The sequence below is a fragment of the Rutilus rutilus genome (genome assembly GCF_951802725.1).
Source record: "Rutilus rutilus genome assembly, chromosome: 3".
NCBI lineage: Eukaryota > Metazoa > Chordata > Actinopteri > Cypriniformes > Leuciscidae > Rutilus > Rutilus rutilus.
Window position 1 is genome coordinate 5,359,854 of NC_140211.1, and position 72,089 is coordinate 5,431,942.

General features: G+C 38.8%; 6 protein-coding genes across 7 annotated transcripts in view; all 6 read right to left on the bottom strand.

The window, feature by feature from the left end:
- Nucleotides 1–7,232: 7,232 nt before the first annotated feature.
- LOC311288458 (GTPase IMAP family member 7-like) lies at nt 7,233–8,472 on the bottom strand (the record flags this gene model as incomplete). Its single annotated transcript, XM_084405877.1, has 2 exons — nt 7,480–8,472; nt 7,233–7,394 (listed from the first exon to the last, which is right to left on the bottom strand). Exons 1-2 carry the CDS (start codon nt 8,260–8,262, stop codon nt 7,233–7,235), a joined length of 945 nt encoding a protein of 314 aa, XP_084262003.1. The 5' UTR covers nt 8,263–8,472.
- Nucleotides 8,473–19,056: 10,584 nt separating this feature from the next.
- Nucleotides 19,057–21,277, bottom strand: LOC311288459 (GTPase IMAP family member 7-like; the record flags this gene model as incomplete). Its single annotated transcript, XM_084405878.1, has 2 exons — nt 19,057–20,237; nt 21,271–21,277. 2 exons carry the CDS (start codon nt 21,275–21,277, stop codon nt 19,057–19,059), a joined length of 1,188 nt encoding a protein of 395 aa, XP_084262004.1.
- Nucleotides 21,278–35,689: 14,412 nt separating this feature from the next.
- On the bottom strand, nt 35,690–37,900 carry LOC311288460 (GTPase IMAP family member 7-like; the record flags this gene model as incomplete). Its single annotated transcript, XM_084405879.1, has 2 exons — nt 35,690–36,870; nt 37,894–37,900. The coding sequence occupies 2 exons, from the start codon at nt 37,898–37,900 to the stop codon at nt 35,690–35,692; spliced, it is 1,188 nt and encodes a 395-aa protein (XP_084262005.1).
- Nucleotides 37,901–44,998: 7,098 nt separating this feature from the next.
- Nucleotides 44,999–51,501, bottom strand: LOC311287708 (C-type mannose receptor 2-like; the record flags this gene model as incomplete). The annotated part of the gene is made up of 4 exons (XM_084404723.1): nt 44,999–45,481; nt 45,646–45,990; nt 51,010–51,372; nt 51,465–51,501. The coding sequence occupies 4 exons, from the start codon at nt 51,499–51,501 to the stop codon at nt 45,114–45,116; spliced, it is 1,113 nt and encodes a 370-aa protein (XP_084260849.1). The 3' UTR covers nt 44,999–45,113.
- Nucleotides 51,502–63,006: 11,505 nt separating this feature from the next.
- On the bottom strand, nt 63,007–65,729 carry LOC311287714 (uncharacterized protein). Of its 2 annotated transcripts, XM_084404747.1 has the most exons (4): nt 65,349–65,729; nt 64,752–64,904; nt 64,281–64,464; nt 63,007–63,960 (listed from the first exon to the last, which is right to left on the bottom strand). In XM_084404747.1, the coding sequence occupies exons 3-4, from the start codon at nt 64,311–64,313 to the stop codon at nt 63,475–63,477; spliced, it is 519 nt and encodes a 172-aa protein (XP_084260873.1). In that variant the 5' UTR covers nt 64,314–64,464; nt 64,752–64,904; nt 65,349–65,729; the 3' UTR covers nt 63,007–63,474. The 2 variants fall into 2 exon arrangements, with proteins under 2 accessions (XP_084260873.1, XP_084260872.1); XM_084404746.1 differs by lacking the exon at nt 65,349–65,729 and having other exon boundaries at nt 64,752–65,012.
- A 3,209-nt stretch (nt 65,730–68,938) lies between these two features.
- The window catches only part of LOC311288461 (C-type mannose receptor 2-like), a gene marked incomplete at both ends in the record, with an annotated part of 8,637 nt that continues 5,486 nt past the window's right edge, over nt 68,939–72,089 (bottom strand). The window contains 2 exons of the mRNA XM_084405880.1: nt 68,939–69,294; nt 69,459–69,809. Coding sequence (XP_084262006.1) covers nt 68,939–69,294; nt 69,459–69,809 — 707 coding nt within the window. The remainder of the gene's footprint in view (nt 69,295–69,458; nt 69,810–72,089) is intronic.

Below are 72,089 nucleotides of genomic sequence, written 5' to 3' on the forward strand. Positions count from 1 at the left end.
GAGTTTTGGGTTTTTGCCACTGTCGCCGCTTTGGCTTGCTTAGTTGGGGACGTTTAATATTCATCAATATTATTGATCTGCCTGTATTGACACCATATGAGAACTGAACTGAGCTGGACGATGACATCACGGTTTTCTCCAGAGCGGCTGTATATATAAATGAACTAAATTGATAACTTTTATGAAATGAAACATCACTGAACTTAGTGCCCTGCATTTAAGCCCGAGCCCTACGGGCCCGACTTGGGCCTGCAATTTTCACATCATCGCTCACACGCGGGCCGGGCTTCGGGCCTGTTTTAGGCTTCTTCTTTTTATATTTTATATATATATAAAAAAGACTTACCAGTGCTTACCCCACTCTTTCTCATATTGCTGTCCTTGATCTCAAAATTAGCTGATGATAAAATGCAGCTTGCCTCATATCTGTTGCTACCGTTGATGTCGATGTACCGTGTCAATAAAGGCGTTGATGTGCGTCGTTGATGTGCGTGTCAATTAAGGCGGGCATACACTGCGCCATGTCTGTGCGATTTCAGCAAGGTACCTACTCACACTGAACGAGTAGATCGCATGCGATGTAAAGCCAAAGCTCAGGATTTATGTGCTCACACTAGGCCCTATGCGGTCCGAACGTCGAGCTGCAACTTCACTGCTCACACTATAAGTGTGAAATATGCGCGAATCAGCGCGATAAACCCTCGTGCCGGGTTGCGCATATAGATGATATCATATATCCATATTGTCAAAACAAGCATCAGCTATCAATATCTAGCATTTCCAATTTATGTATTCAATTATTATTATTATTATTATTATTAGTTGAGGCCTAGGCTACTTTTATTATTAAATTGATAGGCTATTATAATTTAATTGCCACGCAATAATTTCATAGCGCATCACCGCAAAACCAACGAACTGTGAGGATAATAAAATATTACATTGAAGCTTACTCCTCCTCATTGGAAATTGTCTAAAACATTTAGGTCGATTACAAAGAATTATAGGCATATAATTAATTATTAACAGTCTATAATATGTCCGAACACTGCAATAATTCATCAATGAAAATTAAAAACAGCTTTATTTCAAAAACATTGTTTAACAAATTAATAAAAGAGGCAAAGTGTGCATCGCAGGTGGCTTGGAAGATGTGGGTAATAGTTAATCCATTTTGCAACACGAACTGGAGGTAAGCAACAGTAATTTATAGCTAGTTTGAAATACAGAACTTAAACTTTTTTTTTTTTGCTGCAGATGAAATGGTTAAACTTCTGTTTTCGCGCAGGCGCAGTGAGGGAAAAAACACTGAGTTTAGGGCAGTCGGTTCGTAGCTCGGCTTCACCTGTGCGAAATAGTCAGGAGGAGCGACCAAAATTTCTGACATGCCAGAAATTCATCCGACCACCCGATTGCCGGTCGGGAGAGGTTAATCGCCTCTCGTTTCCCCCTGTACACTGCACGAACACTGCACAACAAACGACGCACGACAAAGCTGAAAATCGGCCCGACCCGAAAAAGAGTCGCACGAGTCAGAATTCGGCTCAAAATCGGACGAAAATCGCACAGTGTATGCCCGCCTTAAAACCTTTTATGATAAGTGATAATAGACTAAACATTGAAACTATCCTTGAAGTGTATCTATGGATTATTTTGTAGGCAAGTCAAGTAATGATTTGAGAGGCTAAACTGATCAAACATGTGGTTAACTCACTGTTGGTCGCTAGCCGCTTGGTCGTCACTTTAAAAAACGAAAACTTTAATTTAACAAACAAAAAATGCTCCAAATATTTTTCCTAAATTATCTTAAAGGTGCTGTAAGCGATGTTGGGTGACGTCACTTCTTGTTGACGTTCGAAGTATTGTCAAACAAAACGGATGAGGCTAGCTCGACCCTCCATCCTCCTCATCCCGTCCCTCCCCTTCCGTGCTTCCTGAAACAGGCTTTTCCGATGTAAATTCGTGACTTCGCGCGTTCCTTCTCCTTTTCCCTCTTTTTTGCTATTTGTTCATCGGAACGTCGTCTCTTTGGTCGTGTGTCAGCCATATCAAAATTCAAGAGAATATAATTCTAACGTTAGTCGTTGTCGTTGTCTAGGACATCTCTCCTCTAGCTAACTTCCCTCTTCATGCTTCTCTCTCCTCCACCCCCCACACCCCCCTTCATGTGCACCCACACTTACCTCCCCACCCCCACCCCCAAATCATTATTGTCGGTTATTGGCTGGAACACTGTTTGTTATGTTTCGTGGTGCGGGTGAGCCCAGTTTGTTTTTGTTGCCGTTTGTGGAGCCTGGGCTTTTTTACAGTGTGTTCAGGGGACAGGCAGCTAGCGGATAGTGAGGAGATGTTTGCTGTATTTGACAAAAAAATGTTTCAGCCTAAAAAATGCATGACATCGCTTAGAGCACCTTTAATAAAGAAACTAAATACAAATAACGACTTGCCATTTAAAACAAAACTGAACTTTTAATTGCTGCAGTAGTAGTGTAGTAATTGGGAGGATAAAAAAAAAAAAAAAAGGCTTGAATTGGACTCAAGGCGAAAAGTCTGATAAGCTGTCGGACACGGGCCGGTCTAGGCCCTAGATTTGAGGCCCATGCAGGTCTCTATCTGAACTTACTAAAGCTGGACTATGACGCTATTTCCTTCTAGATCTGCTGTACAGACGAAACAAACTATGTTGCATTATTTTCCTGTTATCCTGTTTTCCTGAAACAATTTGTATTATAAAAAGCACTATATAAATAAAGGTGACTTGACTTGACTTAATGTGACAGGTGTGTTTGATGAGCCTTGCACGATGGTCTCCAGCAGATTTTTCACCTGAACTCTGCTGCTCTTGTTTCCTCGTTTACGTTTATTCCAGTATTTGTTGTCGATGATGTGACAGCGTCCTCCACATTTACCGACAAGCTCCTGCAGTTTGGAATTGGTCTTTACAAATTCTTCAATGGTCTTGCCTTCTAGTTGATCATGAGTGAATAAGATTACTGTGTGTTTCAGGACATGTTCCTCATTGAATGTGTTCAGGAGATTTTGTACCGCCTCATTTTCATGTCCATGTGAATCTTCCGACCTTCAGGACAATGATGAAGGCATCGATGCCTGGAGCGCCATCAACCAGACATGCATGTGATGATCTCAGATTTGATTTGCTTCGGGGCAATTTTCACGTCACAGCTCACACGCGAACCGGGCTTCGGATGATCTCAGATTTGATCTGCTCATCATCACAATCTGCAGATGTGTCAATCACAGTGATCTTTCTTTGGTCAAAGGCTTTGACAAACAGGTTAAGGTGCGATCACATTTACCATTGCGACATTTCCCAGGCGAATTACATTAATTTCAATAGGAATCCTTGCGATTGGGAATTTCACACGTGTTGATCAAGCAAATTGCCAACAGAAAACTGCTTGGTTTGAAAGTGACTTCTGTGTGAGCTGTGTTTCATACATCTCTACACTATTTACAATGGAAGATGGACCATTTTTACCAAGAAAATGTTTCAATTCAGTCTGATTCGATTCGTGACTCATGAAAACGGTGCATTACGAATGGAATGAATGGGAAAGTAGCCAGAGATTTATGAATGTGCACCAAATATAAATGCATTTTATGCAATTATATGCCATGTGGACAAATAGACCGTCCTTAACCCTCCTATTACCTTTGGGGTCAATTTGACCCCATTCAGTGTTTAACGTCTCTAAATACATACTTAAAAAAAAAAAATTTGCTTCATATTTAAAGACTTTTCCTAATTTAATGGGGACAACTGGGTAAACATAAAATTAACATGATGATAGGTTTTCAATGTTCTGTACGTACTTTTGTAGCATCGGTGTTCTTTGGGGTCAATTTGACCCCAGGCTCATTTTGCTGTATAAAACATATAAGAAATATCAATTTTTTTGTTGTTCACATTGGTGATTAGGCACAAATCCCACATTTATTTTGGATGATATTGAGATCATTATAAGTTGAGATTTTATGATCTTCAAAAACCTTCACTCTGCTTTAGGGCCCTAACCTGACATTACCATATAGGCCTACTTGAAGTATTGCGAGAACCACTGATAGTTCACACGATATAGTGGAGGGGGGAATCATAATTTTCACAAGAAATTAGATATTTCCAGTGCCAATTATATATTTCCAGGGAAGGGAAAACATAATTCTTGCAAGAACTTTGATATTTTGTGCCGTGGGGGAGGGGAAAACATAATATAGGGGATGAGCAAATGTATGAAAGCTTCCACAGAAGCCTTATAAACCATTTCTCTTTGTGCTTTGTGAGCTCTCTCTTTATGCTCTTTCTCAATTGAAAATGACCTCTTAGCAAAGTTTTTTGGGGGGGGGTTTGGGTTCTATACGGACCTGTTCGCCAGCAAGACACCAGTCGACCCGCCCGAAATGCAGGACGATGCCATACCAGCCATCCCGTCAGTGTTGACCAGTGAGGTCAGGCATGCGATCCAGAACATCCAGAAAGACCGGGCGCCAGGGCTGGACGGAATCGAGGCCGAGCTGCTCAAAGAGGGTGGACCGATGCTTTGGGCAGCATTGGCCAGCCGTTTCAGCCGCTACATGGCGCAGAGAAGAACACCGGATCAATGGAAGACGGCCAAGACAGTGCTGTTGTACAAGAAGGGTGACCGCGAACAGCTGAGGAATTATCAGCCAATCTGGCTCCTGCCGACCGTATACAAGGTTTTCACCAAGGTGCTGTACAACCGACTAGCCAGGCAGTTGGACTAACAACAGCCACCCGAACAGGCTGGCTTCCGGTCTGGCTACAGCACAATGGACCACATCCACGTGCTGAACCAACAGCTCGAATGCTGCCGGAAGTACAAGATGCCCTTGGTACTGGCCTTCGTAGACTACGAGAAAGCCTTCGACAGCATAGAGATCAATGCCGTACTGCTCGCCCTACAACAACAGGGCATCTCCTACGAGTACGTGGACCTTTTGCGGGAGCTGAACAGCGGATGCGCCACCAACATCACCTTGTTCGACCGGATACTTCCCACTTGAATGACAGGGTACAGCTGTGGCCAAATTAGAAATTTTTGCTGCTTCAGTTGTTATGATGTTGATTCACATTTTTCTAGATTATTGTGCAGAGTGATCAGAGGCATTTTACATCATTTCAAAAAGCTTTATCACAAAACCTCAAATTTCACTGTTTTTGTCCTTGGCACCAAATTACCAGCTAACATAATTTTACTAATCATATCGTCAGCACATAATTGCTATAAGGAAGGAAGAAGTGCTTCCAATCATTGTGTTCTTCTGTTAGCAATGGTTTCCTCCAAAGAAAGATGGAGGATCATCTTTGCATCAAAATGGCCTCCATTTACCAGATCATCAAGAGCTTCAAGAATAGAGGTTCGGCTGCAGTGAAGAAGGCTTTAGGATGTCCCAGAGTGTCCAGCAAGTACCAGGAACTTCTCCTCCTGAGGAATCAGCTAGGGAATCGTGTCACCACCAGTGCAGAACTGCTCAATATTGGCAGCAGGTGGGTGGGTGGGAGAGCATCTGCACACACAGCGAGGCCAAGACTTTTGGACAACAACCTGGTGTCAAGAAGGGCAGCAAAGAAGCCACTTCTCTCCAATAAAAACATCAAATATTGGCTGAAATTCTGCAGGAAGTACAAGAATTGGACAGCAGAAGACTGGTGCAAAGTTAATGTATCTGATTAGAACATCTGGAAAATCGATTGTCCAGAGAAGAAAAGGTGAACGCTACCATGAGTCCTGTGTCGTGCCAACAGTGAGGCATCCTGAGACTATCAATGGGAGTGTCATATTGACCCCAAACCCATCCTTGATAAAATATATTGTGTAATATAATAAATAAAAAGCTATTAAAACACCAACAAATATATATAATTTTAGAATTTTAGATAAATCAGTGACATTTTATAGTGATTTGCTAATTTGTCCATAGTCGTGCAATAGGTATTCTGGATGTATAAGGGGTGGGGGTGGGGGGTTGCTGGTGTTTTATTTAAAGGGCTATTTAAGTAGTCAACAAAGAAACATAAAGTACCTGACTTAAACCTTTGGGGAAAAAATCAAATTGTGGGGGTTTAAATTGCTGGGGTCAAATTGACCCCAGTGGGTAAAAGATGTTGGTAGATTTGAGGGTAACAGGAGGGTTAAATTAAGTTTATTCACATATGCAATGTTTTAAACTTCACATTGTTGGCAAACAGCCTAATTACATTTACAACTAACTATAAAAGTAATCAAACAGTCATTATGACCATAAAGCAAGACCGTTGAACTCCAGTCCAGAAGGTTTACGATGCATATGCTATCTCAGAAGAGATTCATGCACACTGCAGCTAAACACGGCTTCACTTCAACAAAGAGTTCAGTAATTTGTGTATTAGGAATGACTCCTGTTGTCTGTACTCATGGCTTTACTCCTATGCCAATGACAGTTGTATAGACATGAACCTAGAACTCATGTAACACATCCCTCAAATGCAATAAGCTATGTTTTAAATTCCTGAAACTATACAGTAAATGTACAGACTGCAGAGTATCATTTTAAAGGCATTTTTATTCTCAGTTATCATGTGCATTGTTTATGATCACAAGAAATTCAGCTCATATCTGCATTCTTACCAGGAAACTATTCATATTCAAATGAGCATTACAAGAAGAATTTAGAATTTCGTTTAACAAATAATGATACAGCTCATATAATGTGAGGTGAAACTGTATGAAAAGAAAATCTCTTTTTTTGGTCACGAAAAATAATAACAAGCTTAGAATAAAGAATCAAACATTTCATGATTTCAAATAGAAGTTAAAATGAAGCAGAATCTTTTTTTATTTATTTACACGAAGCAGTTTTTCACACCTGTTAATGTGGCTAATCATAAATACAACTGAAGATTTGGTTCTGATCAGGTCACCGAATACCCATGAGTTCAAAATATTATTTTTTATTTTCTTCTGTTTGTGTTTTACTGAAAGCATTAGCAAAAATATTGTGTATGTTCTCAACCACAACTATTGCATTCTCGTAGTTCAGCTTTGCAGCTTTGGTCATTGCGTCATACAGTGAATCCGCTTCTTCTGCAGCTTTCCATCCAGTGACTCCTCCACCAACGGCTCCTACAAGAGCTGCAACTCCGACAGCACCGGCAGCGACAGGTGACCCTGCTCCTCCTGGCACTAAAGCTCCTGCCACTGCTCCTCCTGGCACTAAAGCTCCTGCCACTGCTCCTCCTGCTTCAACTGTTGCTCCTCCTGCTTTTTCTCCTGTTTCCACTTCCGGTTCTCCTGCTTTTTCTCCTGTTTTCTCAGCTTCTCCTCCAGGAACTGTTGCTTTTGTTTCTTCTGTCGCTGCTCCTCTTGCTCCTCCTCCTGCAGCCTCGACAACAACCAATGCCACATTCAGCAATGCTCTTATGGGGAAGGTCGTTTGCAAGAAACTCAGAATGAAAGTCACTGCAACACCTGCGCCAAGAAAAGCACCAATCAGCGCCCCTGTCGTTGCTCCTGCAATCTGCTCCAGCAGTTTATCCTGAACATTTTTCTTCGCTTTTTCTCGTTTTTCTTCTGGAGGCAAAGGTTCCTCATCCACATTATTTTCAATCTCCTCTTGAATATCTTTCTCCACCTTTTGAAGCAGCTCATTGGTGTAGCAGCCGTTCTTATTCGTCATCTTGTCGATGGTCTCCAGCAGATTTTTCACCTGAACTCTGTTGTTCTTGTACCCTTGTTTACGTCTTTTCCAGTATTTGTTGTCGATGACGTGACAGCGTCCTCCACATTTATCAACCAGCTCCTGCAGTTGTGGATTGGCCTTCAGAAATTCTTCAATGGTCTGGCCTTCTAGTTGTTCACCAAAAGTGAACAATATCACTGTGTGTTCAAAGACAACCTCTTCCAGTGTGTTCAGACGTTGCTGTAGCGCCTCCATTTCTTGTGTTGTGTACTTTTCCACCTTTAGAACAATCACAAAGGCGTCGACACCTGGAGCGCATTCAATCAGAAAATTAACAATCTCAGGTTTCATCTTCTCATCATTACCATCTGTGTCAAAGAATGCAGGCGTTTCAAAGACTGTGATCTTTCTTCCATATCTCCTCGTCTTTTTTCTTTCACATTGTGCTTTTACAGAATTATCTGAAGCTCTAGGGGTGAATACTTTTTCTCCAAGAATTGTGTTCCCAGCACAGCTTTTGCCATCTCCTGTTCTTCCCAAAAGCACAATTCTTCTCTCTGGCATAGACACACAAGCTGTGGGGAACAAAAAAAAACAAACAAAAAAAAACCTTAATGTATGTAATATGAGTCTATTTAAACAGTTAATGAAAGAAAAATGTTGTCAATGTGACCACTCTTAAAAAAATTGGTTATTTATTGGCATTGATGGTTCCATGAAGAACCTTTAAACATAGGAAGTGTTCGGCTAAATTATTTTATTTTATTTTATTTTATTTTATTTTATTTTATTTTATTTTATTATTTTTTTAAGTAAAAAGTCCAAACAGCTGATAAAACACCATCCCAATCCGTAAGCTGTCCACATGACTCCAGTCCATCGATTCAGATCTTGTGAAGTGAAAAGCTTAGAAACAAATCCATCATTAAGGCATTTTAAAAAACTCGTAACATGTTGGATGGCATTTTTTTTAAATATTTTTGGTGAACTACTTCTTTAAAGGTTAATCATGGATCCATCAATGCCAATAAAGAACCTTTATTTTTAAGAGTGTTTGATAATGATATGACTTACATCCCATTATCCTTGTCTGTTGATGACGCCAGTGTCTGAAAGTGAAATATGAAGGTTGTTCTTGACTTTGAGGCCTATATTTTGAACATGTAGGCTGAATACAATTAAAAAAAGAAATAAAAAATCAGAGGAGAAAAACAAACAAACATATAAACAACTAAATAAACTCCATACTTTCCAGTACTTAAAAATAAACCTCTATTTACATGTACAAAAAGGAGTAGGAAGAAGTAAAACGTATGTACTCCTACCCCTTTATACCCCTACTACTATATTTAAGATACAAAATAATAAATCTACAGAGATAATACATCTACAATCAATGAAAATATATATTCAAAAGTTCTATTCATATACATATACAGTATTACACCTACACAGCAATATTTATACACATATTATAAATTATTCAATATAAGCTCAGGTTATTGTTAGCACTGTATTTCTTTGTACCTCTGGAATATAATTTATTTGCACATCTTTTTACAATGTAATATGTTTGTACATTGCTATAACTCATTATTTAGTTTATTCCACAATTTAACGCCACTGACAGATAAACAGAAACGTTTCCTAGTAGTTTGAAAAGTGGGATTCTTAAAATTTGACATTCCCCTTAAATCGTAGCCCCCCTCTCTTTCAAGAAACCTTTTCTATATATTGCCAGGCAATAAATAGTTTCTAGCCTTGAAGCTGTATGAAATTCAACCAGATCAAGTTTTAATGCTTTAGACTGTAAAAATAATGAGTTGGTATGTTCCAAATATCCAGTGTTATGAATTATTCTTATTGCTCTTTTTTGAAGTATAAATAATGATTGCAATGAATTTTGATATGTGTTTCCCCAAACCTCTACACAATAATTTAAATACGGTAACACCAGTGAACAATACAAAATGTAGAGTGATCTGTAATCCAGAATGTGCAGCTTTAGCCAGGACTGGCATCTATAATCACTCCAAGACATTTCATTTCATATACTCTTTCTATGTTAACACTTTCGATCTGTAACTGAAATTGCTTGATTGAATTACAAATGCCAAATATCATGAATTAAATTTTTCTCACATTTAATGATAACTTGTTTATGTCAAACCATTGTTTTATTTTTCTGAATTCTAGAGTGATTAAGTCCAAGAGTTGCTGTAAATTCTAACCAGAACCAAAGATATTTGTGTCGTCAGCAAATAACACAAGTTTCAGTAGTTCAGATACTTTACATATGTCATTTATGTAGAGAATAAATCATTTTGGTCCCAATACTGACCCCTGGGGGACACCACACACAAGATCCAAACATTCAGATGTATAATCTCCCAACTTCACAAGTTGTTTCCTGTCTTTTAAATGACTGCTTAACCAATTCAGCACTATCCCCCTGATCCCGAGCCTTTCCAGTTTATTGATTAATATTTCATGATTAATTGTATCAAAAGCTTTTTTCAAATCAATGAATACCCCAACACCATATTTCTTTTTGTCTGTGGAATTTGTAATTTCTTCAATGAGTTCAGTTAAAGCTAGTGATGTTGACCTATTTTTTCTGAATCCATATTGATTTGTCTAATCTGTCATTGAAGAGTTTTTCTAGAATTTTTCTAAATTGTGGCAGAAGAGAGACAGGCCTGTAATTTGTGAAGTGGTGTTTGTCTCCAGTTTTGCACAGAGGTATGACTTTTGCTGTTTTCATTTTGTTGGAAATTGACCAGTTTGAAATGACAAATTAAAAATGTAAGTTAATGGTTTTGAGATCCCCTCAATTAAATTTTGTACTATCTTCATATCTATTTTGTTGCAATCCTTGGATCCTTTAGTTTTGCATTCTTTAACAATATCTATCATTTCTTTTTCTTCTACTACTTTAAGAAACATAGAACATTGATTTCTTTCAATAAGATCATTGTATCTGTTATCGATTATCTGTGGAATAGGAAGTTTTTCAGCTAAATCTGGTCCGGCATTTACAAAATATTTATTAAAGTCATTGACCACATCCTCCAAATTATTAATGTTCGTTTCATTATCAATGAAATATAGGGATAATTAGACTGTCTCGTGCCCCTTCTCATAATACTGTTATATATTCCATATACCCTTCATATTATTTTTATTATTATCTAATAGATTACTACAATATTCTCTCTTACAAGTTCTCATAATCTTAATTAACTTATTTTTATATTTATTATATTTATTTTCAGCCTCTATAGGTCTGTGTTTAATAATTTCTCTATAAAGTGTATTTTTCTTTTTACAGGCATTTTGCAATCCTTTTGAAATCCACGGTCTATCACTATATTTTTGTTTTCTGCAATATTTTATTATCGGACAATTCTTATCATATAATAATTTAAATATTCCTAGGAATTCACCATACTTTATCAATATCTTTTTCCTTATATATTATTTCCCAGTCTTGTGAAAGCAAATCATCTTTAAATGCAACCTGTTCTGACCCGTCTGAATGGAGGTTTATTGCCTTTTTTAGATGTGCAATTGCTGTTGTAAACTGTAAAAACTGGTAGGTGGTCACTAATATCATTTATTAATAGTCCACTCACTGTATTGTTAACTATATCATTTGTAAAAAAATATGATCAATTAGTGTTGCACAGTGGGAAGTAACCCTACTGGGTCTGGTAATTTTGGGGGAAAAGCCCAGACTATACACTGTATTAATAAAATCCTCCATCATATTGTGCTTATTTGGATTAAGCAAATCAATGTTGAAGTCACCACAGATAAACACGACTGTCTGATTTGGTTTTGTACATTTTTCCTCCATCCAATCCTTAAATAAATCAATATTAGAACCTGGTGATCTATAGATGCAACTTGCAATGACATTTTTCTTTTTTTTCTCTGTAACACATTCAAGTAAATCATCCACCACTGTAGATTTATTTTTTTCCACCACCCACTTTTTCCACTTGTTTTCTCTGTTAACACAAAACATTTCATATCCTTTCATTTCAAAATCTAAGCCCTTTTTTTTTATCCAAGTTTCAGATATAGCAATTATATTGAAAGACTCATATTTAATGTTGTGAAAGTTAGCGTATAGGCTTCTGCTATTAAAGTGGATTATTGATAGTTGATTTTCAGTCTTAACTGAACTATTAAACTGTTCATTAGTGTAATAAAAACAATTGCTGTTGGTGTTGAGGAAAAAGTTGTTTACAGGATCAATATCATTTTCCAGGTCCTGTGAATGATGTTCAGTGTATTGAAAGATGTTCAGTTCTAGTTTATCATGATCAACGATCCTCTGTCGTAGTTGATTAACCTATGTGAGTTGTAAAAGATGCCATAGTGTAAACAGCGATTCAGCCTTCCTGGTTGGAGATTAAATATTTCTTGTCTATTTTGGTGTACTGGGCCGGGGATGAATGATCAGTTTGTCCTGTCGTAGATGGGAAATGTCCCCCCTTTCTATGGATATAATGCATTTATTTCACCAAACACCATTTTGTTTAAATGTCTGAATACATTATTATGTATTTCTGTGTTTTCCTGTTGTACTATTACCAATTTAATCTGTGAATTTGAACTATATTCACTGTACACCATGCAGACAAAATAAAGCAGAGCTACATTTGGCAGCTATGTCATAAAATGTAATAAATCTTTTTACAGATCAACTTTGCTCTTTGCAGCATTATGGGTGGGATAGATGTAAGCTGTGCTTTTTTTCCCCTGTAAACTCTGTCCCTGTTTATTTTTATTTATTTTTATTTACCATATTATATAATAGCACTGTCAAGGGGCTCAGAAATCCTTTGCCAACACATCAAATCAAAAATCAATCAAATCAATTTGAGATTTAACAGATTACATAAATAAATGTCTATGCTAATCTGCCCTGGTAAAACTTCACACAACACTGTCTGTTAATGGTGTAAAAAATGTAAAGTACTTACATCACTGTTTTACCGTCTTTTCTTTGTGGAGAGGTTGTTAATGGCTGGCTAAAACCAAGATCTAGCTTTCACTTTCATTTATTATCAAGTTAATATTTTTCTTATCAATAAACACACCCAAAAAACACGTGTAACTGTTTCACAAAACATCTTTAAATGTTTTTCTTATTTTTATTCTTCTGATGTGTTGTTGTTTTTATTGTTTTATGAACTTCCCCACAAACGTTTCTATTAAGTACATTATCCATTGTCAAATATGTAGTATCAGTAGTTTTTGTCCTTTCTTGATTTATTCTTTTCTTTTTTTTAAGGACAAATTGTAGTGTTTTGAGTTTTAGTGAGCAAGCTTTAAAGGGACTATGTGTAGCTTTTTAGGTATTTTATTATCTAAAATCAATATTTTTATTCATAAATATGCCCTCAATGGTGTACAAATACCTATGCCAATGATCAGACTAATCCTCGTAAACGAAGAATTATCTTTATATACATGGGACGGGTAGGTCCACGGAGGCTTCCATGTAGTTCCGCCATCTTGAAAAACTATAATAGCAGAGAGGGACAAAAAGTACTAGGCCAACGCGTTTCCACTACGCGTTTCGTTCAGAGCCAGCGTCACGTGACTGAAGCCAGCAGAAGCGGAGGAGCAGAGCAGTTGAGAGGTGCTTGTCACTGCCCCGGCAAGTTTAAAAGGCTGCACTGCACGGTTATTTATACACCGTTCATTCATACATATGCTGAGTCACAGGATGAGTCCTCGTCGTCGAAAAAGTCCAAAATAGACCGTAAAAGGAAACGTGACCGGAGATTACAAAAACAAGGGTTAATGTCGGGATAGCTAATGCAGGAGAAAGCTTTCAAAAGAGACCCTGAAGTTGCCTGCTTTCTTCTCGACAGGTAAGTCAATGTTACGGTCTTAATTACAAGCTTTTTTTTCATTGCTTGGTTGTGTACTTTATTATATAGACAGTAGAACATTTATAGTTAAAAGTTAAACAGGCTCTTTGATGAATAGCAGCTATTGAGTAAAGTAACGTTAGAGAAGGCTCTGATGATGATGATATCTAACAATGCACGTACTTCAAAAAATATAACGAGTAAAGAAGGCATTACTACTAATTACCATAGTTAATGTTTTTTACAGTCAGTAATTCATACTGTAACATTCTTTTATTCGTTGTTTCAAGTTTCAGTTTGTTTTAAATAACAAACCTGTTCACCTGAAGAAAAACTCGAAGTGCTATTATAAGACATCCTGTCATAGCTTTTTAGTACTTAAAGGCTACCGTAGATGCAACGCGCATTTGAAAAAGTGAGGCGCTGGAGAGCATTATTCGTTTGAATGCAAAATACAATTTCACCACTAGATGGGAGAAATTCCTACACACAGTCCCTTTAAGTCATCTTCCCCCTCAGAAATCATTTAAATCTATTTCTATTTTATTTTTGTGTCTCTGTGCAGATATTGCTGTTCATATATTTTGGAGAGTCGGGGAAAACTGTTCATATCTGTTTTAAAATGATATATTGAGTTTTATGTTTGAGTGATGTCATTTCCACTGAATTGCCCAATCGCGTGCGTCCCGCTCCAGTTAGAACAGCTTTGGACTTGAGCGAGACAGGTATGTTGCAGATGTATGGCGTTATTTTTTAGTCAAATGTCATGAGCGTGTAAGACATGCTCACGAGCACATTATGTTATTTCACACGCGCAAAAATGAACCTTCAGCTGGCATGATAAAAGTACTCGCGCACAAATTCAACAACCGAGAGGTGTACAGGTAGCTGCGAGCGAGCGCCTGGCATACTCTCATTGGTTAACTCTGCTTGTACAGTGGAATCCTGCTCGCGCAGCGGGCTTCTGCTCGCGGAGTGCTGTTTTGCTCGCGCAGTGGATTTCTGCTCGCTCAGCTGATTTCTGCTCGCTCGAGTCTACATGACTTTTGACAATTTGGGGGCGGAAACCAAGGAGGGCACTGACCCTCTTATGATTGGTCACTTTCATCATGGAAAATCTTGGGAAATCCTAACCCCGCCCACCTTCTGACGCAGCACGCGTCACTCAGCTCGCTCTGCTACTCCGGCTATCTCTGTGTATATTTTAGACAACGAAATATGTGATAAAACACCATACTAACTCTTTTCGTTTTCATTTAAAGAAATCTTAAACATGATAGCCACACAAATGTGGTTCAGGCAACGCGTATTGATTATATTCACTGCACATTGCCTATTTATAAAAAAACAAACAAAATATAAAACACAAACCTGCCTCTTTTCGTTTTAAATATAATATAAAAACATTAAACATTTTAGTATGGTCCAGGCAATATGTGCATTTGTACTAAACAACAGATTTAGCAGTAAACAACATTACAGTTTTTAAAATTTTTACATACAATTATTACAATTTAAAATGACAAAACTCAACCCAGTCTCTTTTTGTTAAATTTTAGTTTTTATCAATATTAGCCATTATAAAAGTATCCACCTTTTTCTGCTCAGTCTAAACAATGCGCGCTGCCATGACGACGACTCCGGTTGCCTACTTCCGGTTCGTAGCTTGACCTGTACTAGCAGCGAGAGAATGAGTTCAAGCTCCTCATGTGCAGTTGTTGGTTGTTTTAACAATTCAAAGAAGATTTCAAACTTTTTAGAAACTGAGTGTTTCGAGCATAAGATAAGAAGGAGATAAGAATGTATTTTCTAAAGAGCCGTGAGTCAAAAGAACCGGCTCTTTTCAGTGAGCTGAATCAAACGAGCCAAAATGTTTTTCACATCTGTCATGTTAACATGGACAAGAGACAATCTCACAACAACATCACATCCTTTTAAAAATAAAAACAGTAGCCTACAGTATACAGTAGTCATAACTTAGAATTTTATTTTAATTGTATTTCATATAATATAAAATAATGTAATTTTTACTTGTCCATAACAACCCGAAAACTTGCCTGCTTGCCTTACACATCTAATTAATGGGCAAAGTTTTCCGACTTTTTTTCTTATGCTTCAGTTTTAACACTAACACGTTTACTTTATTGAATGTATCTGATACGGAACCGGACATGGGCATTATCTCCTTCTTATCTTATGCTCGAAACACTCAGTTTCTAAAAAGTTTGAAATCTTCTTTGAATTGTTAAAACAACCAACAACTGCACATGAGGAGCTTGAACTCATTCTCTCGCTGCTAGTACAGGTCAAGCGCTACGAACCGGAAGTAGGCAACCGGAGTCGTCGTTATGGCAGCGCGCATTGTTTAGAGCAGAATAAGGTGGATAAGTAAAAGGTATAAGAAGCTATACAAATAAAGCAAACAATTCAGTCAAACATACAAAGTCAGCGCTCTAGTCTAACCATACAACGGTAAAGTTAAATAGCTTGTATAGCTTTATTTGTATCTTCTTATACCTTTTACTTATACTTTTATAATGGCTAATATTGATAAAAACTGAAATTTAACAAAAAGAGACTGGGTTGAGTTTTGTCATTTTAAATTGTAATAATTGTATGTAAAAATTTTAAAAACTGTAATGTTGTTTACTGCTAAATCTGTTGTTTAGTACAAATGCACATATTGCCTGGACCATATTAAAATGTTTAATGTTTTTATATTATATTTAAAACGAAAAGAGGCAGGTTTGTGTTTTATATTTTGTTTGTTTTTTTATAAATAGGCAATGTGCAGTGAATATAATCAATACGCGTTGCCTGAACCACATTTGTGTGGCTATAATGTTTAAGATTTCTTTAAATGAAAACGAAAAGAGTTAGTATGGTGTTTTATCACATATTTCGTTGTCTAAAATATACACAGAGATAGCCGGAGTAGCAGAGAGCTGAGTGACGCGCGCTGCGTCAGAAGGTGGGCGGGGTTAGGATTTCCCAAGATTTTCCATGATGAAAGTGACCAATCATAAGAGGGTCAGTGCCCTCCTTGGTTTCCGCCCCCAAATTGTCAAAAGTCATGTAGACTCGAGCGAGCAGAAATCAGCTGAGCGAGCAGAAATCCACTGCGCGAGCAAAACAGCACTCCGCGAGCAGAAGCCCGCTGCGCGAGCAGGATTCCACTGTACAAGCAGAGTTAACCAATGAGAGTATGCCAGGCGCTCGCTCGCAGCTACCTGTACACCTCTCGGTTGTTGAATTTGTGCGCGAGTACTTTTATCATGCCAGCTGAAGGTTCATTTTTGCGCGTGTGAAATAACATAATGTGCTCGTGAGCATGTCTTACACGCTCATGACATTTGACTAAAAAATAACGCCATACAGATGAGCTCTGTAATAAAGTTTTAAAATATAGGCCTAATAGATGAAGAAAAGATTCTGGTCAATATCGATGGATGACATGTTTTAATGATGGATTGAGTCACTTAATGTGTTTGAATGTGGTTATTTTTGTGCATATTCGTAGTTTTTGTGTTAATTAGCTGTTTATGGGTTGGTTTTAAGTTACCGCCCGCGCCAATTTTAAACGACGGGGTTCTTTGGTAATATTAGTTCTTAAATATAATTAAAATGGTGCATTATGTTTTTAAAACTTCATGCAGTTGACTTTGTCAAGAGTATATTGTCTTTGTATTGTATGTCTAAAATTGTATATTTGTAGCCATGTGATAGTGTTAATGGGGGCAGGGGTTCATAGATCACAGAAACTGAGGGTGTGTTTGTGATGCATTAATTTCTGTCCTGTCATTAATAAACTGCAGGTATCCCAGCAAACATGCCAGTGCAGGCCCACTGTGGGTAAGTGTGGGTTATCTGTGGGACAGTGTGGGCAAGGGCAAACACTTTGGGACCCCATGATGTGAACATTTTGCCCGTTTGGGCCACCATGAGGGTTTACTGTGGGCAACCCACCATAACAGCACAGTCCAGTTAAATCATTGTTTTAAGATTAGAAGCTCAGGGTTAATCAAACTATTTTTAACAAATGTCATTACATTCAACAGTCCTTCCCATACTTAACTAAAACTGCATACAGTCAACAAGATAGCAAGACAAGTACTGTCTTTACCGGTTTGCTTTTAGCAGCTGTTCCCAGACAGACTGATAAAGTCAGACAGACCACATTACAGTAGTTTAAACACCATTAGACCTCAGTAAATCACAGCACTTACTGTATATTATTAATACATTCATAAATAACATAATAAAATTATAGCAATGCAGGTTGCATCTTTATAAGTACATTCATGGAACTATACAACTTACTAAGTAATACTTTAAATCAGTGTGTAATGGGTTATGATGCTCATGCTGCACATTGATGACTTGTAAGGAATTATAAAAAATAATATAAATGTAACTATAACTGTTCTTAAAATGCAGTAGGTCTTAATGAGTCTTTATAAATATATTTAAAGAATAGTACTAATTGCTCATCAATAAGTATAATGGAGCTATAATTCATTATAGGAATGGACTTCATAGAAAGTGTTACGGTATTTATTAAATAAAATTAACTTATTTGTCACAATAAAACAATGCAAATGGTTGATCGTTGACTAATGTGTTTTGGTATTCATCAGTGATGTATTTATTATTATAAAATTATATATTTTTTATACTACTAAATAGATCATTGATGAGTTATGTATGTTTTATATGATAGGTCTATTATATTTCTGAAATGGCGAAAGAAAAAAGTAAAATTATATAGGCCTAATTAGTAATAGCCTACAGTAGATGACGTCATCATGTGATTCATTCTAACCAATGAGACTGCTGGTACCGCCCAGCTTTGCTCCAAACAGGTAAGCTTTTTTCAATTTCCATAGTATTTTGAGTTTTCTATTAGAATTAGTGAATCAGGTCAAAATGGTAACAAATTAATTAATTGCTATTAAATTACACTCATTTTAGTGTATCTGTTTATGAATAGGCTGTACAGTATAGCTATTCTGCTGCAGTTTAAATGATAAACGGTTAAAACGGTCGACTAGCTGCTCAGACAGTCCGTTTTCTGGTAATCTCTGAGGTAATACATACTTTAAAACTGCATGAATTCATTACTTATAATTGTGGTAAAAGGACACAAGTTGTTGAAGCTCCGCCCTCTGCGCCAGGAGCAGCAGCTCATTTGCATTTAAAGGGACAGACACAAAAACTGCGTCTTTGCTCACCCTCGAAAAGTGACAACTTTAACATGCTATACAAAAATATCTGTGGGGTATTTTGAGCTAAAACTTCACATACACACTCTGGGGACATCAGAGATTTATTTTACATCTTGTGAAAAGGGCATTATACCACCCCCTTAAAAACAAATCCCCATGCATTGTTTAGACAAAAATGATAAAGCACATACAACAATGATAATATAATCTATTCCATAAATCACTAAAAACTGCTCTGTTCCCTAATCAGTGGTATTGTCCTCCTCGTTTAACAGTTTGTGTTGATATTTCTGTGCCACCGTCGCTGCACCTTTGGCATTCTCATAGTTGAGTTTGGCGGTGTTCTTTATTGTCTCACACACCGAATCTCCCTCATCTGCTGCTTTGTATCCAGTAATTCCTCCTCCGATCGCTCCGGCAAAAGCTGCAACTCCAAAAGCAACGCCTGTAGCTGCAGCGAGACCTGAACCAGCTAGTCCAACACCAGCTCCTGCAGCAATAATCCCAGCCTTCACCGCTGCTGCTCCTGCTGCTATTCCCGCTGCTCCGGCGGCTCCTGCTGCCGCTCCTGCTTTCACCACTCCAGGAATGTCGCCGGCTTTCAGTAAACTCACAACAGATGCTACTGCGACACCGATTCCCAGAAAAGCACCGGTCAGCGTGCCTGTGGTCACTCCCGCAAGCCGGTTGAGAAGTTTTTTGTGCACAATCTTTTTCGCTAACTCTCGCTTCTCTTCTGGCAACAAATTGACCTCGTCTACATTCTTCATCTCCTCTTGAATCTCTTCCTCCACTATCTGAAGCAGCTCATTGGTGTAGCAGCCTTTATTACTGTCCTTCAGCTTCTGTTCGATGGTCTCCAGCAGATTTTTCACCTGAACTCTGTTGCTCCTGTATCCCATTTTTCGCTTTTTCCAGTATTTACTGTCGATGACGTGACAGCGGCCTCCACATTTATCAACAAGCTCCTGTAGCTTTGGACTCATCTTCACAAATTCCTCGATGGTTTGACCTTCCAGCTGTTCGCCGTGAGTGAATAAAACCACTGAATGACTGAAGGTGTCTTCTCCACAACACTCCATGATTTTATCCACAATCTCCATTTCCTGTCCCGTGTATCTCCCGACCTTCAGGACGATGGAGAAAATGTCTGGACCCGGAGAGCTTTCGATCACGGATCTAATGATCTCGGATTTGATGGTCTCCTCATCCAGTCCAGTGTCAGAGAGTCCAGGAGTGTCAATAACGGTGATCTTTCTGCCATCGACCTTCCGATCTCCACTGACGCATTCAGCCGTCACAGACTCGGGTGAAGCTTTACTCTTGAAGACTTGCTGTTTGAGAATCGTATTCCCGGCACTGCTCTTGCCATCTCCGGTTTTCCCAAGAAGCACGATCCTTTTCTCAGGCTGAGACTCTGAAGCTGTTTGAGAAATATGTTGTTAGTAAAGGAATTTACTATTCCAGTAAAAAACAAACAAAAAAACCTACAGATTTAAATGATTTCTTGAACATTTAACCATAGTTAAAAACCAAGAAAGAAATATAACCAAGGAAAAAAAGGGAAAAAAAAGGAATAATCTTTTGATTATGCTCATGATTATGAGATAAAAGCTGAAATTATTACACACTGTCATTTTGATTACATCAAATGTCATAGGTATGCGATAAAAATCTAAATTGTCATACTTACTCATGATTATGCCATAAAATATCAAAATTATGTCATGCTAACTCAAGATTATGCCATAAAAAATCAAAATAATGAATGAAACAGATACAATTAAAATGAAATTATTACATAAATAATGACATAAGTCATAATTGCGGTGAAAGAGATTGACAAAAGTCATGTCATAAAATTAAAAATTGACATCTCATATATATTAAAACGTTGAGTATTATGACATACTAAGTCACAATTGTAAGACAAAAAGTTGAAATTATGATTACAAAATGATTACACATGCATTATACAAGTTGTCAATCTCATAAAAGTTGAAATCAGCCATAAAAAGTAATATTTGCTAGTCTCAGAAGCTATTTGAAAAAAAATATGCTGTTGTTATCATAAGGAATTATTGTTTTAATCAAATTTGCAGACTTATATTGTCTTTAAAGCATATAAAAACATTTAATCCCATTGATTTTCATTGTAGGGAAAATGTTAGACATTTGTCAAAATAAAGTCTCTTATGTTCAACAGCAGAAATAAAGTCCTACAGTTTTGAAACAAAATGTGGGTGAATAAATGATAATAGCATTTTCATTTCGGGGTGAGCTGTCCCCTTAAGAGTGGTAGTGTGACCTGATATTCTAAAGGTTAAAAACTAGTAGCTTTTATGTTAAATATAGAAACACTTGCTATAGTTTAAAGTCAAGGATCAATAAACACTTCAAAATCATGTTTTAGAATAATTATTTGATGAAAGGCATATTTTAAAAGGTTTTCTTACCTCCCATGTTCTTGTCCTCTCTTCAACTGAGGTGCTTCAATGTATAAAATGATGTTGTATTAATTGTTTTCATCTATAATCTTATCCAGTTATGGTTCCTGGTGCTCCATATGATAAATTAACAAAAGCTACTGTAAACACAAATGTCATTTAAGGTGTATCAGAGAACAGCATGGAGAGTTTCACCGCTTAAAACACATTTGAATGAGTCATTTGACACCACAGATGAGCTACAGGAATAACCAGAATAACTAGTTCTCTGATTTTTTTCTGGAACCTCCTACTTCTACACACCCTCATTTACACAGCAAATTCCTTAAAAAAAAAATCAAAGCCATGAAATGCTTACTGTGAGATAAACACATGGCAAACATTGTCGAGTTACTTCTTGGATTACCCACATACAGTGCTATGAATAAGTTTAGACACCCATGCTAAAGTTGACTAAAAAGAGGAATAAAAAATCATCTTTTGGAAATTGAACTTAATGCCTTAATTTAAAAAATTAGGAAAAATCCAACCTTTAAGGACACCAATTTTCTTTGTGAATGAATAATGTATCATAAATAAATAAATGTTCTTCCTTAAAATACAGGGTGCATAAGTTTGGACACCCCTATGTTAAATTCCCATAGAGGCAGGCAGATTTTTATTTTTAAGGAATTTTTTTTTTTTTGTTTAGGATACTATGCATCCTGATAAAGTTCCCTTGGCCTTTGGAATTAAAATAGCCCCACATCATCACATAGCCTTCACCATACCTAGAGATTGGCATGGGGTACTTTCCATAAGATCATCTCTCAATGCAAATCAAACTAGCTATTAGGCTAACTGAAATAAAACCATGCCAATCTCTAGGTATGGTGAAGGCTATGTGATGATGTGGGGCTATTTTAATTCCAAAGGCCAAGGGAACTTTATCAGGATGCATAGTATCCTGGATCCATGAAGTAACTGGCCTTTAAAAATAAAAATCTGCCTGCCTCTATGGGAATTTAACATAGGGGTGTCCAAACTTATGCACCCTGTATTTTAAGGAAGAACATTTATTTATTTACGATGCATTATTCATTCAGAAAGAAAATTGGTGTCCTTAAAGGTTGGATTTTTCCTAATTTTTTTAATTAAGGCATTAAGTTCAGTTTCCAAAAGATGATTTTTTATTCCTCTTTTTAGTCAACTTTAGTATGGGTGTCTAAACTTATGCATAGCACTGTATGTCCTGCCTCTAACTAAAAAAAAAGAGCTTAGTCAACCACGGACACAAGGATCATCTCAAAAATGGCTTTTACTTTAAATATTCAATAAAGTTGTTACAATCTTAGTTGATTTGCAGTCTGTTGATTGTCATTCACATCTCAATTGATTAGAACAGATGAGCTTAGTTTGCAGTTAGATTAGTAACTTGAAACAGTCATTCCTTTGGTAGAAAAGGTTGGTTTAAGATCAAGCTCAAATTAGGTTGATAACCTTTAAAGAAAAAAGAATAAAATGCCTAATTACAACCAAAACATTTGACACCCTGTGCATTAACACAATATGCACATTTTTAACAGAATTTAAAATACACGAATCGTATGCACTCTAATGCAACCTTATACCTAATACAAATTTGTAAAATGTCTCAAAACACGTAAACATCACAAATAACACACAAGATGGCATTTATCTGAATATAAATTGGCATTAAGCTTGTTCAAACATTCATCCTACCAGCAGCGTCTCGGGCTGACTAATCACTGATGTGCATCCAGTTTCTGTCATCCTCATTCATTTATAACTCATAACTCTTTTCAATCACAAAGTTCTTTCATCAAAAGGATTTATGTAGTGAATACAGTTCACATAACAGTTATACATAAGCTACACACTCTTATTACATCTCGATACATACGATTATGATCATTCATAATTGATAGACATCGATAAACACTGTGTGCTGACAGACAGAAAATCATATATTTATATATAACATTACATGCGCTTTGTAATTTTACAAAGCTACTGTCATATTACTATGTTAACATGACCTAAAAATAACTGATTTTACAATTATAACTTTAATTGATAACTGAAATGAAATCAACCATCTGTAATATTTATTTAATTAATTATTAAAATATATAACGGAAGTAAAATATTTAGGCCATGAAATAGTATTCACATTAAATATGAATGTAATCATTTCTCTTGAATGTATACATGTCATCAGCACGTTTATCCATACAGAGCAAAATTTGACTCAAATATTAATTTGTTTTTCTCCCTTTTCCTTGTGTGTAATCAGATCATTGGTTCTGCTACTGTTTGTAAGTATAATATTCGAATCGCTGTCTGATACATTCTCAGTTTTTGCATTACAGATTTGTCATAGACATTTAAAAAAATAAAATAAAAACTTCCTTTGCAGCATATAACTATTTTCATAAACATTTAGCTTGTTATCTGTTAATATTTTGGGTATACATTTATTTATTTTTTCTAATGAGATGATCCTCACCCACTTAACAAATACTGTATTTGTCAGTACAGTGGTGTCATATGTAGCCTACATTGTCAGATGTTATTGTACATATTCATGAATCAAAGTTTTAAACTGGGTTTATATCATTCAAATGTTGTTTGTCTTCTCTCTTTTCAGTATTTATTGCCATCTAGTCCTGATTGCCGAATTGAGCTCTAACCCCAGTTAAGCAGAGCTGAACCAGTTGGTCAAGGTCTTCAGGATCAGCAGAAACTACAGGAAGGCTGGAGCTAAACTCTGCAGGACATTGGTCCTCCATGACCAGGACTGGACACCACTGCTGTAAGTAGGGTCGGGTATCGTTTCAATTTTAACAATTCCAATTCCTATTTCGATTCTGCTTATGCTGGGTACACACCAAAAGATTTTTTACATCTTATAAGATTTTCAAAATGTGATAGACCACAAACATGAGGACAAAAATCCTAGATTTAAGCGTTTTGCTCCTATAGTGTGTGGTGTGCCATGATGTGACAGACAGCACACCACACACAAACAGATTTTCAACCAGAGTCTTGACTGTGAACACAGGAAATCTCGCAAAATCTCGAGAGACTTCAGAATAAGCGTGGTGGACGATATGCAGGAAGAAATTGCGATGATATTGTTTGGAATGATTTTCACAGAAAATTCACGGTATTTGCCACAAATCAACAAGCTGATCCTCCATCTCTGCTGTCCACATCAATTTCACTTTGTGCTGCGCCATAACTGCGTTTGTTATGCTTCCGTCTTCCATCATCTCGCTTTCTGATTGGATATTGTTTAGTTTCACGTGATAATCTCCAGAGCGTGCGCGAGTTTGTCCTCGGGTTTCCCCACACATCAGGATTTCTGATCATAAATATGCAACATGTTGTAATTGTAGCTGAATATCCTGAACAAAAATAAACAGGCCAAAGTACACTTGCCTGTGATTTAAAAATACTATAGAAAAACTAATATAAATTTCAAGCATTATTAAAGACAAGCAAACAGTAATAAAAGAACATTGCAATTTATAAAAAAAAAAATACATTCCAAATATTGTTATTGTAGAGACGGCAGCTGCTGTCACTAAGAGAGTTGCCCAGTATAGTTACACATGCCTGCAGCACAGAAAACAGCGCGCGAGACAAGTCTTTACGTGCTTGAATGGTTTAAAATCACATTCTAACCCTGGTCCAACAGACCTGAACCAGCTAATCGAGCCCTTTTGGATCACTGACTAGAAAGTCACAAACAAGTGAGATTGATCAGGTCTGGACATAAACTCTGCAAGACAGCGCACTTTGAGAACCAGAGTTGAGAACTCCTGACATCCTAATTCAGTCCCTCCAGTTTTTTGCGATTCCGCGATCGCTGAATACAACGCAAAATCAACAAAATGTCGCAATTTTTTTGCGATCCTGCATAATTCCTAATTTAACCGCAAAAAAAAAAATAAATAAATAAATAATAATTATAAATCACCCAATAGAAATATCTCTAGTTTAAATAAAGTTTCAATGCATTTTACATGGATACAGATGTTGCGCACGCGTGATGTCTTTGAGTGGTCTGTCAGAAACATGGCGAAAGAAAATTTGTCTTACCTGCCCTCTCACATAAGCGCCAAGGACCGGGCTAAGCAATATCCTGATATATTGCACGAGAGTGGGGGTAAATTGTTTTGCAGCCCGTGTAATAAAATTTTAGACCACAAAAGAAAGTCTACTATTGACTATCATCTAAGCGGGAGCAAACATCTCAGACAAACAGACCTGTGGAATCAGAGGAAACGCAAGCAACTAACCATATCGGAGATGGCTTCAAGGATGACGGCCGCTGGACATGATCGAAATGAAGTAAGCAAAAGTGATTCTTGTGTTGTTTTATATTGCTGTGTGGTATGACGATTTAAGTGTAAAATCGCTAAAGATGTTTTCTTTTTTTTATATCCGGCTATGTAGCTGAATCAGCCGATATCCGAACAGTTTTCATTGGGCAATAGGCTACGGCAAACTTATTAACGCGTTTAACATGATTGAATGACATCACAAAAAGTATGATATGCTTGATGGTACTAAAAAGAATTATTAAAAGCGCAGTATACCGCAAAAGATAACTAATTTCAGCCAGTCAAGTGACAGTCTGTCTCTGACTGAGTGACTGCCTGACTGGAGTGAGTGAGTGTGTGTGTGTGTGACTGGCTGACTGAATGACTGTGTGTCACCGCCTGTCAGCGTTAGAGTATTGAATTCCCTTTGATAGCGCTTGAACAAATACACATAGCTACAATGACTTCAAAATATTCATCTTGGCGAGTATTTACGTAAAACAATCAGTAATAACTGATTGGGACGTTTGTCATATATAGTAGATCTTAAAGTGACAGTAACCTAATTTACCTGCTGTTGTCAGTGTTGTTAATGTTAATCAAGCAACAACAATAGGCTACAGCACAAATTATTATTATTATTTTTTTTAATTATCCACCTTTTTGTAACTGTATCCTTGTATTTATTTGTCCTATTTTGTTTCTTTTTGTTATTTGTTCCTTTCGTCTTATTACATTACTGAGTGTTAATCTTGATTATTTAAATAATTACTTGGATGATCCTGGTCTTGTGTTGTACAAAAAAAAAAAAAAAACCTTTATTATTCTTTCAGATTTGTGAAGAATGGGTAAAGCTGTGCACCGCACTTAATATCCCCCTTTCCAAGTCTGATCATCCCTTAGTGAGAAAGTTTCTAAATGAAAAGGTCACAAATGGTGGACGCATCCCCAAGTCCCAGCAGAAATACCTGGGGAGAAGTGTACAGACAGGAGAAGGAACGACTAAAAGTAAAACTTTCAGGGGAGCCAGTTGCTGTCATCTTTGATGAAACTCCAGATGTGGAGGGAAGATGTGTATTAAACATATTGATCGCACCACTAAAAAAAGATGAATCTGGAAGAATCCTTGCACATCTAGTGAATACAGTCTTCATGGAGAAATGCAATCACTCCACTGTTTCGATGGCTGTTGTCAAAACTCTTCAAGAGTACAACATTGCCAATGAAGATGTCATTGTTTTTGATACAGACAATGCGGCATACATGCTAAAAGCATACAGAGAAGCACTGAAGTCCCTTTTTCCTCATTCCATCCACATTACCTGCATGGCACACATTATGAATTTGATTGGAGGTGCCTTCCGCAAACCCTTCACAGACTTGAACACCTTTATGATGTACTTCAGTCAGATGTTTTACATGGCAGGGGGTCGCAAGAGAAGATACCTGTCCTACTTGTCTGGCAAACTGAATGGCAGTAAACCAACAATGGCCCCAAATCCATGTGATACTCGTTGGAACTCCTGGTTCTCTGCAGCGCAATATCATACTGAGCATTTCACTTTTTACAGGGAATTTCTGCAGGCAGAAATGCAGGTACGTTTAAAATCCTACAATCTATAAGTTAATTATTTATTGTTTGTGGGCACATTATAAAAAAAATAACCCTGAACCCAACTCCACCCTCCACCCTCCACCCTCTCCCTTTTCTCTCGCAGGTGTGTGGGCGCAGTGCTCCAGCTTCAGTGGAAAATCTGAACAAAATGCTGGAAGACCATGAGTGTGCAGAGACCCTACAGGTCCAACTGAACATTGTGTCTGACAAGTGCAAGGTGACCCTGCAAATGTTGGACCTCTTTCAGAGCAGACGTCCTGTCACAACAAAGGTATTTGATTATCTTGAGGATCTACAGATGAACTTTGTGGCAAACAAAGAGCTCTGTGATGAGGTGTGTAGCCAGTACTTCTCACAAATTCTTTTGCCTCTTGAGCTCAAGACAAAAGTCTTAAATCAGGTGCGAGCAGCATTCGGTTATGCTGATGAAAAGCTAAGTAAGTACATGCAGCATGGACAACCTGGCATTGAGTTTCTCAAAGAGGTCAGAAGTTTTGAGCCACGATGCCTGGCATTCATGGATGACAGCCCCAACAGCTACAAAGCCATTCCTGGCTTTTCCTCAGTGCCTGAGGATGAGATGACAAGGTACATGACTAAGCTGGGTCCAGAAGCACTTCGAGCATCTGTGAGTGGGATTGTAGACCTTGACACCTTTTGGGTAGGTCTGCAGGATAGGCTTCCTGTACTGAGCAAACTGGCCCTGCGCTACAAAGATGCAGTTTCCAACTCTGCAGATGCAGAACGATGCAACACCATATATAAACTAGAGATGTTCCGATACCCTTTTTCCCTTCCCGATACCGATTCCGATACCTGGACTCAGGGTATCGGCCGATACCGAGTACTGATCCGATACCTGGGTGTGTATACAGCTGCAATTCATACTAGCCCTGTATGAATTGATATAATTATTTTATGGTGTGCTTCAGACTAATCCCTTAATAAAACATGAACAAATACATACAGTGAACTAGAGTATTTTTATTATCTGACATACATTTCACAGCAATATATTATTTATTTTTCTTAAGTGAAAAAGAACTTCAAATGCAGCCACACATCTAATCCTATAAACTGAAAAAGGTATTTTAGTTTTATTTAGTTATATAACTATGAATAATATAAGAAAAATAATCTCTTTATAACTTGAAGTCCAGAAACAATTTGCTAAATAAACGGCATTTCATTTTTGAAATACACAAGTAAAAAAAAAAAGAAAAAAAGTACAACAGTAACTTGTACTCAATCTAACGTTAGTCCTTTAAATAAGTGCAGCCACAATGTAGTGAAATAAGAGACTTAAGTAATAGAGTATAAATAAACCTCAACTAAAGATGTCGGTAGTAAAGCTGATTGTTTTCACATCTTTTAGTTTACATGAAATGTGTTTACGCACTAACGTTATCTCGAATAGGGAACTGAGATGTATTTGCGACCAGACAAACTGTACCGGGGCTCCAAATGCTCAATTAAGCGGCGAAATCCATTGTTTTCGATGACTGAACAGCGGCTGGTCATCCAGAATAATAAACTCAATAATTTTGTTGGATAAATGTATCGCTCGTTGGCTGTCTTTTGAAAACTTTTCTCTTCGTTTGAAAGAAGCTTCCAGAGATTGTTGATTCTGGCGCGGCTCATCCTTCTCTGCCCTTGCGTTTATGTAACCGTCGTGTTCTGCGGGGTGACGCGTCTTCAAATGCTTTATTAAGTTACTCGTGTTGAAGGTGCTGCTTCTTGTGCCACCCCTCGAAATTACAGTATGGCATATGAGACATGTCGCCGTTTTAATGGCTGGTTGGTCCAGTCTGAAATACTGCCAAACAGCGGACATACTGCCAGCGTGCGTTTTCATTTCTTCTTCGCTGCTCTAAACAGTGGTTGCTTGTGGCAACAGCACAACTTCCTGCGTTGCCACAAGCAACCACTGTTTAGAGCAGCGAAGAAGAATTGATCTCCGATTTGCCGCGTTAAGCAAAGCTAGCGTGCTTTACTAGGTAATGTTATTGTTTAAGAAAATGGTATCGGATCGGTACATGGGTACAAGTACTCGCCGATACCGATGCCAGCATTTTGATTGGTATCGGCGGCATTTCCGATACTGGTATCGGAATCGGAACAACTCTAATATAAACTTATCCTCTCCAACCGAAGGCGTTCCTCTACAAGCAGTAACTTGAGGGCTCTGGTCTTTCTCTATTACAATCAGAAAGTGGTCTTCTTGAAATGGATGATATTGTTTGAAATTTAAATGTAATTGCCTCTGCCAAATCTGGCAGCACAAAATGTTTGTAGATTAGCATATATGTTAATATATTAGAATGGCAAATGTTTGCATTCTATTTGTTTGTAGTATGAGTTTATAATACAGTTTTGGTTTTGGTCAGTGAATTGTAGATCGATTTTAATGTCACCTATTTTTTGCAAATGTATGAATTTGATTTACACACAGTTCTACTGTATAAATTAATTAATTAGATAATTTGATTAGACCAAAATAAAAGAGCTTTATGCATTTTGTTTGTGATTTGTGTCATGTATGACTATTGTGCATCTGACATAATACTATTATGGTAAATGTGATGTCCTAATTATAAAATATAAAAATCGCAAATTTTTTCACAAATTTCTGGAAATTACCACCACAAAATCAGTCATTTTCATCGCAAAAATCACACAAAAAAATCGTGAAATCCTGGAGGGACTGTTAATTAGTCAATAATCACTTAAGAAAAATGAATAGCATACATTTTAATTTGTATAGATTTATGCAATATTTACTTATATTCAGTTGTCTTCTCTCTTTTCTCCTTTGTGATTGTGTATCAAACACAGCTAAATGAATCCAAAGGCCACTCAGGCACAGGTCACTGCACCTTTTGCTGTGCAAGTATATTTTTGACTGTCAGACACGTTCTCAGTATTTTCATTTTAATAAAAATTACATATTCATGCTGCAAGTTAGTCATCAATGATTTCTTAAAGGGGTGGTTGATTATGATTTCACTTTTTTAAAGGGTAACTAATAGGGATGAGCGAGTACAGCATTATCTGTATCTGTTAACCATATGAATTATCTGTATCTGTACTCGGACTGGGCGGGGCCTAACCTGGTAGTGGGCGGGATTTAATCCGGAAGTGGGTCGGGTTGTCTTGAAATGGGCGGGGCTTTAACCGGTATGTTATTTTAAGCATGCAATTGATATGGGTTGATCAGAAATTGTTATATTTTTTGCTGATTAGAAAACTATTTACATGACAGCATCAGCATTGAGCTTCAGATCAATGGTTTTGATCACGATAACAAACGAACTACAGAACAAGTTTTGCAACAATGAAAACAACACATGCGGTTGCAATTATGAAGTAAAATGTAATGAACAAGAGTTTTCATCTCAACTAGGGCTGGGTGATATGGACCAAAAGTCATATCCCGATAGATTTAGGCTGAATTTCGATATACGATATATATATCCCGATATTTTTTTTATTTTTCATGTTTTTTTTTTTTTTTTTTTTTGTTAACACACACACACACAAGTACTGTCCCCCTTCACTTAACATAAATTGTAAGAATGACTAATAGTAAAGACTAGTACTAATAAACATTAGGCCTATGCTAAAGGTATTAAATAGCAGTACTAAACTAGTTTTTGTTAATACAATGTTGGTATGAGCCACCACAGTCATTTAAAAATATAAAAAAATAACACAAAGAAAAATAGTGGCATTTTGGGGTTAATATGGAAACGACAGTTACCATGGTGAATACACAATACTAACAAGAACTGTTAACTGTTAATGAAACATGGAAACTGCTCCTGGTGAATAGAATGAAAATCATACCTGCATTACTTTTATTTCGTGTAATTTACAACGTAACGGCGTTGCATGCTCGTAGTTTCTTTTGCACTTTACTGTATATACAGTGAGGCGATACACAGCGCGCGCCGCCGCATTTGCGCGTGCAATTGAGTGTGCGCTACGACTACAGTATAACGGCTGACAGGACAAGAAAGTCCGTTTTTCTGAGGTGAAAGACTTTATTTCATGTTATAACATAACATGCGCTAAACATGCATGCAAAGTGGAAAAGGAGGGGCGGGGAGCAGTGCAGAGAGCTCCGGGTCAGCTCTGCTTGGAGCAAGGATCACAGCGCAAATTTGAACTATATCGATATTTGCGATATGGTCTAATTCCATATCGCGTTTAAATGTATATATTCTTTATATCGATATATCGCCCAGCCCTAATCTCAACGTAACTTTTTTTTTTTTTTTTTTTTAATCCGAGCACATATATTGAGTCGTATTACTTGTATAATACTCGTACTCGACAAAAGTGCTTTATCCGTACCGGATACTCATTTCAGCCGAGTATCCAGCTCAACTCTAGTAACTAAATCCTAAAACAACTTTTTTTAGTTAATGATCTGTAAGACTGGGGCTTTATTAGTGCTGTTCATTGATTCGAGTAAATTTTTTGACATTTGGGTATAAAGTGTTTTAATTCTACAATATATGGTGTAAAAACATCTGAGTGCTGCCCTCTTCAGGTTGAACGGTGGCTACTGCAGTTGAATTGTCCTATTGGATGTTGTGCTACTGCGTGACGTAAGCAGGTTCCAGCTCACCACACCCTTGGCAGCCCCTGGTATAAAAACATCTTGTTTCATCAAAACCACTGTAGTGAGTAACGAGTCAAGAGTTGGAATTGCGAGTATTGAAAATTATCAGGATAGCCTATATTAGTATCTAGTTAGCATAGCATTTATATAGTTATTTAGATTATTTTGTGTAGCCTAGGTAGTTAATCTGCAGTTAGTGTAGTATTGTTACAAGCATAGTTAGTTAGTAGCATAGTATTGCATCAGTTAGGAAAGCTTCAAGTTAGGGTAGATCTTTATCTGTATTAAGTACAGTGGTTAGGATGGGGACGTAGGTGTAGTGTTGCTGGTTGCAACAGCACTGTTCGCGCTGTAAAGCTCCATCACTGCAGCGACGTCTTGATGTGAGTGAGCATATATTTTTAGTCACAATTTATGTTCCTTCCTATTAGGCTAAAGTTAATCCTCGGGTCGACAAACACGCCGGCGCGTTTTGCTGGATTTTTTTACATAGCAGCAAAATAGACTTAAAATACTATTAATTATGGTTTACTATTATTATACTATTAGGCATTTATGGTCATACAGACTTAAGAAATACGAAAAAAAAATAAACTGTTAAATGTCTACTTTTTCCACTTACAATCGAAATAAAACATTGTGCTTTTGTAAAATAAAAAATAAATAAAAAACGGGGTGTGCTTTCTGCCTCTGCGTAAAACTTCACATACACACTCTGGGGACATCAAAGACTTTTTTTTACATCTTGTGAAAATGGGATTATACCACCCCTTTAATAAAGACATTAAATGGATTGTTCTTCATGTTGTTCCAAACCTGAAAATAAGATATTTTGAAGAATGTTTAATCTGTTTTGTCCATACAATGAAAACGACATTGGATATCATTGAGTTTTTATTACATTGAAAAACAATGAGTCATTTTTCAAAATGTCATCTTCCACAGAATAAATCATACAGGTTTGGAATGACATGAGGGTGAGTGCAAGTTGACAAAATATTTTTTTTTACATTGTGTTTTTGTAAATTGTTCTCATGCTCAGTTCATCATGCCCTCAATTCGTTCACTCTCAGTATGTTTCTCTCTCAACAACACAGCCTAAATTTGTTTTTAATATTAATAAACAGCACATTTGCAGGAATTCAAATTAGTGTCAGGTTTCTCCAGTCAAAGTGCATTTAAAGGTTTTTAAAGATTATTTGTTCCCTGAGGTGAAAATGTCCTAACCCTTGGGAAAACACAAGTGTATAAATTACACTTGGGACAACCTTTTTATTATTATTATTATTTAATTTATTTTTTAATGTTAACATTTCAACAGTTCATTTTGTTAAGAATGATCCTGCACGTTCCACAGACAGTATACACATATAAATACATTTAGACCACTTAGTGATTGCTATCAGAATGTGAAGAGACTTTCAACCAGCATAAAAATACAAATACAAATCCCCTACCATGAGAAAATGTACTGAATGTGATGGGAGATTCAGCCATTGTAATGCAGGCAAAGATTATATTGTAAATGTAACCTACACAAATAGCAAAAATTACATTTATTCTAATTTATAAAAACAACAAAAATATATACTTCACAATAAATAATATAATGGGACTGCATGTTCATATAATTAAAGAGAACTAAAAACAAATACTCATGCATTATTTAGACAAAAGTGCAACAACAAAGATAATAATAATAATAATAATTCATTACATGTATATAGCGCTTTTCTAGGTACTCAAAGCGCTTTACATGAAAGGGGGAATCTCCTCAACCACCACCAATGTGCAGCATCCACTTGGATGATGCGACGGCAGCCATATTGCGCCAGAACGCCCACCACACACCAGCTTACTGGTGGAGAGGAGACAGTGATGAAGCCAATCAGTATATGGGGATGATTAGGAGGCCATGATGGACAGGGGCCAAGGGGCAAATTTGGCCAGGATGCCTGGGTTAAACCCCTACTCTTTTTCGAAGGACATCCTGGGATTTTTAATGACCACAGAGAGTCAGGACCTCGGTTTAACGTCTCATCCGAAGGACGGATAATATAATCTTAGTAATCATCAATCAAGTATTAGCCATAACTACAAAACTGGTCTGTTCGCTGAGTAAAACTGTTTTCTTTCTTCTTTTTTTAACAAGTCTGTGTTTATTTCTGTGCCACTTCACTGCACCTCATAAATAATACTTTAAAATATTTTATTATTATTGTATTATTATTAGCTATTATAATTCTAATTAACTTGCAATTAAACCAACACTTTATAATAAATAATATAATGTGACTGCATGTATACATTCACAGTGGGGAGAACAAGTATTTGATACGCTGCCGATTTTGCAGGTTTTCCTACTTACAAAGCATGTAGAGGTCTGTAATTTTTATCATAGGTACACTTCAACTGTGAGAGACGGAATCTAAAACAAATATCCAGAAAATCACATTGTATGATTTTTAAATAATGAATTAGCATTTGATCACCTACCAACCAGTAAGAATTCCGGCTCACTCAGACCTGTTAGTTTTTCTTTAAGAAGCCCTTCTGTTCTCCATTCATTACCTGTATTAACTGCACCTGTTTGAACTTGTTACCTTTATAAAAGACACCTGTCCACACACTCAATCAAACAGACTCCACCCTCTCCACAATGGCCAAGACCAGAGAGCTGTGTAAGGACATCAGGGATAAAATTGTAGACCTGCACAATGCTGGGATGGGCTACATGACAATAGGCAAGCAGCTTGGTGAGAAGGCAACAACTGTTGGCGCAATTATTAGAAAATGGAAGAAGTTCAAGATGACGGTCAATCTCCCTCGGTCTGGGGCACCATGCAAGATCTCACCTCATGGGGCATCAATGATCATGAGGAAGGTGAGGAATCATAACTACACTGCAGGACCTAGTCAATGACCTGAAGAGAGCTGGGACCACAGTCTCAAAGAAAACCATTAGTAACACATTACGCGGTCATGGATTAAAATTCTGCAGCGCACGCAAGGTCCCCCTGCTCAAGCCAGCGCATGTCCAGGCCGTCTGAAGTTTGCCAATGACCATCTGGATGAATGGGAGAAGGTCATCTGGTCTAATGAGACAAAAATAGAGCTTTTTGGTCTAAACTCCACTCGCCGTGTTTAACCCTCTGAGGTCGGCAAACGCGCCCCCGCGTTTTGCTGGACTTTTTTTACATTGTAGCACTTTAAACTTAAATTACTCCGTCATTTATGGTCATACAGAAAAAATAAATATAAAAAAAGAATCTGTGATATTTCTACTTTTGTATGTGTCCACTTACAATCAAATCAAAACATTGTGCTTTTGAAACATAAAGAAAATAAACAGGGTGTGCGTTCTGCCTCTCCGTCGCGGTGAACTTTTTTTTCTTGAGCACGTCTATAAACTGAAACAAAACTCAGCGAATACTTGTCACACATTTATGAGCCATATACCTTTATAAACATTTAAGTGTGTAATTGCAAACAATTTCTGTACCAAAAATTAAGTTCTGCTTTTCTGATGTATCAAATACTTATGTCCTGCAATAAAATGCAAATAAATTACTTAAAAATCATACAATGTGATTTTCTGGATTTTTGTTTTAGATTCCGTCACTCACAGTTGAAGTGTACCTATGATAAAAATGACAGACTTTTACATGCTTTGTAAGTGGGAAAACCTGCAAAATCGGCAATGTATCAAATACTTGTTCTCCCCACTGTAATATAGTGAGAGTTAAAAACAAATACCCATGCATTATTTAGACAAAAACGATAAAGCACATAATTTTATCTAATTTAAATGATAATATAATCTATTCCATAAATCACTAAAAACTGCTCTGTTCCCTAATCAGTGGTATTGTTCTCATTATTTAACAGTTTGTGTTGATGTTTCTGTGCCTTTTTCGCTGCACCTTTGGCATTCTCATAGTTGAGTTTGGCGGTGTTCTTTATTGTCTCACACACCGAATCGTCCTCATCTGCTGCTTTGTATCCAGTAATTCCTCCTCCGATCGCTCCGGCAAAAGCTGCAACTCCAAAAGCAACGCCTGTAGCTGCAGCGAGACCTGAACCAGCTAGTCCAACACCAGCTCCTGCAGCAATAATCCCAGCCTTCACCGCTGCTGCTCCTGCTGCTATTCCCGCTGCTCCGGCGGCTCCTGCTGCCGCTCCTGCTTTCACCACTCCAGGAATGTTGGTGGCTTTCAGTAAACTCACAACAGATGCTACTGCGACACCGATGCCCAGAAAAGCACCGGTCAGCGTGCCTGTGGTCACTCCCGCAAGCCGGTTGAGAAGTTTTTTGTGCACAATCTTTTTCGCTAACTCTCGCTTCTCTTCTGGCAACATATTGACCTCGTCTACATTCTTCATCTCCTCTTGAATCTCTTCCTCCACTATCTGAAGCAGCTCATTGGTGTAGCAGCCTTTATTACTGTCCTTAAGCTTCTGTTCGATGGTCTCCAGCAGATTTTTCACCTGAACTCTGTTGCTCCTGTATCCCATTTTTCGCTTTTTCCAGTATTTACTGTCGATGACGTGACAGCGACCTCCACATTTATCAACCAGCTCCTGTAGCTTTGGACTCATCTTCACAAATTCCTCGATGGTTTGACCTTCCAGCTGTTCGCCGTGAGTGAATAAAACCACTGAATGACTGAAGGTGTCTTCTCCACAACACTCCACTATTTTATCCACAATCTCCATTTCTTGTCCCGTGTATCTCCCAACCTTCAGGACGATAGTGAACATGTCTGGACCCGGAGAGCTTTCAATCACGGATCTAATGATCTCGGATTTGATGGTCTCCTCATCCAATCCGGTGTCAAAGAGTCCAGGAGTGTCAATAACGGTGATCTTTCTGCCATCGACCTTCCGATCTCCACTGACGCATTCAGCCGTCACAGACTCGGGTGAAGCTTTACTCTTGAAGACTTGCTGTTTGAGAATCGTATTCCCGGCACTGCTCTTGCCATCTCCGGTTTTCCCAAGAAGCACGATCCTTTTCTCAGGCTGAGACTCTGAAGCTGTTTGAGAAATATGTTGTTAGTAAAGGAATTTACTATTCCATAAAAAATTTAAATAATACTATATATATATATATATATATATATATATATATATATGAAGCCTACAGATCTAAATGATTTCTTGAACATAAAAACATAGTAAGGAGAAAAAAAAATCATGCTTTTGATTATGCTCATGATTATGAGATAAAAGTTTAAATTATTACACACAAAGTCATATTGATGACAACAAATGCCATAAGTTTGCCATAACTAAAATATGCCATACTAACTCGTGATTATGCCATAAGATATCAAAATTATGTCATGCTTACTCATTATGGCATAAAGTCAAAATAATGAATGAAACATAGATCAAATTTAAATTAAATTATTAATGACAGTCTAATTACAATGAAAGAGATTGACATACTATGTCATGATGTCATAAAATCTAAATTATGGTATCTCATATATCATACGTTGAATTTATGACACAGTAAGTCACAATTATAAAAGTCGAATTATGATTACAAAATGATTACAAATGATTACAAAAGTTTACAATCTCAACAAAGTTTAAATCAGCCATAAAAAGTCTTAATTACTAGTCTCAGTAGCTGTTTGAAAAATATGCTGTTGTTCATAATATGATTTAAATAAAATCTATAGAATTATATTGTCTTTAAAAGTATAAAAAACATTAAATCTTAAATCCCATTGATTTTCATTATAAGGAATATTTGAGACATTTTTTTTAAATATCGTCTTTTATGTTCAACAGCAGAAATAAAGTCCTACAGTTTTGAAGCAACATATGGGTGAATAAATGATAATATAATTTTCATTTTTGAGTGAACTGTCCCTTTAAGACAGGTAGAATGATCTGAATTTTAAAAGGTTAAAAACTCTTGTAGCGTTTATGTTAAATATAGAAACACTTGCATTAGTTCAAAGTCAAAGATAAAAAAATACTTCAAAATCATGTTTTAGAATAATGATTTGATGAAAGGCATATTTTTTAAAGGTGTCATTACTTACCTCCCATGTCCTTGTCCTGTCTTCAACTGAGGTGCTTCAATGTATAAAATTATGTTTTATTATGTTTTCATCTATAATATTATCCAGTTATGGTTCCTGGTGCTCTATATGATCAATTAGCAAAAGCTATACTATAAACACAAATGCCATTTGATGTGTATCAGCGAACAGCTCGAGGAGTTTCGTGCTCAAAACACCCTTGAATGAGTCATTTGACACCACAGATGAGCTACAGGAATAACCAGAATGACTAGTTCTCTGAAGGTTTTTATTTTTTTTATTTTTTTTGGAACCTCCTACTACACACCTTCATTTACACAGCAAATCCCTTCAAAATTAAACCCACGGAAATCTTACTGTGAGATAAACACATGGCAAACATAATGTCAGCTCATTACCAGGAAAAGAGCACAAAATACTGAAGTATAAATGATTGACGTTACCTTAGCAGGATTCATATAGAAGATGGGCACCAATACTAAACTTGGTTAGGTTAGTTCCCAGATAGCAACATTGTGTCTGCCCACATGTGGAATGATGATCTGGACCTTATCCTAGCCACAAAATCAGTGTATATTAAATATGGTCATCTCAGCCTTAATAAGCCTGTTAACAAGCAGAATCACTGAAGGAAAGAAGAGAACAGAAAAAGAGATGAGCAGAAACACAAGAGCTACAACTGACTTCCACTCACAGCCTTAGATCAAATCAACTGAATATATAATACATTAAATCTCTAAAGATCTCAACAGAGGAGGATTAAACAACTCCACAAACAGCATTACCAGCTGCACTTATTACTATTATTACTATCCAGACATCTGTTAGACGTCTACCAAAGTTATTGAGAATTAACAGGGGTTTAACTCAAACTACAGGCTGTAGTGCTTTGAATTGCATCTAAGGCAGTGCGCTGCTTGACAAGAGGGCGCTGTTTGAACTGCCTCTCTTTAGGACTCACAGCCGACTCTGAGTCCTTCCTCTAGCCTTCCTCTAGCCCCTGCTGCCTGTACACTTGTGGGGCAGATGACGACCGGGAGCTTGACGAAGGCAGTGCTACACGCTTCGGGAGAAAATGACTCGGTGCTTTGCATTGTTTCCGAGCCTCTAGAAACTTCTCAGAGAAAGCCCACGGCGTCACTGAAGAGTCTGTGGGGGCTTATTGGCGCATCTAGCAGTCAAGCCTTCTCGGAGTCCTGCATGTCTGTCAGCTGTCAGACGCTACTTGGCCAGCTGCCATATAAACCTTATCGGCAATTTGGGCAGTAGCACGGGACAGTCACCGGAGTAGGAAGCTGCTGTGTACATAACATTATCATTGTCGTTTGCAGCGGTGAAGCCAAAGGAGACTTTATAACTTTATGTGAAGTGTAAAGGCCTCTCCCACAAAAGGACAAAAGAGACCTTTAAAGACCCGCGCTGGAACTCTGTCGTCAGAGGGGCCTGTCGCACGCTGCTCGGCGGCGGGGAGAGATGGTTGGCGGGCAGTTCAAGATGGTCAAAATCCTGGCCAGAAGGTGATTGTCATTTATACAGCACCAATTCTGCTTGAGCCCTGCCCAAGCAGAACATACACTCGTCATGTGTGTCAGGGAGCTCCATCGGACCTCGACACGCGAAACACTTGATAGACATCCTTCTTGCCATATGACAGAAAGGAGCGGCTTGAGAGCATTGTTAACTTAAAGGCATCGTCAACAGAAAGAAGTAATCCAATGCTTTGATGCTTGCTTCTGATTGACTGCTGAGCTACAGTAGGTAGTCAACCATAGTGCCTATTACCGCCACACTAGCCGCCGCAGCAAACCACCGCGGCAAAAATAATCGCATTATTTAATAGTCGCATTTCAAAGTCTTTCACGAAATGACCGGCAGGTGGCGCAAAGGGATATTGTTCAAAACAGCAGCAATTGCAGCATTTTGAAATGTAAGTGGGGTTAATGTCAATTAACAGTAAGGATGAAATACTACAACTATGGTAAACCGAATAGAAAATTTGTTTAGAACAGAAAAATAAAATCAAAACTTAAAAATAGAGACGACGACAATACAGCCTATATTTCATATTGTACACGTCGGTGGGCAACAGAAGTCTATTCCCCAGGGAAGCAGCGCGATAACAAAAAAACAAAAACAAAAATAACAAACAAAAATAAATTAGGTGCAATGAAGCTGATTATGTTTTACTATTCTATTGAGGAATGAGACGAATGAAGAGCGTTTCTCGCTCGGGTGAGCGAACACTAACTGCTGGACAAACAAACTTTTGGGTTTTTCTCAGTGAGTAAATTCATGGCCGAGTGGTAGAACTTAGATTTCGATCATTTTAGATGACACGGTGTCACATCCATAAATAGGCAGACCAGGTAAAGTGTACTAGGGCTGTATTCAACCAAAGAAAATCTTGGTCGACTGAAGTCCTGAAATTTTCGACTAAAAATCTACTAAAAATTATGTTAGGAAAAAAAACGCTAAATTTATTAGCTGCGCACTGTGCGCAGTACTTGGTAGCCTTGTTGTCCGCCTAAAAGAATTATAAATAAACATATAAAACTAGTAGGCTATTTGCAGTATATTAAATTGTTTTTGACCTAATTATTTTGCACTGAAATGAGTCTGACACACGAGTCTGTCGGCTCTGACAGCGTTGCATCACGTGCACCTGCGCAATATCATAGCCTATGATTTCCGAAAATAGTACTATGTTATCAACTAGTGATATCATCATAAGAACTTTTGAGGAATATGCAACATAATTTAGACAATTGTTTTTGTCATATGTATTATAATAACTGACAGACACTATCATTTCAGCCGCTCTGTGCAGCCGCTCTGTGGAGCTCAGCTTCGCGGCTGAGACACGAATAGACTATTAACTTTTAAAAAAATGCTGCCACACTGCTGATGTCTTTGTTGACATGGTAGAAGAGGACTGACTGACTATGAATTAAATGCTCTCACAATTAAATAAATAATATTCAGCAAACCTTCTAGTAGCCTACTTTCTTCAATCTGAAAACACCCCCATTAGCAATTAGTGCTTTCCACCTGATGAAATGAATGCGGCAAAACTGATGAAATGAACGCGGCAAAAAATCGACCAATCAGAATTTTGGTCGAGCCAGAACGTATCGACCAAATAATCGACTAATCGACTGGGAGATTACAGCCCTAGAATGTACAAACAAACAAACTTTATTAAATTGCAGAGTGAGCGATGCAGGGTGAGATGAACGATGATTACAATGAGAAATAGGCTATGTCTAAAGCCTTTAAATGTCTAAATATGTAATAAATGTTAGCTGATTATGTAATCCATATGAAACCGAGATGTACAGAGGATATACTCAAATATGTTTAGCTATCATGTGAGCGCTTCCCAGTGAGGAAAGGACAAGGCAAGAGTGAAAATCTCGGTCTAATTAAATGTAAATCGCCCCGAATTAAAATGTAAAGACAGAACAAATAATTTATTTGTCGAAATGTTGCGATTTTGTTCCATTTAAGTTCATAATTATTCTATAAATGTTATTTAGCAGCAGCTCCACAAAGCACTGTGGTTCGAGATTTATTTGAATAAAAAAATCTAATAAAAACCTCTTTATTTAATTATTTATTTCCTTCATTATCAACACTTTAATAGCCTAATGCTAATGTCTAGAATAGCGACTTCTCTTTGTTTTAAGTCAGTCTCAAACTCAGATAGCCTGTGGGGGGTTTGGAGGGGCGGTTCACTGGCTTTATCGTGGGGTGCAGGACAATAAAGTGTTAATCGCCCCTTTCATATGGAGAGTGTCGGATAGCCAGCCTAATGATACAGAGCAAAGAAAAAGAGGCAAAATTCCTTTCAGGATAAATCTTTCTGTGTCCAAATGTAGGCCCTATAGCCTATTGTAGTTTTATTTATTGTATTTAAAGGTTTTTCACACAAAATTTCATTTGAAGTGTTCAATCTAGTTGTTTCAGTGTTTTTGTAGAGTTTTAGAATGTTTGTTATTTTTTGTAGCCAAGTCAACAAAGTCAGTCTTTTTCTGATTTGTTCAATGTATGGATCTGTTTTGAAAATTTTCTTTTGTTGCTATGGCCGGGTATCACCGTCAGTCATCTCAATTTCGTGAATGATTCACAAAACAATAATTTAGCAGATTAAAGACAAACTTCATCATCTTCATTTTCTGGTGCGATCGGCAGACAATCTTCCCTTCATCAGTTTAGTCGTCTGTGCAGCGCAACAGAGGCTCTACTGGAATGTAGCAAATTTATGTTGTAATGTGCAATTGATAATTAAACAAAACACTTGACTTTAATAAACAGATACATAAGCATCAAGAACGGTAAAACATAAACGCTGTCGCCAACATCGGTTAACTGCATGTAGCCTAGGCTACAATGTTATATCGTCTAAACGCCTATTAATAAAAATGACAGAAAAACACATCAAATCAAATCAAACACAACAAATCTCCAAAAAGTGTTACGAATCAATAAATGAACATTTCAAAAGTTTTTATTTTTGACAAATAAACGAGACAAAATTATGAATATGGTAGAGCTGAGATTCAATCTCAGAAGGTTTGAAGCTCCGCGAGGCGCATGTTGTTGCTCTGACCACAGAGCTATCGCCTGAACGCTGTCTAGAAAATGAGCTTAACAACTTATGATCATGCAAAGCCTCATTGATGTAGTCTAATATTTTTCTATTGCAATGTTTTATGTTCAAATGTTTTCATTATTTATTAACAGCAGATATCTTCAATAATGTTCAATCATCACTCAGTTAATCACTTAATTATCACATTAACTCCAACACTGATTCAATGTCACATTTAACACTCTAGTGTGTGCGCACTGCGCAGTGTTCGTTTCATCTGGGCTAACCAGAATTATTATTATTATTTAGTGGGGACATTTATGAAGTGCTCTTATTCACTGTTCACATCTGAAGTCTAATTGACTGATCAGAAGTGTGTTTTATCATTAATACTTTTAAATATCATACCACTGACCATGTGATAATGGAGTGTCATCCAGCACTGACGTGATGAACAGATATGCAAAAAAATTATGTAACTATGTTGTGTTTAAGAAGTTAATAAATACAGTGTTATTTATACACTCACAGACATCAATAATCAGCATATGAAACGCAACAATGGTGACTCTTCATGCCAGCATACAGAACTCACTCATGACTCCCAGCATGCATTGCAGCACAGATAATTTATGCAGCTGAAACTTTTACTGTTTACTTTTTTTTTTTTTTTTTATTGTCACCATTATTGAGATTTGTATGAGTGTTGATGTCTAAGTGTGTCTCAATTTTTACATACATTATAATATTTTTGATCTCTTTAGTATTCTAGTGTTAATGCATTACAATGGCTGCGTTCAAAACCACATACTCACTGGTACTCAATAAGGCTAAAAGAGTAGGCACTATATAACCTGAAAGCATGAAGTATGAATGTGATCCAGACTCCGCCATGTTAACGTTATCATGTGACTTACGGCATTATCACAAGTGCAACAACTTAAAAGATGTGAGCGACAGGTTTAATTCATCTTAAATCTCCTTTATGTTTTCCTTTTTTTTCTTGTTTCCCTCAGGCTCATAAATAACAAATAATAATAATAATAATAATGCATTATGGGCAATTCAAAGATATTTAACCTTGTCAGTGTGCTTTTTGTCTATCTCATACTATGATTTACACAAAACCATGATATTTATATATTGTTGTTTTTTGTTTTGTTTTTTTTACCACCACCAGTGTGTAGCATCCACTTGTGCTCTCTCTCTCACACACACACACACACACACACACCAGCTGGAGAGGATAGAGAGGAACAGAGCTAGTTCAGTGGATGAGAATTATTAGGAGGCCATGATTGATAAGGGCCAATGGAAGGTCTTTGGCTCCAGGACACTGGGGTTACACACCTACTCTTTACGAGAAGTGCCATGGGATTTTTGATGACCACAGAGAGTCAGGACCTCGGTTTAACGTCTCTCCTTAAGGGTAGTGTTTGTTATTGTATAGTGTCCCCACATCACTACACTGGGGCTTTATAATATATAGGACCCACACAGACCCCAGGATGAGCAGCGCCCCCTACTGGCCTCACTAACACTTCTCCAGCAGAAGCCTGGCTTACCCAGGAGTCTCCCATCCAGAGACTGGCCAGACTCAACCCTGCTGAGCTTCAGTGGACAACCAGTCTTGAGCTGCAGGGTGATACGGCTGTGGCTATTGAACAGTCTGTGTTGAAGATATTTCCAGAAGATAACAACTGCTAATTTGAAATGTACAGTAAATGTAGCTTAAAGCCACAGATTAAAACTCATTTTGATTTCATGGGCTCTTTAAAACACACACACACACACACACACACACACACACACACACACACACACACACACATATATAGTGCACATTAGTATTTTAGATGCACATATGTTATATTGATATTAAAAAGATACTCTTCAGTTACAGAAATTATCATTGTAGGCCTACACTGTAAAATCCAACAGTGATTCTAACTATCATAAGGTAAGATGCACATTTTTGTGCTGTGTTTTTAAAATGTATTATGAGTTCTGAGCGTTCTCACATAACTCTGTCCTCATTCATTTGTATGTTCCTCATCTTGTTTGGGCTGTTTAATATTAGTATTTTGTTTAAAATACTCTACCCCAGCACCCCCTGATCAAATATGTTCAAGTGGCTATACATAAGATACATGCATTTTCATATGTATATACATATACACACACACAGACTGTGTTTAATATCAATTAATGATCTTTAAAAAAAAAAATTGTTGCTCCTTTTTGTTGGTCATAAACCCCCTGTGAAACTTTGTGTTGATATAATCCATCTATATTTGGGACAATATCTTGTAATTGACCATGAGTCACACACAGACCTCAACATTCAGCATACAAAACAATAATGGCAACAATAAAATTTTATTAAACTAAATAATGAAGTACACTCAGTTCTTTTTATATACTAGAACTCTTGTGTATGTGAACTATTCTAACTAAGCATTCATTTTATTGCAAGCATCCAAGGCAATCGGTTTGCATGGTTTTTTTTTTTTTGCTAATGAGATTTTACAGTGTACTTTGATATAAGAATATTATCTGATGAAAACAAGAAGTGTTTAAAAAAAAAAAAAGATTTGCCAGTAATAAAAGAACAACACAAACATATCCTTCACTCCTCAGATCTGCTGCAGATGAAGTTGAGTTTGTCGTGTTCAGGACGGCTGATCCAGCGCTGATCTCCTCCAGACTGAACTGCTCCAGATCTCACTGCAGACTCACAGTCCTCGTCTCCTGTGCCGTTCCCTGGAGCCCAGTTCTGATAGCACACGGTCTCTCCGCTCACCCAGAACCAGAGGCCCACAGTGCAGGAGTGACGTAAACCCAACCACACCGCCTCAGTAGACGCACCTTTAACCACATTCATCACACGACGCTGCATCTCTTCTGAATGAACCGAGACCAGATCCGTATAATTCTGTCTGCAGTATCTCAGAGCTTCAGACCACGTCAGAGTCTCTTTGATCAGAATCAGTTTATCTGGACACAAAACAAACCACAAGCAAAAACTAGAGAGAGACTGATCAAAAACAACATGCAGAACAAACACTGTGGAGGAATCTGTCATGTCAGACATGTAGCGTGAACTTTAAGATATCTGGAGGTGATGGATGGATTGTGTGTGTTTGTGAGGATCTGCTCACCTTCATGACACACAAAAGGAAATCGGTTGTTGCAAGAGTAGTCACACCATTGTCTCAGATCATTCGGATTGAGAACTATACAGTTTTCATTTCCTCTAGCATTATTAGGTTCACCAGAAGCCCAGTATCTGAATGAGGAGTCACTCTGATCTGACCACTGCCATGAGTCTCTGAACAGACCGATCCAGACATCATCAGATCTGTGACTATCATTGATGAACTTCTGAATCTGTTGATTCTCATTCTGGTTCCTCACACTGACCAGATCAGTGTGATTCTGTCTGCAGTAACTCTGAGCGTCTGTCCAGTTATTCATCTGCTTGACAAAGACGAGTCCTGTGCTCACTTTAAGAAAAACAAATGGAAACAGATTCATGAATCAGCTTCTTCATTATTCTTATGTCAGTTTATAGTTTGCATGTGAATAAGAGCAGTGATGGAAGCATCAGAAACACGTGTCATCCAAAGACTGTTTCTACAGTGGGTGATATATTAAACATTCACAAAATATTTATGATGATTTTGCTGATGTTAAATGAAGTAACATTAGGGAATTTTCCTGATAATTTTATTGCAAATACATTTTTCTCTATTATGTTTTGTTACATGTTTCTCTAGAATACTGGATTCAGACACAAAGAGCTGATCTTTTAAAGATACCTAAATCAGTTAGAGAGTATTTCACAGGTCTATGTAGAAACTCATGATGCTACCCTACTCCCTCAGAGCTTGTTCTTGTTGTAGCAGGTTACCAACATTAGCATTGTGCTGCAACACTCATCCGATATTAAAGACAAAATTAAACACAAAAAAATTGGGGAGAACCACATCCAAATATATTTGCCAAACACCAGTTCAAAATGTATTTACCAAAAGAAAAGTTGAAATGAAATACAAAACACAACAATACCAGAAAGCAACAATACCCCACAATGACCCAAGACCAGGGCCAATGAATCCTCCAATATTAGCTCATTCCATAAAATGTAAACACAAAATTATAATATGGGAATATAAATAATGTGTGTGTAATGGATATAAGGAACCTGTAATCCAGTGATAATCAATCAGATTGTCTGTGCTCAAAAGTTCAGTTCAAAGTTAGTTCAGTTGTGACCATCTTCTCGTCAGACAAAAATAGTTGTCCTCAAAGGCAAAGTTGAAAAAGGAAAATATATAATCCACAAAGGTAATCCAACCAAAGAAAATGTGATGCTGGTGTAAAGTCTGTGGTAAATGCATAGATTCCGGGTAACACACCAAACAAACACTATTGAGGAAATACAGTGCTTTAAGTGGCCCAAAAGAGGTGCCGGTACTCTATGAAATATATATAATTTTTTTTTTTTTTTTTTTTTTTTTACGACTCCCCTCCTCCCCTGAGGTAACAACAACTGAAGGGGTTGTATATACAGCAGTCAACAGACGACCTTATCAAAAATAATAAGTCCTTTTATTAGTTTGTGGATTTGTTTGAGCTAGAAAGAGCTACTGAACATAAATAAAATGTGCAAAATGGTATTGAAAAAATACCCTTAGAAAGAGCTACTGTAGAAAGAGCTACTGAACATAAATAACGAGCTCGAACTTCTCACCACACCGGCACCCAGTTTGCAAGTCTAAATTAGTTGCTTAAATTTAAAAAATGAGCATACAATAGCATAAAAAGTATTTTTAATGAACATAAAGGTCCATGTTTAGTAAAAATCTTCACGAAACTTAATGAAATATTTAGTGAAATTAGAAAATATAAGATATTGTTAATTTATTTTGTATACACATTCTCATATCCATATATTTTGTTTTATTGTCACGAGTAATAATCTCAGGGTTTACTGGGTTTTACACGATTCTGTTTGTAGTGTGTTATTGGTGGTGGTGTACTAAAATAAACATTGTCACGTGTGTATAGCTTTCATCTTCTCACCGCTGATTCCTTATGGTTTAGAGGACAATTACTCGAGTCGCCCCTATCGTTTCAAAGAATAGTACAACGGCGAGCGCGTCAAGTATAAACACCTCGTCCGTTTGGGGAGGTGCGCGGAATGCACGCGCAGTCTGCGGAGACTCGCGCTGCGGAGCCAGGCGAAAGTATAAACAAGGAGGAAGCGTGCATTGTGAAGTAAAGCGGCAGCGCAGACAAAGGATTAAAACAGATGTGCAAACGAGCGTACCGGTACGCTAAAAGCACGTTCTGGGCGCACGGACAGGTGGCGGTACGCTCAAGAGCTATATTTGGAAGTGGCGGTACTGAGTACCGGCGCGTACCGGCCCACTTAAAGCACTGATATGGCCTACATTGAGACTTGGAAACACACTGTTCCTCAATTAGCCCACAGAGTAACCACAAGAAGGCATAGAAGTAAAGCCTTAACTCAAAACCCCTCTTTATTTAAAAGAGTGAGCCTTCTCCAAGTTGAGCTACCACATGGCTTAAAAGCTAGATCACTTATTCTTATATGGGTATTCTAACCCCCTTACCTGAGGCCGTTGCCCCTTGGTAATGGCAGGCCGGAAGCTCCAAAAATAAGACTAATGACTTGTCATGGGAAGTCACTTTACTATAGCCACTAGCTACTGAGATTCCCCACTGATAGACCGGAGGTGGATCTATATACTCACTCTCCAAGAGTTCATTTATATATATAGCCGCTCTGGAGAAAAACGTGATGTCATCGTCCAGCTCAGTTCAGTTCTCATATAATGGTGTCAATGCTGGCTGGCAGATTAATATTATTGTTGAATATTAAATTAAATGTCCCCAAAACCAAAACTTCATCAGTGACAGAATGGGGGAAAAAAAACCTTGGGAGAACCCAGGATCAGTCGGGGGCCAGTTCTCCTCTGGCCAACGAGCAAACAGTGTATGATTATGATCCAGGCAGCATTACAGGTCAGAATATTATCCAGTTCCATCTGGTTGAAGATTGGAGTCATCACGTCGGTATAGAGAGATATTTAATAAAAAAAATTATTGTCTTCCTTGACCTCATGTGAGTATTATCTAAGCCTGATGATCTATTGCTTACTGGATCTAATCTACAATTAAAGTCGCCACCTACTAAGTATAGCCCAGGGAGATTTGAGACAGTCAGAAACAGATTAATATAAAATTTAGTGTAATCTTCATTTGGGCCATATACACATTTATCAGATTTATATTTTCAAATAATAGCATATCCTGAATTATGATATAATCTACCATCAGGGTCCTTAATTATAGTTTTGATTTGTAGTGGGACAGATTTATGAATTCATAGCATTACCCTTTTAGCATGGGTGGTATAGGGAGCAGACAGCACCTGACCCTGCCATCTTCTTCTTATTTTAGAAATATTCCCACTCAGTAGATGGGTTTCTTGCAAGAAAATAAGAATTGTAGAATTGCAAGAATTGTATCCTGTTCATCACTTGTTTAACCTTTGTTATTTTGTTTAAACCCCTACTTCCATGAGGTAAATTTCACCTTCAAACTACTAGACATTAGTTATAGAATATATCCTTAAGATTCGTTTTGATCAAATAAAATACATTGAGGGAAACACACAGGAAAAAATAAAAAATAACCTGCAAACCTTGTATCAACCGCTTATGAACAAGAACGTCTGCCTCTCGCTTTTAGTTATTTCCTTCTCTCTAGCTCTCTCTGCTATTACCGAATACTAACCAACCAATAATCTTTAGTTGTTGTAGTGAGCTATGCAACATTTGTAAACGTATGTATCCCTGCTGCTAATGTTTCTGATTATGGAGTCCCCCACTATCAGAGTGCTGGGCCCATTCAGTCTGTGTTCGATCACATTCATCACGTTTGGAGATTCCTCATCTACATTCATTAATACTTCAAATCTGTTCTCAAGATGTATAGGCGGTGGTAGGAGACCAGTGTTTGCAATCCTTCTCAGAGCCGTATATGGGGTAGAGGATGCTACTGCGGCAATATGTGATGCTCGTGACAATCTGATGTCTTGAGTGCCTTTGGGTCTCACTCCCTGTTTGTGCCATCGATTTGTAAGTCGATCAGTTACTGCTTGTTTCTCTACACTCAGTATGGCCTGTCGAGGAGCACTAGATTTATGGGACTCACTGGCTAAATGCTGAGGGTGTCCATGACGAAGCTCTGTTGTGTGCTCCGTCTGGTTTGGTGGTCCCGTAAATCACTTTGTTTCAAGAACTGCAATCCTCTGTAAAAGTCTGTGGCAGTTTGTGCAGCAAGTAGATTCTAGAAGAGGCATTTTCTTTCTTATCCTTTTGGATGTAGGCAGCTGTGTTTTCCCTTCTCCGGAATGTAAGCTGATGGCAGTGGGAGGCTGGTCGGATAGGAAAACCGCTTTTTTGTAGTAATCTTCCAGTCACAAAAGTTTCTAGTTTTAACATTGATGCCAAGCTATGTCGATTTAGCACTGTGCTGATTTGCTGAAGTTAAAATTAGGAGATAAAATATAAAAGCGATAGATCAAATTGCAGAGCAGTAAGCAGGAGCGTCCGAACAGTAGCTAAGCAGGAAGTAGAGATCTAATTTGCTTGAATTTAAAAGGTCTGTACCGATTTATTTGTATAGTTATTATGAAGGACGTTTATTATGATAAAACATGCACCAACATGGGTGTATAAAGCGCGCTCTGTTTCCGCTATGTGTATGTGCACACACTTCCGTGAAGGACTCAGCTTACAATGCATGTTGGTTTTCTCCCCCCATTTAAGTTTTGTGCTATAACCCACTTGAGGGTTATAAGGTAACTAAGTTTAATGTTTGTCATTTTCTGTTAATTCTCAAAAATAACTTTTCTACATGTATGAAAGAAATAATGTTAAACTGGTTTGGCTGGAAGTCAGTTGTAGTTCTTGTGTTTCTATTTTTTGTCCTTCAGTGATTCTGTTTATCAGGTGTTCATCAGTGTCAGATTTCACTCACTTATTTTCATTCTTTGGAGCACATCCTCTGAGTGTCGTCTTTGAGCGCTGTTAATTCACAGAATGTTCCAGTAGGCTATTTTCTCAGAATGCATTGTTTTCTATGGTATATTACTGTTTTAATGTAAAAGGGCATGTTACTGTCAGAATTTTTTACAACAAGGTTTAACAGTGTAGCTTTCTAAGTAAATGTGAGGTTAATTATCAGGTACTCTCAGTTCATTTTTAGTTACTGGAACTCTTGTGTAACTGAACTATACTAACTAAGCTTTTGTCAGTACAACATACTATTCCTATTTCACTTGTTGTTGTTTTTTTATTTATTTTTTTTGAAGGCAATCAGTTTGCATGCTTTTTTAAGTAAGTCTAACTAATTAGATTTTACAGTGCAGTATATAGTGTATCTTTTATAAATTAATGTTTATTGTGATTGTATGGAGCTGAACTTACTGTTAGATGAATTGCAGATGAAAGTCAGGCTGTTATTACATGGCCAATCATGCCATTCTCCATTTCTCATGAAAGCACACTCATCTTTGCCATCAGGTTGTCCAGATCCCCAGTTCAGATAGAGCGCAGGTTCACCTGAAGACCACTGCCATTTATCAACACTCGTCCTCTGCAGCCCAATCCAGATATTCTGAACACCTCCATCCTTCACACTCTTCTTCAGCTCGTTCATGTCGTTCATGTTGTCAACGGTGGCCAGATCTGTGTAATTCTCTCTGCAGAATCTCTGAGCTTCAGTCCAGTTCTTCTTCACGTTTATAAAGTGATACTGACGCTGAACACATTCAGATACGGAGCAGAGAGCTGTGAAAGAGAGCGTTTGATTTAATGCTTTTCATAACAGGGTCAAACCTGATGAAACTATAAACCATAAATAATACAACAAACACACTCACCAATGAGAAGAAGAATCAAATATAGAGTTTGGTCCATTTCTGAGGAAGAAACACATTGAAAAACTCAAACATTTACATTGTGGAGTAAAATATGACAATTTCAGAAACATGAATGAAACACATAATCATTACGACAATATTAACATCTGAAAGTGTAATTGTGTTTGAAGAATGAACATGTTCTTACTTTAGAGGTCGTGTGTTTCTGTCCTGAGTCTGATGTTTCTGTCTGCAGATTTAAACTACGTGATTATTATATCTGCTCTCATCCCTCATTCAGCTCATCACATCATTTGTGTATTTCTCTAAAACTAATTTTCGTATTTGACTTCCTCCTTATTTGTGCATTTTCCACCTCTCTTTTTCTTTATTTGCATATTGACATCAGTATCAGTAAATCTACAAGTTCTGTAGAATAAAGTCTTGGCAACAACATCAACTAATCAGCTAAATATATACATGTAAACATTCATAATTTATATTTGAACATTCACAACTAAACAGCTGCTTTAATGTTATTGCTGGACTGTATAACTCGTGTATCATCCCGGTTCAATTTGACGTGTGTTATTATTTCAGTCAGGACCACTTTTGTCAAATGTGTATTTATTATAATGATAATGCAGTTAGTGTTGGCAATATGGCTCTGTTCTGGGCAAAATATAACATTAATTATAACATGAGTTGTTGTAAATAAGCCAAAATACATGAGAAAGGACGATGTACATGTAACTTACTGGTGTCACTGAAGATGACCACAAGGCAGATCTCAGATCAGATCACAGATCTCCAGGCTAAAGGTGGAGCTGGGGATGGAGGAGGGAAGTTAAATCCAGTGTGAAGCCATGCAACAGAAGAGTGGGGATTTAAAAGAACCTGTGATGTGTGTGTCAAAACACATCAGAAACAGTTGATTATCAGCTGATACAAGCTTTACTGGCGTCGCCTGAACTGATGCAATGCTGGATTTCTCTGATCATATTTAAAGGGATAGTTCACCAAAAATGAAAATCACCCCATGATTTACTCACCCTCAAGCCATCATAGGTGTATATGACTCGGTTCTTTCAGACAAATACAATCTAAGTTTTATTAAAAAACATCCTGGCTCTTCCATGCTTTATTATGGCAGTGAATGGGAGCCCAAAATTTGAAGGCCAAAAAAGTGGATCCATCCATTATAAAAGTAATAAAGTAATCCACATGACTCTGGGGGGTTAATCAAGGCCTTCTGAGGCGATACGTTTGTGTAAGAAAAATATCCATATCCATATTTATAACTATAGAGATTTAACTATATCGACTAAAATAACTAGCTTCCAGCAGACGGCCGTACGCAAGTCGACTTACGCCACAAGAGTCACAACTGAAGATGTATGACGTAGATGTAGGAGTAGAGTAAGCTTTGACGTCTCTCGCGGTTCAAACAAACAGCGCTGGCAACAAACTCAAGCTCCTAAAACGATGCGTACGGTGGATGGATGCACTTATTTGGGCTTCAAATTTTTTGGCTCCCCTTCCCTGCAATTATAAAGCTTGGAAAAGCCAGGACATTTTTTGAATATAACTCAGATTTTATCCGTCTGAAAGAACCTAGGATGGCTTCAGGGTGAGTAAATCATGGGGTAATTTTCATTTTTGGGTGAACTATCCCTTTAACAAGTGTGAACAGACAAAACAAAAAAATCACATGAAATAATTTACAAATCTGTTTTGAACTACATTCATGTGGTTTAAAACCCAGTTCAAATCACATTTCTGGAAATCTGTTTCAGTCTGACTGCTCTGATTGGATTTCACGTGGTTTGTCACTTTCTCACGCCACAATAGACGTAAACACGTCAGACGTTGTTATAGTGTTGTATTACAAATTTATTAAATGTTTAATTTAGCTTCCAATACAATAGTATATAAACTGAGAAAGTTTAGTAGACTGAATTTAGCATTTGAGGCATAGATGATGATATTCAAAGAAGATTAAGTCACGCAATCCAGGTGTCTGACATTAACCTTTTGTCTTTTGTCTTTTTGCACCTCCTGAACAGTGGCATTGTCCCAAGGTTTTTTTTTTTTTTTTTTTTTTTTTGTGTTTATAAAACCTGAACACATTTGTGTGTAAACACATCCTCATCACTCATTTGTTTATTTCCACATTTAGACTTTCAGGCTGGACAATATTTCCATCTCTGACGTGAAACAGAAGGAGAAACAGAGTGTTATTGTTCTTGGCATATTTCATTGAATTTCATTCGAATGCTATTTTAGAAATAAAACAAATATTACTGGTATAACATTGGCCAGCGAATTTTACACAAGTGGCAAAGACTGTATTATCAGTGTTGGGCAGTCGCTACTTGTAGCTTAGCTAGTAACTTATTTTGGTGGTATAGCTTCACTATTTACTGACTCAAGTAACTTTTCAGTAGCTTAACTCCTTTATTTATCAAGTAGCTTGGCCACACAAGCTACACTTTTCTTGTCATGTTAAATTAGAGCAACTTAAAGTAGCTTCCTATGTAGTGAACTAGCCTACTGGTGTGTACTTAGCTTGCTACATTTGACTGACTCGGATCGCCAGTCCCCATGAGATCGTTCAGCACTGACTTTTGAGTGATATTACTTTTGTTCTTGCTGTTCGAAATAAACACTATTTTTACCTGCTATTGCTTCCAGTATTCTATCATGACAGAACGGATGGACCAAGACATGGAAGCAGCAGGTGGATCTTCAGCCTCATTGGAGGAGTTTATTCGAGTATGCATCGGCCGTATGGATGCACAGGAACGCAGCCAGGGGGAGACAGGACGAGCAATTCAGGCTCTTGCCTCGCAGGTGTCCGAGCTCACCCAGCGATTCCATCAGCTTCAACCTCCCACTGCGCCAGCACCACCAGACGCACTGGCAGTTCCCCCCACACCAGCTGTGCCTCTCTCCCAGTCGGAGCCCAGACTCCCTACTCCTGAATCATACTCCGGTGAGCCCAACTTCTGTCGTCCATTTCTAACACGTTGCAGCATGCATTTCGCCCTACAGCCTAAGACTTTCGAGAGAGAGGAGTCGAAAGTGGCGTTCGTATTGACGCTACTGACTGGGAGAGCGGCGCTTTGGGGAACTGCCGTGTGGGAAAATCAAGACCAGTGCTGCTCCTCGTTCCAGGCGCTCGCGACGGAAATGAGGAGGGTCTTTGATCGTGCCGTCGCGGGAAGAGAGGCTGCCAGGGTGCTGGCAGAGCTACGCCAGGGAGATCGATCCGTCTCGGACTATTCCATTGAGTTCAAGACCCTGGCAGCCGAGTGTCGCTGGAACGAGGAGGCGCAGTGGGATTTATTCCTGCATGGGCTGGCCGAACGCGTCCAAAGGGAGATCTACGCCCTGGACCTGCCCCCATCACTAAACGCGCTTATTGATCTGGCCTTGAGGGTGGACGCTCGTCTATCTCGGATCGGCCAACGATCGTCACCCACCAGAGTCCGCGGCAGCGTGGAACACCAGCGGTCCAGCGGCATGGACGCGTTCGGTCCCCACGATCCCGAGCCCATGCAGGTAGGGCGAGCTCGGCTTTCCCGGGAGGAAAGAGAAAGGCGGAGATCCCAGGGCCTTTGTCTATACTGTGGTGGCGCAGGACATTTCGCTCATTGTTGTCCAGTAAAAGGCCCAGCCCGACAGTAAGTATGAGGCTACTGTCGGGTGGGATCTCCGCAGAAAAGACCTCATCCACTTCCACCATCCTCCCGGTAAGACTGAGATGGTCAACTCACGATCACCACTGCAAGGCACTTATTGACTCGGGGGCCGAAGGTAACTTTATGGATTACAGTTTTGCTTTACAGTTTCATATTCCCCTCCGAACACTCCCTCAGACCATCACGGTAAACGCATTAAATGGACAAACACTACCAGCCATCTCTCAAGTCACTGAGAGCCTCACACTCATCACATCTGGAAATCACGCTGAGACCATTTCATTCTACATCATGGACTCCCACCTCACACCCATCGTTTTAGGACACCCCTGGTTAAGTTTGCATAACCCCCGTATTGACTGGAAACACAGGACCATATCGGCTTGGAGCACTGAGTGTCATAATTCGTGTCTAGTGTCTGCTTGTTCTGTTGTTTCTGTCCCTGTGTTGCAGGAGGAAGCAGTGGATTTGTCAAACGTGCCCGTAGAGTACCACGACCTGAGGGAAGTGTTCAGTAAGTCAATGGCTGCTTCTCTCCCTCCGCATCGTCCCTATGACTGTGCAATAGATTTACTGCCAGGTAAGTCTCCGCCCAAGGGCAAGATTTATTCACTCTCGGTTCCGGAGAGAGAGGCTATGGAGAAATATATTTCTGATTCTCTAGCAACCGGGTTCATTCGGCCTTCCTCTTCTCCAGCGGGGGCGGGGTTCTTTTTTGTGGGGAAGAAGGACGGCTCTCTGCGACCTTGCATTGACTACCGAGGGTTGAATAACATCACGGTAAAGAACACCTATCCTTTGCCATTGATGTCTTCAGCCTTCGAGAGGTTGCAGGGAGCGTCACTCTTCACAAAATTGGACTTACGTAATGCTTATCATTTGGTCCGCATCAGGAAGGGGGATGAATGGAAGACTGCTTTTAACACCCCTAGGGGGCACTTTGAATATTTGGTTATGCCGTTTGGTTTATCCAATAGTCCCGCAGTCTTCCAGGCACTCGTCAATGATGTGTTGCGAGACATGATCGATCAATTCATATATGTTTACCTGGATGACATATTGATTTTTTCTTCGTCTCTCCAGGAACATGTGCAGCATGTTCGACGAGTGCTTCAACGATTGCTAGAGAATGGGCTTTTTGTCAAGGCGGAGAAATGCGTTTTCCATGCACAGTCGGTTCCTTTTTTGGGACACATCGTGTCGGTTGAGGGTATGCGTATGGATCCTGACAAAGTTAAGGCTGTGGTAGAGTGGCCAATCCCAGATTCCCGCAAGGCCCTGCAGCGGTTTCTGGGATTCGCCAACTTCTATCGGCGGTTTATTCGCAACTTTGGCCAACTAGCCGCACCTCTGACCGCACTGACCTCCCCCAAAACTACGTTCAGGTGGTCAGACGCAGCTGAGGCTGCGTTTGCCAAACTAAAGAGCCGCTTTGTTTCAGCTCCCATCTTAATCGCCCCTGATACATCACGTCAGTTTGTGGTGGAGGTCGATGCGTCAGAGGTGGGGGTAGGCGCAGTTCTTTCCCAACGCTCTCCTTCAGACGACAAGATGCATCCTTGCGCGTTTTTGTCACATCGTTTATCTCCTGCCGAACGTAATTATGACATTGGTAACCGAGAGTTGTTGGCGGTCAAGTTAGCTTTGGAGGAATGGCGTCACTGGTTGGAGGGATCTGGGGTACCCTTTATCGTCTGGACAGACCACAAGAATCTGGAGTATATTAGAACCGCCAAAAGATTGAACTCCAGGCAGGCCCGGTGGGCACTTTTTTTCGGTCGTTTCGATTTTACTCTTTCGTATCGTCCGGGGTCCAAAAACATCAAACCCGATTCTTTGTCACGTATTTTTGATCGTCCCGAACACGAACCTACTCCCGAGCGCATTTTTCCAGAGACCCTAATTATCTCTTCGCTCACATGGGAGGTCGAATCGAAGGTCAAGAAGGCCTTGGAAGGGGTAACGCCCCCGATCCGGTGCCCACCTAACCGCTTATTTGTGCCGGAGGGATTACGATCAGACGTTATCCAGTGGGGTCATTGCTCTAAACTAGCCTGCCATCCAGGGGTGAGTCGTACTATCTCCTTAGTTAAGCAGCGATTCTGGTGGCCACTTATGGCTCGTGATGTTCACAGTTTTGTTTTGGCTTGCTCTAGTTGTGCCACTGGTAAGTCATCCAATCGACCCCCAGATGGGTTACTTCAACCGCTGTCGGTGCCTTCGAGACCCTGGTCCCACATCGCTCTAGATTTTATAACCGCCCTCCCACCCTCCCAGGGTAACACGGTAGTTTTAACCGTGGTGGACCGGTTCTCGAAGGCGGCCCACTTTATTCCCTTGCCCAAATTGCCTTTAGCCAAGGAGACAGCGGTGGCAGTCGTAGACCACGTCTTTCGGTTACATGGCCTCCCGACAGACGTGGTTTCGGACAGGGGACCCCAATTTGTGTCCAAATTCTGGCGAGAGTTTTGTAAGTTGCTGGGGGCGACGGTCAGTCTGTCCTCTGGGTTCCATCCCCAGAGCAATGGTCAAACTGAGAGAGCCAACCAGGATCTGGAAAGAACACTACGATGTTTGGTCTCCAGGAATCCTTCCTCTTGGTGTCAACAACTTTCTATGGTGGAGTACGCCCACAATACGTTGCCAGTGTCATCCACGGGCCGGTCTCCGTTTGAGTGTAGTGTAGGGTACCAACCACCTGTTTTTCCTAGTACGGAATCCGAAGTCGCGGTCTCCTCCGCCCACGCCTTCATCCAGAGGTGTCACCGTACTTGGACGAGAGCCCGGGAGACACTCCTCCAAGTGCGGGAGCGCACCAAGGCCAAGGCCGATCGCCACCGGTCAAGGCCTCCTGTATACGTCGTCGGTTCCAAAGTGTGGCTTTCTACCAAGAACATTCCTCTCCGCTCCGTTTCGAATAAATTAGCTCCCAAATTTATTGGCCCGTTTTCTGTCACCAAGATTGTTAGTCCGGTGGCAGTCCGCCTCAACCTTCCTCCGGCGTACAGGAGAATTCATCCGGTTTTCCACGTTTCAAAGATAAAGCCCGTTTTTTTTTCACGTATTAATCCGCCAGTCCCGGTTCCCCCACCGCCGCGGCTCGTAGACGGGGAACCATCCTATTCGGTCCGTCGCATCCTGGATTCTAGGCGGAGGGGACGCGGGTTCCAGTACTTGGTGGATTGGGAAGGTTACGGTCCGGAGGAGAGAAGTTGGGTTCCTGCTCGTGACATCCTGGATCACTCCCTTATCGATGATTACAATCGACAGGTAAGGGGGTCTGGGAATGCCGTGAGGCATTCCTAGGAGAGGGGGTACTGTCACGGTTGATTTATGCACTGTTTCCTCTGTGTCTCGTGTCACTGTTTGTTTACATGTCTGTGAGTGTGCGCGAGTGGGCGTTGTCCCGCTCGCGTGATTGTTCAGTGCTCCAGCTGTCATCAATCACTCTCATTCCCTGTTCAGGTGCAATCCATTCCCGCTCTCCATAAATACTCATTCACCTCTCCTTTCCAGTGTCCATCCGTTGTTTGCAGTCCTGTGTGTTAGTGTTGTGCCGTCTCTTCCGGATCTGAACTTCCTGTGGATCGCGTCTTTTCTGTTTCACCGCACACGAGCACCGAGCACTGAGGATTCCACGGATTCACCGCACCCGAGCACCTCTGCACTTGACCATCGAAGTCCCTGCGAGAGTGAGCCTGATTGTCTTCCCCTGAGAGCGTCTGTTTGCCTGTTTCCTGAGAGCGTCGGTTGCCGGTTTCCTGCGTGCATCGGATCGCCAGTCCCCATGAGATCGTTCAGCACTGACTTTTGAGTGATATTACTTTTGTTCTTGCTGTTCGAAATAAACACTATTTTTACCTGCTATTGCTTCCAGTATTCTATCATGACACTTTGCAGGAGAAAGCTTCAAGAGCCTTTCTTAACAGTTCCGAGTGGGAATGTCTATCTACCAGGTCTTAAAAGAGAAATACCTGAAGGTATGCATGTCTATGTTTTTTTTTTTTTTTTTTCTCTCTCAACATTTATAGTGCAGTTTGTACACATTTGGACAGTGAAACATCCCAAATTGTCTATGAGTTATAAAGGGTCTGACAAATAAAACTAATTTTTGTTTTAATTTTACTGTTTTCAGTGCCCAGACACAGTGGAAGAATGGCAGCAAGTTGCCATTGGATTCCAGGCTCAGGGGAACTTCCCAAACTGCCTGGGTGCTCTGGATGGGAAGCACATCAACATTCGTCTCCCACCAGGAACTGGATCGACATTTTACAACTACAAGCGTACATTTTCATTACAGGATGCTTTGGAGAAAAGAACATCGAACATACCTGTACCTGCACCACTTCCTTAATCTGACCAGCTGGCCCATTACTGCATTGTGGCAGATTAGGCATTTCCCTTGAAGGAGTACCTCACAAATCCATATCCGAACCGCAGGCTATCTGTAGAGCAACGCATATTCAATTACAGGCTTTCGTGAGCTCGGAGGATGGTTGAAAATGCATTTGACATCCTGACAAATCGTTTTCGAGTTTTTCTAACCACCATTAATATTCAAAACACTGTCAAAGTGGAGGACATTGTGTTGGCTTGCTGTGCTCTGCACAACTTTCTGCGTACAGAGTGCTGTGAAGTATACATGGCAGGAATCGACCAGGAAGGACTAGATCAAGACCCTGGTGTGCAAAAGGCCATGGTCCTGTTATATGTTCTTATTATAGTATAGTATAGTTGTACAATGTTCTTTTGAAGTGTTGCGTCTGCTGAGTAGGCGGAGTTTAAATCGGAAGGCTCGCGAGTTCTGTGAGAATGACGCGAGATCGCATATACGCGGCAGTTGAAGAAAGAAAGAAGAGATGTGGTGAGCGACGAGTTATTATTGTGAACAAACGAGACGAGTTAAGGTGCATCAGAAGGCCATAAAGTTATAGATCGATAATAAAGCTGGTGAGCAGTTTGGTATTTCATAAGTGATGGGCGGCTGATGTTGTGTGATCGCTCCTGAGGTTGTTGGACTTCTGTGGTGAATACCCGCGCGTGCGTCATTGCAGACTGTAAATGCTTATCTTACATTTATTTTATCTCATAATCATTATTTGATATTGTGTTAAATGCATCAATAAGATATTTCTTCAGTTATAAAAGAACAGCTGCTATATTATGCATGTATCAGTATCACCTGTTTGTGATCTTTCACGTTCAATCCCGTGAAGTGATAATAATGCAGCATTTTGTTGTATGAGATTTAACAGATACTAATTGAGTTTGTTTGTTTTATTATAGAACCACACACACACGTTTATCTACATTTGTCCAGCTGACCATATCACACAAACACACACTGAACATCACAGCACACGAAGCTACAGGCCCTTTTGAACATCATCATATTAACCCTATCAGGACCAGACGGCATCGCGTCTGAGGACCGACGTTTCTGCACCCTTCTTCTATTAAGTGGACTTCCTCTGGAAAACTTGGGACTTCTTAAAACTGAGTACACTTACTTATTACCACCACTTCGTTGCCCTCTCTTAATATAATTGTATCTTTTGACTATAACCACATTGTTTTTATTGTTTGTTTATTTTACGTAGGCCTAATCTGTTTATTGTGATATTTACATTTTGTTGACATTGTGAGAAAATTTATCAATCAATACAGTGAGTGAATTTGATCTTTGACTCTGGTTTCTTTACTCCTCTCTTAGTTACTGGACATTAATTGTGTATTAATACTCTAAGGTGATTTAGAACCGTAATAGCAATCAGTGCATTCTACAGCCTTCAATACACTGGCCTACAGAAGGCCTCTCTGCCACACACAACCAACAGTACAACACACGCCAAACAGCTCAGGGGTAAACTGTGCCAGTACTTTCATTCAGACATTGGTGCAGTCCTCTTTCAATGGGGCAAAATATAAGCATGTGACAAACTTGTTTGTTTCCAGTCACTGACCTTGGTTTTTGTTTTATGACGATGGTGTGAAATTGCAAAATTAAAAAAGTTAGGATTTTACATCATTATGGGCCCTACCTTGCACCCAGCGCAATTGACTTTGTACACAGACGCATGTATCATTCCTATTTTGCACCCGCGCACAGCCGACTTTTCCCTTCACAGACGCACATCGCTAAACTAGGGAATGAACTTGCGCTCCTGGGGCGGTTCAGCGCAAAGAGGAGGCATGTTCCGGCGCAAACGTTCCCTGGTGCAATTTTGCAGGTTTAGAAAACTTTGCTTATCTCATCTATACACAGACGCAGCAGTTCTCATTTTTAGAAAACCATACATTATTACAAGGAAAAATATTAACACACGAGGGAAATCATTGTTGTGTCCATGAAGATGTGTAAAAATAGGCATAAATTTAGCTTACACATTTACCCAAATTTTTATACGCCTGTTTAACCGAAGCTAATTTGGGTGGGTTTGTCCCATCCCCATACAATGTCACTTCTCTGTGTTTTACGGCCCTGACGAGAACGTCGGTCTCCTCGGCTGTGAACCGCTCCTGGTGTGCGCCTGGCAAATCCACCGTTATAATAGCAAGCCGCCATGGAACAAGCGCACCTGCTTTTAAAGGGAATGTGAGATGTCGCTCTGATTGGTTTATTTCACGTTACGCCCAAACCACACCTATGAGTAATGAAGCTACTTCAGACCAACCCATTTTAGATTTGGCGCAAGAGTCGTTTATCGGGCGCAAGAGTCATTTATCCCGCCGGTATAATAGCAACAGCGCCCAAGACCCGCCCACAAAGTTACTTGCGTTTTGCGCTTGATACTTGCGTTTCAGATCGTTAAAATAGGACCCTATGTGTTTTGTGATCTCTTTTTACATAAAGAATTGTGAATGCAAGTACCTTTTTACCCAAAGTCAAAGTGTTTTATTTTCCAATGTTCAGAACAATGGGCAAAAAATGAGCTAGAAGGCAATGATATAAAATGACAAAAAATAGAAGATACTTTAAAGGGCACCTATTATGACTCTTTTCACAAGATGTAAAATAAGTCTCTGATGTCCCCAGAGTATGTATGTTAAGTTTTAGCTCAAAATACCCAAAAGATCATTTTTTACAGCATGTTTAAATTGTCATTTTTTGGGGGCTCAGAAAAAAGCGCTGTTTTAGTGTGTGCCCTTTAAATGCAAATGAACTGCTGCTGCCGGCCCAGGGGGCGGAGCCTCACGAGCTCACGCTCAGAACCAGGACAATCTCATCTGATAATATCAGAACAGAAACTCTCAGTTGCGGTGTTCATTTCGACTCGGAGTCGGACAATAATGCCCACAGAGCCAGAGAATACTGTATGGAGATAGAACAGGCATAGTTTAGTTTAATTATGGTTATAATTTACTTGTCATCTGCTTTTATCCACTATTAATACAAACCTGCTGTAGCAGACCCTGTCCGAATGATGACCAAAATATACTGACGAGTTCAGTGAAGTTTATTGTACATCACACAAAAGATGAAGCGTTAGTTTTACTCCAGAGAATCACTGTAAGACCTGAATAAACACAGTATAAGAAGTGAGCATTAAAGTCTTATCCATAAACTCTCTCTCTCTCCCTTTCATTATCATCAACATAAGTTACACAGCAAAGTACACAAAACACTCGTTACAACTAACAGTAAACAAATATATACACACCTTTTCAGTGGGTGCTAAATAAACTGGTAAACCTTATATCCGTAAAATGACTAGATGAGCTGTCATAAAGTGCACGCTCTCACTTTCATTTCTGCCGTGGTCAGTAACGCTAGGCCTGTCGCTCCGGAGACTGTAAGCTGGATCACAAACAGTACTGATCCATCCTCGAGTAACAATGAGAGTAAATGAAGACTGCTATGTTCATTCTTACATCCAACAACAGCACACCTCAATCGCTTAGGAGACATTCTTGTCTACAGCTGCTCCGGCGTCGAAACAATGGCGGACTCTGTGTCCAGCTCACTCAGGGCGGGTCTAGGCTCAAACTGCAGTGTCAATCAACAGTCGTGGGAGGGGCTTGTGCAATTCTACGTCACATTGCACCGAATCTGAACAGCTCATTCTGAGACTGCTTATGATTTATTGAGATTGTAAAAAAACCACTGGGTGGATTTTTATCATTCTAGGGTGGTTTTGCTCACACACTGCCAACACACATTTATGTTCAAACACCATGTAAAAGTGAATTTTGCATAATAGGTGCCCTTTAAATTCTAAATAGAATTGTGCAAGAACTATAATATAAATTACAACTGTGCTTGACATATTTACAATACAGCTTACAATATGCTAAAACATGTGTTTACACTTTTGCAGCATAACACATTACAGGTGTGTAAACTGATTGACAGATGCATCCAGTGAATGGTTGTAGGCCACTGAATATTTGAAAATGCAATCATCAACCTCGTGCTGGAAATGTGGCAGTACATGTGGTGGCAAATTCCGCATTCTGTGTTCAAGATCTTTGCAGAAAGCTGAGATGGCATCATTGGTGTTTTCCTGTGATGCCAACTTTTCCAGAGTTTTGCCGATGATGCGCATCAAGTATGTGGACTCCTCACTGGAGGATTCATCCTGCATCTTCCTGCACTTTCCCGGAGGCCTTGGAGTACTTGGTTTAGTGTAGGTGCTTTGCAAAGGCTCCTTTCTCATGGCTGTGGACTCAGCTCCACAGATCATGGATTCAGCCAAGGGTGTACTGGGCCGTAATTCAGCCTCAATGAAGCTGGGCTCTTCATGGGTGCCAGTCCAGGTGTCACTGTTGGTACCATCTGAGGGTGAACAGGAATCACTATCAGCCGAGGGTTCCTTAAAAAACATAAAAAGATAAAAATCAAAATGCGAACGATGTGATAGCATAGATTCTTACAATTGTTCACCTATAACAATAACAGGGCGTAGGTAAAACAATGCCCTGCAAATTGGCGAAATGGCTCTATTCAGATGCACTTTATGGCACACTGTGGAAGATAATGTGACAAATTAATTTAACGGCTTGTGTTAATATGCTGAGTTACTTGTAAATAGACCCATCTGAACAATCAGTGGCCACTTTTTTAAAAAAGGCAAAAACAACAACAACAAAAAATTATTCTAAAAAAAAAAAACATATAGATTTGTTTATTTACCCTGATAGTTAGATTTGAAGTGCTCTCCTTCATTTTTGTGTGAGGCTTTAGAAACTGCAGGCGGTTCAGGATCCATTGCTGCCTGCCAGTCTTCTGAGATCCAGAACTTCCTGATCGGGTCCATGTTTCTTATAACGCATGTACTGGGTTCACAATGAATCCCACCGCTTCTTGAGCTCTTTCTCTGAGGGACAAAGTCACATTTTGTAAGCATTATGCCTAGTTATTGTCAATTTCATGACTATTTGTAATGCCAACAAATGTTACTTTTTGTTCTACTGTTAACAGGACGTATTCTAGATGCTAGCACATTAATAACTTCCTGTTTCCATAAACCAAATTATTTTGGTATGCACACACACACACAACACAAAACTCTAACACTTTTTTATTATTTTTTTTTATTATGGACTATTGAAAAATAACAAACAAGTTTTCTAAAGACCTTGATTGCCAAATAGGAAATCTTACCTGATATGACAATTTTATTTTCGATCTCACGCCACAGTTCATCTTTCGCCACACGGTTGGCATTACATTTTTCCGTAATGTCAAACAAAGCCGGTCTGTCCTGGATCATGCTGACCAATTCGTCTTCACTTGCCTCGTTCAATTCAGCCATATCTTTTTTAAATAGTCACGAATCGGAATGAGAAATACAAACAAATGAGAAAAGCGTTCTGTATGTTGCCTCTCTTGACTTCGTTGTTTTCTTGCTTCGTCACCTAAATTTTTTTTGTCTCGTGCACTGGTTCGCTGGCTGAACAGCCAATCAGAATGATCAGATGAACTGACTGACTGACAAGCTCCGATGCCGATTCAACATATCAAATCGGCAAAAAAAGGCAGACGAGGACCAAATTCAGCCGACGGTGCTTTAAACTAAACTGCATTTGGATCCTACACCTTGTCTCGGAGCAGTTCGTAACAACACCGTTCTAAGAGGATTTATAGACCAGAATATCAGTATTTTAATAGATATATTTACAGTTATATCAAACAGAAACAAAGCACAATCATTTGCTTGACCAGCAGCAACAGAAGAACATTGCAAAATAGTTTATTTACCTCCAACTCTTGCAGAACACACAATCCTTGCTCCCCGCGTCTCCCCAATCATGTCCTCCTCTATGTAATTTATGTCCTTCTCCTTTTCGCTACAAATCAGCACATCGACAATTTGGATCGTAAGCTTATTGCAAGCTATCATTTTTAAAATCAATTGTGTGATCTTGCGTTATTTCCTTATCACTTCTCACGTGCGTTTGGTTGTGAAACGTGGTGTTCTTTCTTTTGTAAAGTCATGCATTGTGAAACCACCTGTCGCCGATCCATCGTTCAGTGCACACAGCAGAAACTGAGTGTTACCCCAGATAGTCACGCAGTGTGAAAAGAACAGTGACCTGACTACTGACAAAAATCGTGCAGTGTGAGCTCGGCATATGGCTGTGGCTGTGGCTGAAGTCATTTGTGGTTCATGTGTTTCGCTAAAATCTCTGTCCTTCAGTGATTCTGCTTGTTAACAGCAGATATCTTCAATAATGTTCAATCATCACTCAATTAATCACTTAATTATTTCATTAACTCCAACACTGGTTCAGTGTCACATTTAACGCCCTATAGTGTGCACAGTGAGCAGTGTTCATTTCCCATGTTGGACCTACATGGAAACTGAGGACAAAACTGGCTGGGAAAAGTTTTATTGCAGTAGAGGACGTCAGTACAGAATATCATCAGATGTTTCCTGTATTTAACATTGGGAAGTGCTCTTATTCACTGTTCACATCTGAAGTCTAATCACTGATCAGAAGTGTGTTTTAGCATTAACACATTTAAATTAGTTAAATTAATTTAAGTTTAGATTTGACTATATATATTTTTTTATTGTCAGCGTTGTTGAGGTTTGCGCAAAAGATGTTGTAGAATTTTTTAGAAGAGTTCACACAGATCTCTTTATGTTAATGCATTACAGTAATCTTTCACAACAGCAGAAGTTTTTTTTATAAAAAATTTCATTAATGCTTCATTTTCATAATTGTTTAAGTCGGTCATGAAACTACAGAAAAAGCAGTTGTTTACAACTTTGGTTTCATGTGTTCATTGTCTTGCTGTAAATATTTACTTTACACAAAATTTGCTGACTTTGCACTTACATAGATTTAGAGGGAGTAAAGTTTAATGTGTATTTGGCGTGCTGTCCGGGGGGAGTTCGGCCCGAACCCAGAGTACTCCCCCCGTATGTGTCACAGTGTCTGGTTTGTGTTCCCTGGGTCACCACTAGATGTCCTCCTTCCCCACGGTGTCTGTCACATTCTTGAACTACATTCCCCATGATCCTTGTCTCATCATTGCACTCAGCTGTCCCTTTTCACTCATTGCACGCAGCTGTTTCCCATTACATTGTTTAGTTCTGTGTATAAATACCCTGTCTGTTTTAGTCCTTGTTACGGAGTCATTGTGGTATGTCACTTACACTTCTTGAAGTCTGTTTCCTGGTTTGAGTTTGTTTTGTTCCGTTCCTTGTTTGTTTATTTTGTTATTGAACTGCTGACATGGATTTTGACCCCTGCATGGATGACGACGAATTGGATTGCCCTACAAATAAAAGTGTTGTATTTGGATCCACCTGTTTCTCTCCCTTTCCTTGGTGTGTGGATCGTGACAGTATGTAAATGGTTAGGACTAGAAGTGTGGAGAAGGGGTGGTGGAGGGATGCTGCTAAACTGTCAATGAACAGAGGTGAGACTGCTGAATATATATATATATATATATATATACACCTCTTATCGATGATTGTTCTCCACTCGTGTTAATTATCTGAACGTGCTCCTCCTGAACTTTGTTAATAAAACATCATATGTTAGAGTACATGTGGCATACCACAAATTCATGTTGAGATGTACTGGATATGTCTTTTATTAGTAAACATTTTGTGTGTGTGTGTTTGGGTTTTTTATAAATGTAAAATAATTATTTTAAGTCAGTTCAGTTGAGCTGGTGCTCCTTTGAATTAGTTTCAACATCAAATACAGTTCACAAGATATTTTATACTCAACTTCCACTTTGTCCTTTAAGAATAAACTATATTTCATTGAGACAAACATCGATGCTCACAATCACTTTTTAAACAAGTCATTTTTATTGTATGACCAGTGCAAAACACAGGAGTGATTAGAAGAAAGTTCCAAACCACCAAAACACCAAGATCCCATCCCAAGATTTTATTCTAAACCCATCTTCTACTTTCTAGTTGACTGCAAGTACATTGGATTGAACAGACTGTGTCAAAAATATTGAGTCGTTTCTGGAAGTGACTAAATTTAAAATTGAAATAAAGCCGAATATTAAAATGCATTTTGATTTCATGGGGTCTTTAAAACACACACACACACACACACACACACACACACACAGGCCTATATTAGGGCTGGGAGAATTAATGCGTTGCCTTTTTTTGTCTCGTTTTAATGACTTCCTGTTGCGGCTGCTAGTGTGAGTGTGCCGAACCAAGTCACCCTGTCATGATGGAGAAGGACAAGGATGGAGTTTTAGGAGAATGTTTGCATTTAAAAAGTTGCCTGATGGCGCGTTTGACAAAACAAAGATGGTGTGTACAATTTGCAAAGCTGAATTAAAATAACATAGAAGCAATTTGTCTTTAAAATACCATTTAAAAGCAAAGCACCCAGAGACCGACGTATCCTAAATTATAAGAATATAGAGTGGCTGTTAACTGCTCCATTGAAATTAATTGAAATTGTCGCTTTGTCTCGCTGTACAGTGTGAATGCAGCAAAATCAAATCTCTGTCGTTACATGTTACTGAAACCAGAACAGCTCTCTCATACTGTATGACATACAGCTATAGTTGTCCAGTCTGGTTCCGTTCACACAGAGCAAGGGCTTTCCGATAATGCAGTTGTGAATCCTGAAAATGTACGGGTGTGATTTCGTATTCTGCTGCTGTGTGAACATGACGTGAAAGCTGCTTGCAAACGGCTACAGGAGGGCCCCGCCAATCCACGTTACTGCAGTATATAATGTTGCTGCACGCATTTAATTTGATGGGAACAACTGCTCTGTGGTTCTGAGGAGAGTCTGTTTACAGTTCACAAGATGATAAAATAAAATATTATTTAAAATATACTTCCTTTGTGTTGTTTAATTTAACAAGGGGGTGGTGTGGCGCAGTGGATAAGACACATGCCTTTGGTGTGAGAGACCCGGGTTCGAATCCACTGTGAGACACCAATGTGTCCCTGAGCAAGACACTTAACCCATAGTTGCTCCAGAGGTGTGCAACCTCTGACATATATAGCAATTGTAAGTCGCTTTGGATAAAAGTGTCAGCTAAATGAATAAATGTAAATGAGGCGATTCTACGTTTAAATATTGATGATTACAAGCTTGGGGGAAAATGCAATTAATTGCGCTAAATCACAGCAAATTGTGCGATTAATTATTTATTTATTTTGAATCGGTTCCCAGCCCTAATATATATATATTGCACAAGAGTATTTTCAAATCTTTTATTAAAAAGACTATCTTCAGTAACAGAAATTATCATTGTAAATTGATATAAGCACTGATAAAACAGTACAAGAAGTGTTTGCCAGTTAAAAAAAAACAGCCAGTTATGAAAGAACACAAACAAATCCTTCACTCCTCAGATCTGCTGCAGATGAAGTTGAGTTTGTGGTGTTCAGGACGGCTGATCCAGCGCTGATCTCCTCTAGACTGAACTGCTCCAGATCTCACTGCAGACACACAGTCCTCCTCTCCTGGAGCCCAGTTCTGATAGCACACGGTCTCTCCGATCAACCAGTACCAGATGCCCAGAATACGGGAGTGACGTAAACCCAACCACACCGCCTCAGTAGACGCACGTTTAACCACATTCATCACACGATGCTGCATCTCGACTGAATGAACCGAGACCAGATCCGTATAATTCTGTCTGCAGTATCTCAGAGCTTCAGGCCACGTCAGATTCTCTTTGATCAGAATCAGTTTATCTGGACACAAAACAAACCACAAGCAAAAACTAGAGAGAGAATGATCAAAAACAACATGCAAAACAAACACTGTGGAGGAATCTGTCATGTCAGACATGTAGCGTGAACTTTAAGATATCTGGAGGTGATGGATGGATTGTGTGTGTTTGTGAGGATCTGCTCACCTTCATGACACACAAAAGGAAGTTGGATGTCGCAAGAGCCGTCATACCATTGACCCTGAGCGTTTGGATCGAGCACTATACAGTTTTCAACACCTCCACCATTATTAGGTTCACCAGAAGCCCAGTATCTGAATGAGGAGTTACTCTGATCTGACCACTGCCATGGGTCTCTGACTCTGAACAGACCGATCCAGACATCATTAGATATGTGACTATCATTGATGAACTTCTGAATCTGTTGATTCTCATCCTGGTTCCTCACACTGACCAGATCAATGTGATTCTGTCTGCAGTAACTCTGAGCGTCTCTCCATTTCATCGTCTGATTGACAAAGACGAGTCCTGTGTTCACTTTAAGAAAAAGAAAAAATCAGTTTGTTCATTATTCCTACTTCGGTTTATAGTTTGCATGTGAATAAGAGCAGTGGTGGAAGCATCAGAAACACGTTCAAAGACTGTTTCTACAGCTGATGATATATTAAATATGCACAAAATATTTATGATGATTTTGCTGATTTAATATGAAGTAACATTTGTGAATTTTCCTGATAATTTTATTGCAACTTTATATTTCTCCATCATGTTTTGTGACACGGTTTTCTGGGATTCTGGATTCAGACACACAGAGAGATGAGAGAAACATCAAACAGATGAAGATGTTAAACTGCAGGTTAACTAGTCCTTAGAAATAAGTCAGTAAATATTTCATCCAAAAATGTTATATTTGTAAAGTACCAAAATATACAAATTAATATTGTTGCAATATTATTTTTAGTGTTTGTCTTTTAATTGGTTTGTCTAAAAATGTATTGATTTTAAAAAAGTAAAACAGGGAAGTATAAAAAAAAAAAAATCCTTTTGTTAATGATTGACTAGAGCCCTGGGTGGGATGGAGTCAAGCTGGAAGTTTGACCGGGTGTATCTCAGGAGCCAAGCCGAGTTGGAGCTCCAGACTCTGGGGTTAGGGGTCTCCTATAGTTGGCCCCTCATGCCTGGAGTATGGAGCCTTAAGTCAGCTTGGTTCCAGAGTTATGCCCAATCAGTTCCACAGGAAGTGACCATATCTCAGGAAGAAAGCCGAGTTAGGGCCCAATACTCCCGGTATAGGGGGCCCACTGGGTGACCCCTCCATGCCCGGAGTCCGGAGCCCCAAATCGGCTTGGGTCCTGAGTTTTGCCTGGTCAAAGCTGGACAGCAAGTAGCGGTATCTCGGAGCCGGACGGTCCCATGGGCTCAGGACTGTGGGGAATGTACCTCTCCATGCCCGGAATCTCAAGCCTTAACTCGCCTTGGCTCCCGAATTATGCCCGGTTACACATAAGGGGCTTTAGGACAAACGGGCTCTATCTCATTTGAATGAATGTGTTTAATTTGTAGCCTATCTAAATATAGTTGTAAATAAAGGTAGTAAGTAAGGTGAGGTTAAAAGGTTAGTAAGGTAAAAGCACACAAAGAAATGTTATCATTAAACATTTTCAGAAAATGTATCAAAGTTTGCAGTTAGAGGGATTCCTCATTGAAACACATAAGGTGGGCTTTAATGGTTCCACAGTGAGTAATGGTGAAAAAAGACAATGTTTTCCTTTAAAAATGTAAGATATGTTTACAAATACATGCATGGAGCTTAAATATACTGTGGACTAAGTATCATAGTAATTTTCATTGTGCCCACATTGAGAAATGTTACGTTTTTTTTTTTTTTTTCATTCAAGGTTAGCTTGTGTTGTCTATAGTTTGCATGTGTTTTGTGGCACTGTACCATTTAAGCCCATTTAAAAAAATGTTAATTTATGAAAATAATCTTCTCTACAAAACAATTTATAAATTAAATGTATAAATTAAAATTAATTTACATGTAAATGAATGTAAAATGAATCACACAACATTTATTGTTTGCAGTTCACATGCTTAATTCTTTGGCAGTCTATCTTTCTGTAAGGCTAATGGTTTGACCTGGAGATTAGCTTTGAACGCAAGCTAATAAAACTCATCTTTCCATTTAAAGGAAAATTATATAAAATGATAAAGTACTATTTGTTCATACACAAAAAAACAATACATTTATCTCTTATTTGACATAATATCCATGTTGTTACCAAAGAAATAGCTGAAAATTGCAGAAATGTGTTGATTTCTGAAGGGTCTGAAACACCAGTTTTGGGGTGTCTTTGTGTGAGGTCCCCTGAGACAGCTTTCACATGGGTGAGGCTAACTCAACATTGCCAATGTGATTGGTGTGCAATAAAAAATGTCTGGGAAGAAACAAATCATTGGATTGCTTAAAATAAAGAGCAGCATAAAATATTATTTTCTCTTTTTTTTTATTTGACTTCAGAGTTGAAAGTGGGCTTAAAGGGTACATGGGCTTACAGTTTTCCTTGATTGTTTAAACACTATAACCAGGCTTTTGAACAAAAATTTCAAAACCATTTATCAAAATGCATACCCATTTCCCTAAACTTTTAACACTATTCCCATGTTTTGACACATGAGTCAGATTTGTTGAACTGTCACTGCTAAACTCTACACACAAATCCCTTCATTTCTCATTGCCTACACCATGTTGTTATTTAGAAAGCTCTAGCATTCAATATTGTCCACTCAAGTCAGCACAGCTTCAGCTCAGTTCGC

Bases quoted from the DNA above. Each gene is read 5' to 3' on its own strand.
- LOC311287714 (XM_084404747.1), bottom strand. From the start codon at position 64,313: ATGAAGGAGAGCACTTCAAATCTAACTATCAGG. The intron at 63,961-64,280 runs GTAAATAAACAA...ATGTTTTTTAAG, and splicing joins CTTCAAATCTAACTATCAGG to GAACCCTCGGCTGATAGTGA.